We start from the raw sequence: 72,089 nt of genomic DNA, 5'->3' as shown, positions 1-72,089 counted from the left end.
TAGATAGCCATTTTTTAGTATTCTGGACTCATGGGAGCGGGTTTCAAAAGAATTTGAGCATTTTAAACACAAATTTTTACACTTTTGAGCATAATAGAGAGGCCCAAGCCATTGGAAGATAGACCAAGGAGACATAGCCCAGGAGGGGTGAACTCCTTTATCATGTTCTTGTTGTAATTTGTTTTTGATGATGTTCTGTACATGTTTATGATGTTGTTCATTTTCTTATTTATGTTAAATTTCTTATAAAATTAACATAAAAACTCTTCATTTTACTTGCCAAAATTGATGAATCCTTAAACACAATGAAAGCATTTTGTTTATAAGATGAGGAAGATCTTAGCACTACAAACTAATATTCTAAATCAGATCAGAGGTGGACAAAATCCCTAGATTCTCTCCTAGTTGTCTGCATTTAGCCCTGCATAGTATTATCCTAAAAATTGCTTCATTTTCCTGTAATTAAACCACATTAGGCCACATATTATGAAAAACACCCTTTACTCCTCTTACTAAGAAAAATATAAAAAAAATGTGAATTAATGCAAGAGAAGGATAGTTTTAAGGTTGGAGGATGGCATATTAATCTTCAAAATGTACGTATTAATGGGACTCACCATCACCCCCTTGCTAAAAGTGTTTCTCATCCTCTGAGAAACTTAGTCATCCATGTGAAGCTCTTTCATAGCCTTGGTGGCCTCCCTGACATCCTAAGGTTCCTCAAATGTTTTTCCCTCTTGGGGGTAAAAAAGTGCATTCTTCTCTATTTTTGTCTATTCCTTCTACTTTGTTGCTTCATCTCTTCCTTCTTGTAAGCCTAGCAGCAAGGGTGGACTGAGCTTGAGCCCTATCCACTTGAATTTCATCCTCCGCACGTTCCTGTTATATAATGGTTTTCTCTCCATGGAATTCCTTAGCCTTTCAGGAGAGTGATATTCCCTAATCTGTAGACTGTGGGGTAAGGCTTTCCATCTCCACTAGCAAGCTTGTGGACATTATGTTCCCAACAATATGAATATGACTTCAAATTTTAGAATGGCTTGTTCATGGGTATAAAGTTATTTAGGTGCTAAAGAAGCATCATTGGAGATGAGGCCATGATTTCTAATGACAGCCCTTGGGCTCACTAACTCTGGCCTAATATACAATGGTTCATTTTCTTCCTTTGTCATTACCCTTCTCACTTCCTTAGCTCTTATCTCCTCATGAGTCATCCAGTATGTTAAGGCCATTAGCTTCATATCTCCCAATCTTGCATTGGGATCCCAAAAATTCATATTTGTTGTAGGTTTTAACCCTGTATAGAAATTAACTGCATATGAATTCTAAAAACAGAAAATAAACAATATCGAGAGCATAAAACATAAAACATATATACACAGAGATTTTCCCCTGGATCCCAAAACTGGGACTACCAGATTGATTTTTCATTATATTCCTTTCAATGTTACAATACATATATATACATGTCGAAGCATCCATAAACCACAATCCATTAACCCTGGATTATAACATAACCATAGTTCCCTTGATCAGATCTACAAAATATTATGGACAAAAAACCATCATGCCCAAAACCATGTGCAAAAACCATGCACAAAACCATAGGTAGGTTCGCCCACTAATATATGGTCCAAAAAAATTCCACAAGGGAATTGCGCCTGGCGCAACGAACAGGGGTTTCTATCACCCCCTGTAACCCCCTGTGCATGGGCTAGTCGTGGAAAGAATATAAATCACACCCAACATTCTCCCACTTGTTGTTTTCTTTCCATGGGGGGCCACAGGAGAGCTTAGTCATTGGTCTAGCCCTACAACTCCCATTGCTTCTCTATACCAAAAAAACTTATCAGTGCTCATAGACTTCGTCAATGCATATGCAACATTCTTCAAAGTGTCCACCTTTACGAGAAACACATTTTTGTCCTCAACCATATCCCTCACAAAGTGATACTGAACATCAATGTGCTTTGTCTTTGAATGATAAGAAGGATTCTTTGCCAAGAAAATTTCACTTTGGCTATCACAGTCTATCCTAATAGCTCATTGTACCAACCCCATACTTGAACACAATCTCTAAAACCAAATTGTTTCCTTGCTTACATGAATGCCTCCCATGTATTCTGCCTCTATAGTTGAAAGTGCCACTATAGACTGTCTCTTGCTCATCCAACTGACTCACCTCCAAATAGGTTAAATACATACCCACTTGTATATCTTCTCCAATCCAGATCTCCAGCCCAGTCTGCATCAACAAATCCATGGATGTCCAAAACTATATCCAATCCTGGTCTTCCTTGGTAGCACAAACCATAATCACTAGTGCCACACAAATACCTGAAAACCTGTTTTACTACTGTCCAATGCTCCTTCCCTGGTTTTGACATAAACCTACTCAATACTCCCACTAAATATGCAATTTCTGGTCTATTACAGATCATTTCATACATCATGCTACCGACTGCACTTGTGTATGGAACACGGGACATGTCCTCTTCCTTTTCTTTTGCCTTGGGACATTGTTCAACAAATAACTTTACACGGACGGGAATAGGAACCTTCACGGGTTTACTATCCTGCATATTAAACTTCAGCAGTATTGTCTCAACATACTTCCTCTGGTTTAAACAGAGCTTCCTCTTTTCCCGATCTCATTTAATTTCCATGCCCAAAATATAGTTTGTAGCACCAAGATCTTTCATTTCGAATTTGGAGGAAAATTGGGTCTTCAATTCCTGGATAATTTCTTTGTTATTTCCAATCAACAACATATAATCCACATACAAGACCAAATAAATAACATGGTAACCAATTAATTTAAAATACACAGTGATCTACTTTACTTGTGGTGAATCCAAGTCCCCGTAGATATGTATCAAATTTCTGATACCACATCCTTGGTGATTGTTTTAACCCATACTGAGACTTTTTTAACCTGCATACTAGTTCTTTCATACCTTTCATCGCAAAGACTTTAGGTTTATTCATGTAGATCTCTTTTTCTAGATCCCCGTGAAGAAATTTTTTTTTCACATCCTTTTGTTCTACCTAAAAATCAAAAGTAGTAGCAATAGATAAAAGTAATCTAATAGAAGCTGCCTTGGCAACAGGAGAAAAGATATCACCAAAATCAATTCCCAACACCCGAGAATAACCTTTTGTTACCAATCGAGATTTGTATTTATCGACCTTTCCTTTTGCATTCATCTTCTTCTTAAACACCCATTTGCTTCCAATGGGTTTCCTTCCAGCCAGAAACTCCACCAGATCCCAAGCCTCATTTTTGTGCAAAGATGTCATTTCATCAACCATGGCCTCTTTCAAGAGTTTTACATCCTATGAATCTATTGCTTCCCTGACAATTATGGGATCATCATCAATAATAGATAAAGAAAAAATTGACGAAAAAGTAGCTAGACTATACCTTTCTAGTTGCCTTCTTTCTCGAACTGATCTTCTCACAGCGAGAGATTGTGGTTCTTCATCTTCTAATTCCTCTTCTGCTATAGAGTTTGATTCCTCCTCCTTTAGCTCGACTCTATCTTCTTAGGTTCCTTTTGGTAGGACTTCATGTTTAATAACATCTTTCACCTCTCTAATCATCACATCATGGCTATACACAACCTTCCTTATTTCTGGGTTCCAAAGCTTATAACCTTTAATAAACCATCATTATACCCAGTAAAGATGCACCTTTCAAATTTACTATTCAACTTGGTTCTTTTCTCTTTTGGAACATGTACATATGCATCACATCCAAATACCCTTAGATTTGAAAGAGAGGGTTTCTTACTAGTCCATACCTCTTATGGAGTCTTATCCTCCAACACTGATGAATGTGATCTGTTGACCAACTAACATGCAGTCTCCATTGCCTCTGCCCAAAATTCTTGTCCTAACATGGCACCACTGTGCGTGCTTATTGCATTTTCCATCAATGTCCTCTTCATTATTTCCGCAACTCCATTTTTCTAAGATGTGTATCGAGTAGTCCTTTGTCAACCTATACCACACTTCTTGTATAACTCTTCAAATTCCTTCTTGCAAAACTTTCCACCTTTATCTGTCCTCAGCACCTTTATCTTCTTCTCTGTCTGGTTTTCCACCAAAGCCATAAATTCTTTAAACATGTCAAAGACTTCAGATTTCTTCCTAAGGAAATAGATCCATGAATTCCCTGAGAAGTCATCTATAAATGATAAATAGTACACAAACTTACCCAGTGATGGAACCGACACAGGTCCAAACACATCTGATCTGAATTGGATCCATAAAAGACTGTCAAAGAACCATGACTGTATCAAGTCAGGGCAAATCCTTAAGTAATTCAGAACTGTGATAAAAAACACCCCTGAACTAGTGGCAATGGAAGCCAGGGCGGAATGACGAGGACCTCAGTCAAAGCGCACTGACCGAGGCCCATGGAGACTGTGCAAGAGGTCAAATTAGCCCCTGGGAGCCCCGAATCGGGAAAATAAGGAGGTTTTTAATGCTCGATTAACGCATCACTGTGCAAACAGGGCCAAAGTGTGGGAAGGCCGAGCACTCGGACGCATGGCGAACCGAAGAACCGTGGGTAGGAAAGGAAAAAAAGCGCTAAACGTACAAGGCGAGACTCGTGGTCTGGAAACCGACGGTATTTCTCGGGGCACCCTCAAATAGTAAACGGTTTTCGCTGGAAGCGGAGCGATCCCACTCAACGAGCGACGCGTGGCAAGCGGAGGTGAGAGAAAACCATTGTTGATCGCGCATTATCGGCTGAGCAGGTCAAACGCACGGGACATGCATATGGCATCGGATCTGGAGGCCCTAGATTGGACAGCTGAGATCAAGCTCGATGGAGGAAGCGGAATTGACGAAGGAATACACCACATTTTAGAAGGATTTGGAATCTGTTTGACCGCCATGGTCGAAGAAAGACTTCATCCACGACGTAACTGAAGAAATGAATTGACGAAGTAGGCTAGCGCTGTTCAGAGGAGGACATGCGACCACTTCTTGAGCATTCGTGCTAACGCCGAACAGGGAACTCCCAGTGCAGCTGCAGAAGGTGAATCGACAAAGGTGGAAGAGGAACCGAACAGGCATGACAACGAATGACTAAAAGTCATGAACAACGGAAGAATACACAGTCAAAAAAGTCAAGTCGAAGAACAGTTCGAGAGATGAGGAAAGACCAGAATCCCGAGAGGAGGACGGAATACACAGAGAAAGAAGACAGTAAAGCAAAAGCAGGAAGAGACAGAGGGCCGAGTTGACTAGCAACAGCATCGAGCACCAGAGAGCTTGAGAGATTCGAGCCATCCCATAGAGGAATCTGTCTGAGCTGAGCACCAGATTGGGCTTATGCCAGTGTAGACTAGAAGGTCACAAAGCTGGTAGGAAGAAGAAGATTTTGTGTACTCCAGTGGCTTGGGGAATCCAAGAACCACCCTGCCAAGCAAACCTGCTTCAGGAGAACTCACATTGAGTCCCTGTATTGTAATTCTCTACTTAAAGGCACAATAAAATAAGGCCACCACTAAAGCTAGACTGAAGACGTAGCCCTGGAGAATAGGGTGAACTCCTTATTAAAATTCTTGTATCTTTGTGTTTTCTTACTGTATTTCTCTGCTGTCTTTCCATTTTATTGTCTGTGTATTGGCAATCTGATCGATCCATTGCTTCAATAACACAGAACTCACACCATCACATGAGTCTGTAATACCTTTAAACAATAAATCTTTAGCTGATGTCACTCATAGGGTGAATATTGAATCAACATCACTGTGCACAAGCTCTAATATATGTTTCACCCTCTTAACACTAGAAGGGAAACTCACCCGATTCTTCTTCTCATATACACAATTTTCACAGAAATCAAAATCCATAGAGAAATTAGACATGCCTTCTACCATACCGTTACCATGAAGCATTTGAAGACTCATCTCTCCAATATGGCCAATCCTTTGATGCCATAGCATGGTATTTTCTCCCTAGACCTTTAGATTTTCTACTCCACTTTCAAGAACCACAAAACTATTGCACCCATCAATAATAGTGCTACCCTGAAACTTGTACAGAGCTTTAATCTGAACTCCCCACATTAATACCGGTTCTCCCCTAACCATCTTGCAAGTATCCTTCTCGAACATTTTTTTATACCTGCATCATCCAACTTACTTACATAAATAAGATTTCTGGTTAATGCAAGAATATGTAGAACACCCGGAAGTGTTCTAATCCTTCCACCTTACAACTTCAACTTGAATCTTCTACGACCGATGATTCTAGCCTTCCTGTCATCCCTAATAAGACATCACCACCATCATATTTATCATACTCGCAAAACCACTCCTTGTGGGGAGTGAAGTGAAAGGATGCATCTGAGTCAATCGACCATGCCTCATGATCTACATGTATACTTGAAGAAGAAGCCAAGTACACATCCCCACCTTCATCTGAGGTGGTTTTTGCCTCTGCAAAAAGAGCATCAGCAGATCCCTTTCCTTTCTCCTGAGCTTTATATCTATAATCATTTTTGAAGTTCCCTTCCTTTCCGCATTTCCAGCACATCTTTACAGGTTTTCCTGGAGATTTAGATCTCCTTCTAAATTTATATCTCCCACTCAAGGATTTATTTTTGTTTCTGTTCTAGGGTCTTCCTCGTACATACAATGCATCACCATTATGCCCCTCCGTATTTTTCAGTCTCATCTCCTCCGACAGCAAGGATGAACATTAGAGGAAATTTTAGCTTAAAAATGACCATGAAATTTTCACGTACATAATATGTAAACCAATGAAAATCCTTTAATAAGAGGTACATGTAAATATTTTGGAGGGAAAATAAAAAACTATTTTTTTAATTGTATTTTTTACTTATCTCCTTATAGGTTTACTCAAATTTCAAGTGTAGAAACTCGTTCAATGAAAAATTAAATTCTACATCCAATGAGTACCCATTATGCATACTTTTGAGAAGACTCGTATTGACAAAAGATAAAGATACATTAAAAACGTGTTGAACACGTTTTTAATGTATCTTTATCTTTTGTCAATGCGAGTCTTCTCAAAAGTATGCATAATGGATACTCGTTGGATGTGGAATTCAAATCTGCATCCAATGCAACACGTTTTTAATGTATCTTTATCTTTTGTCAATACGAGTCTTCTCAAAAGTATGCATAATGGGTACTCGTTGGATGTAGAATTTAATTTTTCATTGAACGAGTTTCTACACTTGAAATTTGAGTAAACCTATAAGGAGATAAGCCAAAAATACAATTAAAAAAATATTTTATTATTTTCCTATTATTTTATTATTTTTTCTTAGAAGGCCACTTTTAGGGATAAATTTCTTCTAATGACTATTTCATCAAACTGCAAGGCAATTGCATTGTTACCTATTGCAACAAGGAGACTATCCCACGAATCTGGTAGAGAACACAACAAACGGATGCACTTATCTTTATGTGAAATTTTTATATCAACAGATAACAACTAGCTTACCACAATATTAAAGGCGTTTTGATGCTTTGTGATGAGCCTCGGTATTGCAACAAGAATGTTGCAACTCCCAAGGCTACCGACTTTAATTATCAACCCGGGGTTTGTACAAACTTAAGAGGTATCAATACTATATCTGCAGCATACAATGTGTCATTCCTTTGTTGTCATGATGTAATGGAGTACATGTACTGAAATCAAACCATAAACTAATTGCATAAAATAAAATGTTCGAAATAGAACCTTAACCTATTGAGAAAAGAAAGTACAAGGAAAGAGACTGAAATCAAATGATAAAACACACCTTTTCATAACTAACTGCTAAGAGGATTTTCTTCAAAATAATTCTAAATTAACATGTATGCAATCCTACTATCCTAAGCATACATATTCAAACCATCAAACCTTCTACTGCTAAATGAATAAAATAAATCTGTTTTTCTTTTTTTCCTTTTTTTCATGTGAGAGTGTGAAAGCTAATCTCTTTTAGTGATGTGGCAAGTGGCTTCAAGATGATGGTGTATGTTTGGAAGGCTTGGAAGACCCTTAGGTGACCTTGTGTGGATTCCTGGAGTTTTTCCCTCAATTCGGCCTCAAAACAGGCCACTACAAGAAAACCTACATGATGTACTAAAAACCTACATGATCCCCTAAAAACCTACAGGATACAACCGAGAGCAAAAGTATGGATGTTGAAGGTGATGGAAAGCTTAGGGAAGGTGGTTGGTGGATGGAATGAGGCAAGGAAGTGCCTAGGACCACTTCATAACTCAAAACCAAAGTTGGGAGCTAGATGGATTTGCTCAAAAAACTTGGAGAATTTTCCTTTTGAAATGATGAAATTGGTGAGGGTTTAATAACCAAGAAAATTAAATCCAAATTGGATGGGAAAAATTTTGTTATTAACTAGGATGTCTTAGGTCCATATTCCAAGTGGAATCACTCAAAAATACCTCCGTTAACCCATGCAAAGAAAAATAGAAAACATTAAGTCGAAAATATAGAAATTCGAGAACTAGTAGGTTAGTAAATCTAAAAAATGTCTAACCAAATCAAGTGAAAATGCAATGGGGTAATTTTTGTTCTAAACTACACTGTTTTTTAATCTAATTCAAGTGGAACCAACTCAATTGAAGCTTGTTATCATGCTCTAGAAAATAGCATAAATTTATTGTTATTTGCTAAAAAAGAGGTCCAACAATCTAGATTTGGGAATAAGAAGACTAATCCAAGCAGATCAATGATTACTATGAACTTCCAAATATTTTCCAATGATGAAATAGTGCTTGTGATCATGCAAAGGAAATTACATCAACCATTTAACTCAACCCTACAATAAGAAATCATTAATACTAAATGCAGAAATAGAAAAAAATAAAAACTAGAAATGCATGTGAATAAGAAGTGAAAAGAAGGAAATAAAATGGTACAAAAGGGCTCTGAGGCTCCTGGAATGGCCAAGCCCAGGGAAAATCAAATACCTATGGAGGATAACAAGATTTAGAAGCTGAACATGACACCAATCTTCATTATTTTCATTAATAGAATTACATCCCTGCAAGAATATACAATGGAGCTGCAAAAATATGAGTTCTCTCCACAAGAACACTAATGAAAATCTATCCCTAGAGGAAAATTTGACTTGGTACTTATACAAAATGATTAGGAATCATTCCCCGTGAATGGAGGAAGCTTTCTCCACCAAAATTCCTTGATTAGTGGATCTGGTCTCTTGATCAGTGGAACACATTCATAGATTTTCTCAATCATTGGAGTTCCAAAATCTGTGCCATAATTCCATAATATCTTGTTGATTTATTATCAATTATTGATCCTCCTATAGTAGGGAACAAGTCCCTAAATTATATCTTCCTCCAAATCTTCATAATCTGCCCAATATTCTCATAATATTCCACAAAAATAAATAATATTAGGCACAAATATCCAATTATTCATAAACCTTCATAATGAATATATTAAAGTTAAAATTAAATTATCTAATGCAAAAATAGAGGTTTAATGTCATGAAGGATGGTCATAGGCCTTAATTTATGTTTTAATTTAGAGGCACGGACCTTAATTTATGTCTAATATAGAGGTCCATCACTTTGTCACCAAGTCTCTATCCTTCATTCTCAGGTTATACAGATTTTTTTGTACAAAGAGTTTATTCACAAGAAACTTAGATTGGTAGAAAGTCCCTAACTTGTCCCACAGAGCCTTCGCCGAAGCTTCCCCTCATACATTCAACAACACTAAATCTGAGATACACAACCGTATTATGATTTTTTCCTTCCGATCCAACTTTGTCTAGTCTTCAGTTGATATTGTCATTGGTTTAGTACTCGGATCTACTACGATCCACTGATCTTTATCCACCAGCAAATCCTCCATCTCCAATTTCCACAACTCAAAACTCTGGGCATTACATTTCTCGATCTCTATCTTTCCACTGCTCGCCATCTTCTTTCACTGCAAGAATTGATCTCGCAAACCTCCCACTGAATAGGGTCTACCACAGGCCCGAGAAAAACCACTCAGCAGCAAAGGTGTCCCTTTGAAGCCAAAACAACTCTAATACCAAATGTAGGGTTTCACCCCGTATAAAAATTACTTGCATATGAATTCTAAAAATATAAAATAAACAACGGCGAGAGCATAAGACATAAAACATATATACACAGATATTTTCCCCTGGATCACAAAACTGAGACTAGTAGATTGATTTTTAAATATATTCCTTTCAATGTTACAATACATATATATATATGTCGAAGCATCCATAAACCTCAATCCATTAACTCTGGATTAGAACATAACCGTAGTTCCCTTGACCAAATCTACAAAATACCATAGGTAGAAAACCATGTGCTAAAATATGCACAAAACCATAGGTAGGTATGCCCACCTAATATAGGGTTCAAAGAAAAGTTCCCTGAGGCGCTGCCTCAGACCCTGTAGAGGGGGACTACTACCTCCCTCAAACCCTTCGACAGGGGGGCCTTCCGCTCCCCCTACTATGCCAAACACAATGAAAAGGGGGGTCTATAGACCCCCCACACTTGCGGCTAGTCATGGAAGGAATAGAACACACACCCAACATTTGTTAGAGTGAGGTTATGCACGTAAAATTCAGTCGATTTTTCTTTTTCTTCCATGTTAGCTTGGATGTAAAATTCAATGAATTGTTTGTAATCCTGAAAGGGCATAGATCCATGGTATGCCAAGGTTTTTATTTGGAACTACAGCCATTGTTCTTTGATAAATAGGGCATTGAAAAGCCTCCATGGTGGAAAGTTGTGTTTCTTTCTCCTGAAGCCTCTCTCTCAACCTCATGTTTTATGCCTGTCTCTGCTCTTTCATTATAGACTCTCAAATTTCTTAGCTCACTTAATTATTTTCTCATTTCAATGACCTTTTCTTCCATGAGGCCTACATACTATACCTTCTTAGATTCATAAATTTTCATCCACCTATGGGTTCTATCTCTTTCTATCTCTAGCTCATAAAGTAGTGGGACTGCAAATTTTTCAGGGATAATCCTCCCTCCTTCAATGAATTTGTAATAGGAGCTCAAGTTGGTTGTGGGCTAGGTTCTTGGAGATCTTTTAGGTCTTTTCCAACATTTTTTGAGGTGGTGGCTACCTCTTGTGAATATTTCTTGGACTCCTATAGCTTCCCCTTTTCTACCTATAACAAATTTTGTACCTCTTGTAGCAAACCCTATCTCTCCTATAGCTTCTCTTTTTCCTCTTCCTCAAAGGTAGATTGTGTCCTTGGCTTCTTAAAGGTGAAAAACCTAGTGGTAGGCCTACTCAGAGGTGCTATGGGTGACTTGTTTGGTTCTAAGAGTAACCTCCTCAATTTTTCCCTCATCGGGTCCTATTTCTCCCTGTTTGCTTGGTGACTCATCAATAATTATAAGAACCCTTGTAGGAGTTTGTGGATTTCCTTCTCTAATTCTAGTGCTCTTCCTTGTTCAAATACATTTGAATTGGCCTTGATTTCTTCCTCTTGGGCTTGGCTGGAGTGCCTAATGTAGCTAAGGTTGTAGCTACTTCTTGTTCAGTGCCTTTTGTTCCTTTGGGTGGAGAATTCTTCTCAGGACTTATACTTTCTTCTCCTTTCTTCTCCTACTTTTCTCCTTTCATCTCTTCTTCTCCTTCCTCTGTCTCTATTGCCTCTTCCTCTTCTTCCTTTGTTTCTTCTTCTTCTAACCTTGTTACCTCTTCCTCTTCTATTTTTCCCCCTTATTCTTCCTCTATTTTTCCCTCTCTTCCTCCAAGACTAGAGGCTGGGGTTTCTCCTGGTGTGAGGGATTGTGTTTCTATGAAAGTCTCCCTATCCATGTTTACAAATTTGTTCCATAGGACAGGGATTATCAAATGGTTCAAATCATCTACCGCTGTCAATTTGATGAGACCATGGTTAGCTAAATGTTGATTTTTTCCTTCCCTTACCTTCTGACTAATCTCCATGATTGACTTCATCAGAAAATGAGAGACATTAATTCTTTGAGAAAGGATTAAGTCTTCCTTGAATCTCGACTCTTGGAACAACCTGAAGTGGTAGGCATAAACTACACTTAATCTCCCTTCACCAAATATGTATTTAAGGATATGGTAGCCTACCTCATCCCAAGGGTAAGGCACATTTTCTCTCCTCACTCCATTCTTTTCTTCTACAAGCTTATCTTTTGAAAGGAAGAAGCTTTTCCTAGTTGTGACACTTACTTGTCTTCTTTGCTCCATGTTATTCCTAGAGGCAAGGTAGTTACTCTGCTGATAGAATCCAAACTGAGAGAAATGGCCAACCCTCTGAAAACAATTTTGGCATTGTCTTCCCCTTAAGAGTGTAATGCTATGGAAAATTCATGGGCAATATTATCATCATACCCCTTTAGTATCTCAAAGAAACCCAACCATTGGTGGTTTCTGAAGATGTCAACTACATGAGGGTGTTGGTTAATTCTCCTAGTATCTGAGGGTACCCTTTTGTTAAATCCCCAACCCACCCCCATTTCTTCTCTCTTACTCCTTAATTCTATGTAGGTGTGGAATTTAGAAAATTCAAGTTGTCTTAGTGGTGAAATAGTGGCATAAACAATGGTGAAACAGTGACACAATGCTTGGCTATAGTGAGGAAGATCAGTGTTCAAAGTTATATTCACCAAGTTATTTATGTTATCTTAACCACATCAACTTCCAAAAGGATCCCCTACTGATTAATTGGATGCTATATGCTCTTAATTTCTGGTAGATTGTCCATGAAATTAGGTGTATAAACAATGGAGGGTATTACTTACATCATCTAAGAGAAATTTCGGGTGTGCATGAACTTTTTGAGATAGTATTGAGCCACTGTGACTCCTTTTTCTCCTCTCAATTCCTCTTGTAGTTCCTCTTGGCCCTCCCGTGGCATTTGCAGCCCTGCCTGTAGCTTTCTCTTGTATCACTATGTAGGTAGGGTTTGAAACTCCTTGGTGGCACTCTAGCTACTCAATTCAATAGCTCGTCCCTCCTCCACCATTTTTTGGATTGAGTGATGGTGTAAATGGAGTTGATCAACACATAATATCATTTTTTGGTTAAAATCTTGGAGTGTTGTGGTGACTTGACATTAACACGAGTTTCTTCTTTTGGACCATTGTCCCAACTAATTGTAACCATTTCTCCCTCCTTGCAATTATCACCCCACTCTTCGAGGACACCATTTTGTTTTGAGTTGAAATTTCCACGTTGCATGGGTGACTTAACTCACACTTGAATTGACTAGTCAAGGGTGGCCAAGTTCACTAGCCACCTCCAGCCTATTGAAGCACATTTTCTCTCTTAAAACAAATTTTGTCATTTTTATGCAAAGGGAGGAGGTTAGGGTTTCCATACCTGAGCCTACCTACAGATCGATCTATTGCAGATTCTTGCATGTTGGAACTGGTCCATACATATTTATGAACAAAGTAGTTGACCTCTTTGATTTATTTCTTGTGCATGTCTTCATTTTTGTGTTGTCTTGACTGTTGTTGTTGCTATGTGTTTACAGGTGCCTCTTCTAATGTCCAAGCTTCTGCTAGTGGTGGAAATCCTCCCTAAGAATGATTGTCTCTTCATGGTTGCAAACCAAACTTCAACATCCCTTTTGGTTGTGGAAAAAAACATAATATCACTTTTTTACTATGTGGTTGTACAAGCTACTACATGAGGAGTTTCTTCCTGTAGCAGTTTCATGTTGTGCTCTTTAAGTCTTTAGTTGGCATGAGGGAGATGAGGGAGATGATGAGAAGTGATGAGTATAGGGTTAGAATCATGGAAGAGTAGTGTAGGCATTGTAGATATAGAAAATGATAACTTCTCTGCTTTTGTTTTTTTTTGTTTTTTTTAAGGCAAGACAAAGTGGAGAAGTTTGAGAAAACTTTTGGTGAAATGAGTGGATGGATGATGGTGGGTGATGGAAATGGCATAAGAGGACCTTATTTACCATTTCGCAGAGTCAAATGGCATAATAGGACCTTATTTACCATTTCGCAGAGTCAAGATTGTCTTTTGGATCATTTTCCTCCTCATATCTCCCTCTTATAGCTCAACAGGCTCCTCCTGTAGCATTACAGGACCTTCCTGTAGCAACATAGGTCCTTCATGTAGCATCACAGAGAAGAGGTGAATTTCAAATTTATTGATGACGGGATGGTGGAGAGAGATAGGAATTCGAATGGAGAGGATTGGTATGGGGTGTATAGATAGAGGAATTAATGGAAGCTTGTAGTTCTTGGCCTATAACCATGAAATCTACCACTATGAACAACTTTGCAAAACGAAAGAAAGGTTAGCCAATAGGGTATAAGCTTCTTCCTTTTCTCTTTTCTTTTTTCTCTTTGTTTTTTTTTTTTATTATTGAGACACATAGTCTGTCTCAAAGGAGATTTTCAACTTGCATTCCTACCCTAGGTGCCTCAAGGGAGGTTTTCACCTAGGGATCTTTATTACTTTTTCTTTTTCTTTTTTTTGCTCCTGGGCTACCTCAGAGAGGTTTTCAACCTAGGAGTTAGCCTCAGATGCCTCATAGAGGTTTTCATCCAAGCCTCTTATTATTTTTATTTTTTTTAAGAGTGTTGTGGACTGAAAGCTATGAAACTCCCAATCCCATTCAATTATTTGCTAACTGAACTAATAAATTCCTCCTTGGATAGAGGTCTTCTATATAACTTCAACCTGTAACCATTTAGAAGAGAGAGGATGCCTTCCTCATCAATGGTTCTGATCTAGACAGATCCATTTTCTTGACACTTTGCCACTAGGTATGGGCCCTACCATCTTGTCTTTAGCTTCCATTTAAAATATTTGAACCTAGAATGACATAACAGGGCCCAATCCCCTTCTTTAAAGGTATTTTTTTATATGCTTGTCATGCCAGACCTTCCTTTTTATATGTATGGTTTCAGTGTGTAAGATATCTTGTGTTTTGAACTCATCTAAGCCATTCAGTTGGAGCAGCCTTTCTTGTTGTGCTATGGTGACATCTAAGTCCAACTGAGCTTCCATTCTCAAAGTGTTATATTCAAACTCAATATAAATCATAGCTTTCTTCCCATAAACCAAATCATATGGAATGAATCCAGTGGTGGTTTTCCAAGTGGTATTGTAGGCCCAAGTGGCCTCTACTAGTCTCTCTAGCCAATCTTTCCTACTGCTGGTAACAACCTTGGTGAGGATGCCCTCCAATGCTCTATTTGTGACCTCTACTTGTACATTTTCTTGAGGATGATAGATAGTGGATATCTTGTGCTTGATATGGTGCCACCTCATGAGATCTTTAATAAAATTGGATGTGAAATCTACTCCTTGATCAGTGACTACCTCCCTTGGATACCCAAACTTATAGAAGATGTTCTCTCTTCAAAATTCTACCACTTTTTGCTCAGTTGTTGCTTGAACTACTTTTGTCTCCTCCCACTTTTTCAAGTAATCAATGCACACAATGATGTACTTTTTCTGCCCTCATGGTGGACCAATTTCCCAATTAAATCCATGCCCCATTTGTCAAATGGATCTAGATCGACTTGAGGTTGTAGGGGCATTTCATCCTTGGGTGTGGGTTTTCTCATTCTTTGGTATTGATTACATCTAGTGGTATATCTCCTTACATCTTGATGTAAGGTGGGTCAATAGTAACCAACCTATAAAACTTTAAAGGTTGTCCTTTTTGTAGAAAAATGACCTCCAAAAAGACCATCATAACATGCTGAGAGGATGTCAAAGACCTCCTCCTCTCTTCCACATCTCCTCAATATTTGATCTAGTCCCAATCTTAAGAGATTTATCCCAATCCAAGTGAAAGGGGAGTTTTTCCTTACAATCTTGCTTTCCTCCCTAGATGATAGATTAGGAGGGAACCTCCCAGCAACCTAGTACTTTTTTATGTGACCAAACTAGGGAGACAACACCGATATGGAAAAGAGGTGTTCATCTGGCTATTGATCATCCACCATCTCTTCATTACCTACAGACAAGGTTAACCTGGAAAGAAAATTGCAACCACATTTTCTTTTCATGGTTTATCAATGATAGTCAAATCAAATTGTTATAGCAATAACAACTACCTAATTATCCTTGCATTAACATCAGGCTTGTTCATAAAATATTTAATAGATGCATGATCAATATGAACAAAATTTTGGTACCCAGTGATATAGTGCCTAAATTCATTTAAAGAATGTACTACAACTAAGAGCTCTTTTTCTGTGACAATGTAATTCAACTCTGCTTTAGAAAAATTCTTACTAATGAAGTAAATGGAATAAGGAAACTTATCCTCTACTTGTCTCAAGGCTCACCCCACAACTTTATTTGATGCATCAGTATGGATTTGGAAAGGCAATGCCCAATTGGGACCTCTTAGGATGGGTGCAGCAGTAAAATTTTCTTTCAACACTTCAAGGAAATCTTTACAACTGTTGGTCCAACAAAAATCTGCATCTTTGTAAAATAAACCAAAAAAAGGTGAACCACTTTACTAAAGTCTTTAATGAATATCCTATAATACCCTGCGAGTCCCAAGAAGCTCCTGACATCCCTTTTCTTCTGAGGGGCAAGGACCCCTTTTATGATGGAAATTTTGTTTGGGTCTACCTGTATCCCCTCTTTGGACATGTAATGGCCAAGGACAGTGTCCTCATTCATCAAGAGCCCACATTTCTCGAGGCTTAGAGAGAGATTCATTTCAATTCATTCTTTCAAAACCTTGCACAGAATGGAGAGAGCTTCATGGAAGTCACATCCATAACAAGTGAAATCATCCATGTAGATTTCCACAGAATCGTGAACTAATTCAGCAAAAATACTCAAAACTTCCCTCTCGAAAGTAGCAGGGGCATTGCACAAACCAAATGGAAGAGCTCTATAAGAAAAGGTACCCCAAGGACATGTGAATTTGGTTTTGTCTTGGTATTCAGGGCTAATCTGGATTTGATTGTATCCACTAATTCCATCCAGGAAGGAGAATAATTTCTTGCCTGTAATGCCATACAAGACTTGGTCAATGAAGGGCAAGTGAAAATGGTCATTTTTTGTGCCCTTGTTGAGCTTTTGGTAGTCCACACAAATCCTCCACTTCCAATTCTTCTTGGGAAATAACATAAGAGGTGACACCCACTCACTATCTGATATAGGGTATATGAACCTTGCATCCAATAGTTTTTGTAGTTCTTCCTTCACAATATCCTTAGGAGTTGGTTCATCCTCCTATGGTATTGGCACACAGGCCTGTATCACTCCTTGATGTAAATATGGTGAGTAAAAACTGAAGGATGCACACCTTTCATTTCCTTGTAGTCCCAAGCAAAAGCATCCAGGGGTTACCTCAGCACTTGGCACAATTGTTCTTCATGTTTGGCTGATAGAGAAGGGGTGATTTTTAAGATTCTAGATGGGCCAAAATATACGATCTTGACATGGTCTAGGCTTGAGTCAATAGGACATAAGTGAACTAAAGGATTATTCTAAGTTCCTTTCATCAACTCATTAATGGGTATGGGAGTGGGAGGTTGATTATGAAGGTTATGGTCAATGAGATCATCTTCTTCAGGTCCCCCCCCCCTCCTGTAATGATGTCTAGAGTGCATATTGGGTGGGGGGTGGTGTGATACAGTTCATCTTCTTCCTCCTCTTCTAGCCACAAGGGTAAGTCATGCTCAATAGAATTTTGAGCAGGAGGATACAATACCAATTGTTTAGACAAATGGCAATTCTTAATTGTCATGTTCCCAACCCTACAACTAATGTAAGAATCAGCGGTGGCTAACCATGGCCTTCCCGAGATGAGAATATAGGCATTGAACTTGGTTTTGGGTAGGAGAACCAGAAAATCAGTAAGATACTCCCAATATTCAATGGAGACGATAACATCTTCAACAACTCCTTCAGGAGCTACTATGAATCTATCTACACGCTGCAACATTGTGGTGGTATTTCTCAAAGATCCTTGGAGGTTTAGCTTTAGCATGGTTTGCTTAGTCATCACATTGATTACAAACCCAAGATAAATCAGGGTGTTAGGGATTATAAGGCCATCAATGTGCAGATCTACTATAGGGCTTCCAAGGTTCAGAGATTTCGGGAAGATCACCTTCCCAAGCATTAAATCAATAATTTTCCAACAACATTTTATGGCGGGGGTGTCTATTTTTCCTCTCTCGCGATGTTTGAAACATTTCTCCTTGATGAGCTTATTATAGATGGGAACATATTTAATAGCATGGAGAAGGGATATTTTAACACACAATTTCTTCAATTCTCCCAAAAGTTCAACCTCTTCTGGGGTGTGTTGGCTGGGGTGGATCAACCTCTCAGGAAAAGGAGGTGTATTGACTTTAGGAAAACGCTCTTCATTCTCTCCTTCAAACTCTTCAGGTGGAGAAGGTGGATGGTTATCTGGAAGCACTCTCTAAGACCGAAGGTTCATCTCCTAGAATTCCATAACATAAGTAGGGTAAGATGTCTCTCCACTGTAGAATTGTTGGGCTTGCTTGTTGTTTGGGTTCGGATTTGGTGGAGCAGGCATTTGAAGTTTCTTAGGTTGAATAGGATGAGTGAGTTGTGGCTGAAGTTTGGGTGGAGGTAGTAAAGAAGGAGGTTGGTTAACTTGAGGCCTCCACCATTGTGATGGGTTGCCCCATTGAGAACATTGGAGTGAATATGGATTAAAAGGATGGTTGATAAGTTGAGGAGGATATAGAGGAGCATAAGGCCAAGAACGGGGTGTGGACCAAGATGAGTGAGTGGAAGAGTACCAAGGTTGCAAGGGTGTATTCTGATTTGGATTATAATAAGAGTAGTGTGCACCTTGCATGCCTTGTTGATATGGCCTAGGTCCTTGAAGTCTTTTTTTTATTGATAAAGAAAATTTTCTTTGACCCCCCATATGCTCCTTGATGTACAAATTTTAGTCCTGGAAAAGAAGGGCACTTGTCTTTTGCATGAATTTATTCACAAACTAAGAAGACCTCTATGACATTTAAGGGGCACTCATTTCTAGAATGTCTTTTGGTGAATCTTGGGTAGAAAATAGCTAGTTCCCTTCCTGTTTCCTCCTACTTTCTTTTGATTTGCATGATATCCCTTTGCAGTGAAAAGGTATACCTTAGAGTCTGACTTAGAGTTGGAGCATGCATCTAATTTGCAAGTCTTCAACTCGGCCGCTAGTGATAGCTTGGCGCGACACTCACTTGTGTTGTCACTGGGGATCTTGTGGAACTCACACCACTTCTTTGTGTTCATGTTGATATTCTTTGTTGGAAGCTTTGATGGGTTATCCTGGGTCACCCTGCCTTGGATTTGTCCTTTGTTCTGCAGTTTGGGGGCACCTTTTCCTTGCTTTAGATTCAAATATCCAAAGTCTCACTTCTTATGTTTACATTTCTGCTCGATCTTGATAGTGTATCGGTATGTGGTGCTAAGCGAGGAGATGTCTAGGAACTCCATCTCGTCCTGGATGTATTTGTGCAGAAATCTGTGGTACTTGAGTACTAGATGCCACTCACAATCCTTAATACCCAACTTCATGTGAAGGGTATGGAATATATTTGTGAACTCCAGCGTGTCCTGGTCCATTCCCTATTGCAGTGTGGTCCATTTTATGTACTTATTTTCATAGCTCCCAACAGGGTAATATTGTTCCTTGATGGCACCCTAAAAATAATTCCTAGTGGGTGTCGCTAAAAACAATGAGGGCTCCCTCTTGTCCCTATACTCACAGCATCTTTCCCACCAGTCCTTGATGTGGGTAGAAACTTTGAGGAGTGCAAAAGTGATATTTTCTCTATTGGAAAAATCATGAACCGAAAAGTGTCCTTCCAACAAATTTAGCCATTTATCTACGACATTTGTATCTATCTGTCCTGCAAATATGGGAATGTCAAAGTTGACTTGTACCTTAAAAGGAGTGGTGCCTCCATGATTGTTGTTGGATGAAGATGTGTGGCCTATGGGCATTCGCTGAAGGATCTGGTCAAAGTTATCCATGATCTCGTTCCTTTGTCACTTGAGGGCTTCTTCGAGCAACATTTTGAAAGGATTTTATACTCCCTCATATTTCTTTTCTTCTTCCATGACAGGCCTTCAAGGTTGGTGAGGCCAGTCTTGCAAAGGGTCAACCAATTCAAGCCCTAACTCCTTATATCTTGACCTTGGTGGGGACATGCATAGAAAAATAGAGAAAGAGAAGACCGCTCTAATATCAGTGATTCATATTTCAGAAGGAGTGAAATGAAATACATATATAAACAGAAACATAGAGCTACAACGAAAACATAACTTCAATTCATTAATAACAAAGCACTGAAAATTGTTTGCATGCATAATGGAAATAGACTAGCTCAAGAACTGGTAGCTTATCTCTAAGACGATATGCATGACTACATGCCTTTTGAACTGTGTTACAATGAGGCTCAGAGGCATTTTTAACATTAAGGAACAATGGGAAACCCTAATCATCCATAAACCTAACCCTAGGAGATGAAACACCAAAATCTTGATGGCCCCATTGTGGTTAGTTGGAATGATAACTTCTCGAGGTCGTAACTTTTGCATATGATCTCTATTTGACTATCATAATACCTAATTTTGAAGATCTTCGAGAGGAGACTAAAAAGATTAATAAGTTGGTATTAACTTTTCCAATTAAAAAAAATTAAAATAAAAATAAAAAAATTTAGGTCCTCAAAATGGCTCTGGAAGTCTTAGACCCAAAAAACTGCTAAAAATAGTAAGTTGTGCTACAATTAAGGAAACTGAACGAAAGAATGGTGGGGGTCCAAGAGGAATAGATGGGTGGCCATCGATATCCACCTGGATCACTATACCATATACAAGCATTGCTTTGATCAGTTTGGCCAAATTCATGGCCCCTAAAGAATTTAGGGGATGGGCCCTGAAGAATATTGAAGCCCACATAAATGTTTAGACACATCGCCTTTTCTCTCAAGGAGGTCACCTCATTCCTATGAAGATTGTTTTATCAAGTATTCTAGTGTATTATCTTTCCATTGTACTAGTGCCAAAAGGCATAATCAATAGCATATGCATGACCAATTACAAGTTCTTATAGATTGGCCCTAGACCATATGTAAGCATTTCTTTGATTAGTTGGGCCAAATTCATGGCCCTTAAATAATTTAGGGGATGGGGCCTAAAAAATCTACTTCTATTTGCACAAGCCCTCCTAGGTAGGAACCTTTGTAGATTAAGCATTAGTGACTTGATTTGGATTAAAGTCACATGGTGTAAGTATTTAAATAACCTATCCTTTTCTAACTAGGTCATATTACCAATAAACCACCCAAGGGATTTATCGTTTGGAAAGAAATGGTGGATTCCTTCCCATTACTAGGGAAGTGGATTACTTGGAAAGTGGGGGATGACTCTCAAGTCCATATTTGAAGAGACTCATGGGCAGGAGAAGAGAATAATTATGTTCTCTCTCCCCCATTTTTACAGAGATTGGAGACTCCTAACATCTTGTTACCTAACACGGATTCAGGATCCCATAGCCTTAAGGCAAGGATGCTGGAAAATTTGCCGACAAAGAATTCGATAGGAATTGGATAATTATATAAATCTTCTTGTACTCAACTTCATCACACTCAAGCCATAGTCCCACAATACACTTTGTTGTACACAAAACCTCGCCACTAATGAGTTTACTACTAAAGCACACTACAAATCCCCAGTTGAGGATCACTTCAAAGGGTAGAAGCTATGGTGGTGGTGAGGCTTGTAGAAAACTAGCACCCCCCTCAAGGCGAAGATATCTTCTTGGCTTACTCTTTGCAACAAGATTCTGACATGGGAGGTTCTCTCTACCTATGGGTGGCATGGTCCCAATAGATGTATTCTTTGCCAGCAACATGAAGAATATACCAATTTGTACAATGACCTTTTGTCTCACAAGTTTTCACACATGCATTCATCTCTCTCGCCAAAGCCCTGTTGGCACTCAAACTTGCTAGAGGTATCCGTTAAGTGATGGCTTCTTGACATATTAGTCAGCTCATTCTCCAACCTCTCTTACACTCTCATTGAAAACATCTAGAAAGCCCACAACTCCAATGTTTTTCAAAATAATATGGTGATCCCCGACTTGTGCGCTTCCTCTATCATAGCTTTGGAAATATTGTTTCATATATGAGAAGAAGTCCTCCCTTCAACGAGTGTCGTGGTTGCCTAAAATTGTTTGTAATATCCCATAGGGATTTCTTGACGGATCAATTCAAGGACACTCATCCCATAGTGGGGTTGGCATGGTAATATATTTCAACCAATCACACCTTCTATTCATTAAAATCTCGATGGGTAGAGGAAAAAATAACAAAGTGAATTCACAAGTCTCTGTTTACTTTTGAAGATTGACAAAATGAAGGATATCTCTAGGATACAAGCCCTCTGGGACTCAAAATTGGTTATAGACTAGGAAAATGGTGGAGGTAGGATATAAAACATCACATTGGATTCTCTTTTTCAAAAAATTTGTTAGCTTGCTTCATCCTTCGAATGGATCTCCTACAACCACATTTTGTGAGAGCTCAATAAGGAACCAAAGGCATTATTGAAGGCAACCCTGCAACTCCCCCTGGTCACTCATGTATAAATGAGTTTCATGATGGGAGGGAAATAGACACTATCGAATTCTGTATCTAATTTATGTCACATTACTCCTTTTTGGGAATCTTTTTATTTTATTTTATACATAAGCAGAATAGGACAATATTTCTCTTCTAGTTTTTTTGTGAGGTCATATGCGGAGGAGATTGTAACACATTCACAAGCAATGCAACCTTTGAATTTGTCATTGGCCATGTCGTGCATTATTAAGGACATAGACATCATTGTATATATCACCCTCATGATATATGTGTTATTTTTCCTTAGGAATATATATAATTATATACTATAAATATAATTTATTTCAAGGTTAATAACAATAGTTTAATTTTGAAATTAAAATTCTTCATTCCCCAACGCGCGTACCCAAGAGTGGGTATTTCCCACTACCTTGATAAGGTCCTACGTCACACTAAAGGGGTTGTAACTCCCACTATACTTGGCACATTGCATGCACTCTCGTCACATCATTCATCATGGCACAAAGTTAGTATAAGGTTAAACATCATTGAATATTGTAGGCGACATAGGGAGGTACAAGAGAACTCAGTGGGAGAATTCTTAGAAGATTAGTAGAGCTAGAGAGAAAAATTGACATTATAACCAACAAGGATGTTTGAAGATTCTCCCCAATAATTGTTATGACTCAGATTTTTTGCTTGCAACACTAGTAGTATTTTTGTCTTCTCATGTTGACGGATGTCAAGGTTTGGCACAACCAGCGTGTTTTTATAAGTTTCTATTTACAAGATGCTTTATTTAGACAAGGTCTCTAACTCATGGCACAACCAACCTGTTTTTCTAACTTTCTATTTACAAGATATTTTATTTAGATGTGGTCTCTAACTCATGTTACTAGTTTGTATTAACAACTAGGAAAAAAAAATTAGTCTAAAGTCTATGTAACCCTAATTTGACATAATGCAAAGTGTCTCGCTTAAAAAAAATAAAAATAACAAATAAAATTCTTTATTTAATATATTTTTTTTGTTTGCTAAGTTGCGTGAGTATTGAGATGACTACATGTTTAACCATTGGCTTGAGAAATCACAACCTAGGTGTCTCACTTAAAAAAATAACAAATAACAAATATAATTCTTTATTTAATATATTTTTTTTTGTTTGCTAAGTTGTGTGAGTATTGAAATGACTACATGTTTAACCTTTGGCTTGAGAAATTGCAACCTAGGGGCATCTAATATGGTTGGATTTTTGCCCACAGATTTTCAAGCCAATGACCTTTACATTTGAGTTAAGATTGTATTGAAATGACTACGTGTTTAACCTTTGGCTTGAGAAATTGCAACCTAGGGGCATCTAATATGGTTGGATTTTTGCACACTAGCCCTTAATATGGTTGGATTTTTGCCCACAGATTTTCAAACCAATGACCTTTACATTTGGGTTAAGATTACACCCCATCAGTGTCTATTCTATATCTTATGGGAAATTATTTTTTTAATATTATATACAATCTTTGTAAATAATATAAATTAATATAAAATAAATTAAAATATTTGTAATTTCATTAAAAGAATAAATTTGTTAAAATCATTTAATATGATATTTAAAGATTATTTTGAATGGCCAAGAATTAGATTCACTTTATTTGTACTTTAAATATATATATATATATTTTTTTTAGGAAAAAATTGATAATTAGATTGGTTATATTATTGTGATAGAGTTTCATATCACAAAAACTACTCTATCACTAACCAATTCACATACCCTATCACTAACCAATTCACATATAGAAACTAAATTAAATATTTTATTATTAAATAAAAAGCAACTCAAATAACTAAACTCTTTAAATTTAAATTAAAAAATACTAAAATAGATATTAACAAAGTGACAAATCATGTTTCTTACCAACAAAATTCTGATGAGTGTAAACCAAAAGGAGAAGACAGTGTACCAAATTATTTAGTTATATATCAATTTCTAAACGTATCAATATTTTGGACGTCTTCTGCAAAATAAAAATTAGAACACTTCAGTTGCTTGAATAAAATACGTATGTCTTAAATATATAATAGCAAAGAAATGCAGAAATGTTTTGTAACTATACAGTTTGCATTGTTAATGCAATACAGAGAAATTCTCCCACTGAGATTTCAATTCACAATTTTTACATGACCCCAAAAGAGATTCATAGAAAATTTTATTACCGCTGGGAGAATCTAAAACAAAATATGTAGAGTAGCAAAGGAATTCCACCAAGATGCTATATATACAATCATTTGCTTTTGGATGCACTAGTGACTGCTTTGCTGGCCTTCTTCAACTTCAAAGCCTTCAAAGCAGACGCTGATATCGTTCCATTTGATACCGGATTGATGGTCTTCCGGACCTTTGTGATGTTCCACGCAGTTCCAATGGCATGCCCAGCCACAGCAAATGTGTCATGTGTCACCTCTCCTGCTTCCTCCCCAAACCTGCACTCAATTGACCAACATCAAGAAATTCATTCACATTTTCAATGAATGGTTCCCATTTCAGCAAAACAGACACATGAAGAATCCAAAATGCAATACCTGTTTGCAACAATTTCAACTGTAGCCTCGGAAGCTGCTGACAAAGCATCCTTTCCAACTATTTCTGCAGCGTCCAAAACTTTGTCTGCAATTTAAGAATAAAAACCCTATATTATCATATACCCACCATTTACAGTATTCATTTAAAACCATTTCAAGGGATTGGGAGAAATTCTGCCGTACTAAAAGCATCCAATGAAGCAAGAAGCACATCCCCAGGCAACATGCGGAAGAACTTCTGGCCAGCCTTTGAACCCAACACCGGAGCAGTTATCCCACCGCTTACTGTGACAACCCCAGCCAGCACGTTCTCGCTTAGTTTTTCTGTCATCCTTGACAGCCTTTTCGCCCTACACACAATATATATCCGTGTCAACCCAAAATTCAATAATTCCCATTTAGGTTTTCGATCCCACTAGTCGCTCAGAACCGATGCTTGCTTCGTTCTTTTTGTCACACCAAAAAATTTTCGTTCTTCATTAATCAAATGAGAAATGAGAAATTACATATGGCTTTATAGCCCATAAAGCCGGTAGAAACAAAGAGAAGTAGGCAAATTCTTCTACAAAGAGTAGGCAAATCATTGAATCAGACCATCACCAGACGAAAGAAGCAAAGAGGAAATCACTAAGAATTAACATTAGCAGTACTAGAAAAAGAGAAGGAGGTAAATTCTTCTACAAAGAGAAGGCAAATCAATAAATCAGACCATCACCAGACGAAAGAAGCAAAGAGGAAATCACTAAGAATTAATTAGCAGTACTAGAAGAAAAAGACAGGGATGGCCAATACAGAGGAGAAAAGATAGACAGACTAAGAAACAAAGGCATGCCCAAAAGAAACAAAACAGAGGATCAGAAAGTGAAGATACCATCAACCTGGAGCTCAAAAACCATAAAACCAGGACAGAGAGTGATCCCTCTCTTAGATAGAAAATCAGCTACCAAATTTTGTTCTCTGTACACATGCATGAAGGAGATATCAAACGAAGAGCCTTATGTTGACCATCCAATAGTAAAGCAAAGGAACACAGCTACCAAATTTTGTTCTCTGTACACATGCATGAAGGAGATATCGAACAAAGAGCCTTATGTTGACCATCCAATGGTAAAGCAAAGGAACCCACCTCAAGGGAGTTCCGCCCCCTCAGCCAACTATGACCATGTATGAGTCACTAGCCACCCATAAAGGAATCATTAGCAAGCCACACCTCTCAATCTATAACCACCTTAGAGTCTCTAGCCACCCTAAAGGAATCATTGGCAAGCCACACCTCTCAAAACCCATGCTACGACTGAAGCAAACATAAACCAAAGAGGAAAATATAAAAAAAATTATCTGAATGGAAGCTTTTGTGAGTAGAGTTCTGGGTTTAAGGAACTAACTAATCTTATTCATCTTTCATCTTCAAAATACAACTTAAATAATTTATGTGATGGATTTTCAAAATAGATCTCTGAATAAAAAAAATAGTTGGGCGGATTTGTGTTCAATAAAAAAAATTAAACCAGCTAAAATTCATTAGCAAAATTAGCCACCAATATAATTTATATGATAAATTCACAAAATCTGCAACTTAAATAATTTATGTGATGGATCCCCAAAACAATCTCTCTGAATTAAGAAGAAGATTACTTTCAATTCGATTTACGTTCGAATAAGATTAGTTTCCATTCCATTTACCTTCGAATATTTCTCTTTGTGCGAGGACTGATCTTCACTTGAGCACTCGTTTTCTTTTGATAATCGGCTGTTGCGGCCGTTTTGCTCTCGGCTTTCGTTGCTCGGCTTCTCACAGATTCTCCGCCGTTCTGCACCTGAGAAGAATAAGCGTTGGTGCAGAGGAATAAGCCCTTGATAATCTGCCCAGAACCCGCAGCAATGGCCTTGGCCACCACAGAGTTATAGTCTTCCACCCTCGGCGCCAATGCAGTCCAGTACGCCGCCTCCGGGTTTTCTTTCGAACCACCCTTCGCTGATCTTGAGGATTTTGATGCTGCACCGCCTGTGGATTCCGCGGGTAACGACAGACACGCGTGTTGCTGCAGGAAACTGTCCAGCAAATCCAAACCCTCTTCGTCTGCGAATGTTACGCCGTAATTCAGTATCTCAATGCCGTCTTTATCTGCGGCCTCTTCGTCCGGCGGAGGGCGTATGGAGAAGAGGTAGTGACGGGCGTCGAGTTTGAGGGTGGGCTCGTCCTTGGTGAGAGGCCAACGCACATCTTCCCCAACATTCACAAACAGGGCGATTCCTGTATTCCCCTGAACGAGTCGAACGATGGAAAATTCGCCGCTTCCCAACTGCGGGCTGTCGCTGACTTCTTCTCCCGCCTCCACCAAGTTCACCACCGCTCTTCCTGGAATCCTCACCAGCGTTTCTTCTATAGAATGCCCTGCACATTCCGTCTCATCATCTTGCATTTGCTGCTCTGCTTCTGTGGCCGAAAGATGAGAAAATTGTTGCTGCAACTTACTATTCTCATCATCTTCTTCAAACACAGCGGAAGGTTGAGCAGGCTCAGTCGACTTGTTTCTGCCCTTCTTCTTATTAAAACTGAAGGCGTTCTTAGCCACCCACTGCATCTTCTGAGATGAGGTTTGGGTACTTCTCCTATACTTTTGATGTTTTTTTATGGGCTTCTGATTCAGAAGAAAAGACAATAGAAATTCTCACCCCTTTCGTTCTATTGTAGCCTGCTTCAACCTCCATTACTTTTTCTAGGTAATTAGTCGGTGCAGATAATCATGTTCGATTTCGTCCACCGACTTACACTTTCATTAATTCATTGAACAAGAGGTTTCTTCATCATTTTTCATTAAAGGTAACAAGCCAGATATTAGTTGTTTTACTTCTATCGGGTTTCTCACCATGGAATCTTACAAAGCGTGGAACAGTGGATAGCGAGGCTGCTGGCGATTGCGTTACAGGCAGAGTGCAATGAGTGCAGTGAGGGAGATAAGGAAGCATCTATATGTCAAATCAAAATCCCCACTTTTTCTTCATACTATCGTACATTTGCCCCCGCCAACTTGATCCATGGCGCTTCTTCCTCTTTTATCTTTTTATGTCTTTTTGATCAACTTCTCTTTTTTTCCGCTAATTGTTATATTTTACTAATCACTCTATACACAAAAGTTTCTAGGTTAATTGAGAATAAGTATTTTATATTAAGCATCATGTATTAAGTAAATGATTGTTTTATAGTTTTTTTTTCTTTTTTATTTGATGTTAATTACGAATAAGTATTTATATTAAGCATCATGTATTAAATAAATTATTATTTTATAGTTTTTTTTCTTTTTCATTGGATAAAAATAAAGTGATATTCAATAAACCATATATTAAGTTATTTTTCATTTTATCCATTGGATGAGAAAAAAGTGATAATCAATTTATACACATTACTTTTCTATATTAAATCTATTGGATGCTAATTTGGAATAAGTATTTATATTAAGGACTATGTATTAAGTAAATGTTTGTGTTACAATTTTTTTTCTCTACTGATATTCAATACACCATGTATTAAGTTGTTATTGATCTTATCCATTGGATGAGAAAAAATGATAATCACTCTATACACATAAGTTTCTATATTAAGTCTATTGGATGCTAATTTGGAATAAGTATCTATATTAAGCACCATGTATTAAGTAAAGGATTGTTTTAGAGTTTTTTTTCCTCTTCTATTAGATGAGAATAAAGTGTTCAATATACCATGTATTAAGTTGTTTTTCATCTTATCTATTGGATGAGAAAAAAAGATGATCAATCTATACACATAAGTTTCTATATTAGGTCTATTGGATGCTAATTTGGAATAAGTATTTATATTAAGCACCATGTATTAAGTAAATGATTGTTTACAGTTTTTTTTTTCTCTTCTATTGAATGAGAATAAAGTGATACTCAATATACCATGTATTAAGTTGCTTTTCATCTTATCTATTGGATGAGAAAAAAGTGAGAAAAGTGATATCCAATGGATAAGATCAAAAAGCACCTAGCCAATAATTGGCTCAACCTTTTTTCATCTTGTCCTTTGGATGGAAAGAAAGTGATATTCAATAGACAAAATAAAAAAACATTAAACCAATCATTAACTTAGTACATTGTACTTAATATTTGCTAACAATACACATTTTCAGCAATAATATCTAAAATTATATATACATAAAATAACAGGATGTAAAGACATATATAAAAATATTTTAGTGATGTAAAGATTTTATGTGATGATTATTATCCTCCATTAAGAAGAGATTTATGGATCTTAATAGAAGCCATATGTGGGTGATAGAAGGAATGATGTAAACACATATAAAAATATTTTAGTGATGTAAAGATTTTATGTGATGATTATTATCCCCCATTAAGAAGAGATTTATGGGTCTTAATAGAGCGATCGGTGATAGAAGGAATGATGTAAACACATAATAAAATATTTTAGTGATGTAAAGATTTTATGTCATGATTATTACCCTCCATTAAAAAGAGATATATGGGTCTTAATAGAAGCAATCTATCGTTGGTAGAAGGAATGCATTACTAAAATATCATAATAGATCCGAGTTTAATAAATGGAAAGTAAACTTTATACCTACATGTATATATTTTAAGTTTGGTGAGTTGTGGGACTAATATGTGACCAGTTTTCAAAGAGATAGTCACACTAACTTTTAATATTGTTGGATTTTTGTCCACAATATTTTGAGTCTAAAAACTGAATACAAGGAGTCTTTTAAAATACTTACCAAGTACTTTGTTATATAATTTATAATATGTAAAAGTGAAATTACATTTTTTATTACTTAAAATATATTTTAAAAAATCTAAACATATTCAAAATATTAAAATACAACAAAATATTAAAATACAAAATATAAAAGTGAAATTTAAATTTAAATTTAAATTATTTAAATCACTTTAAAATAACTTTATTATGATATAATTCAATTAAAACATAAAAAATGTTAATTTTTTAATATTAAAATAATTAATTTTATTAAATTTAAAATTTAGCTAAAATAATTAGATGATTCAAAACGTATATCACATATTAATAATGTGATTAATCCCAAAAGCAATCTCATTAATAAAACATTTATTTTTAAAATAAAATATGTGAATTTTTTATTGTTAAGATGCATATTTAATTATTCATATATATTTTAAATAATATGCAATGAGATCCAATTTCACATCATAAATTTTAAAAAATAATTAATATTTTATATAATTATTTTAATATTAATTTAGTTTAAAATAAATAATTAATATTATATGTAATTTATTTTAATATTGATTTAAGTTAGTTTTTAATTATTTTTTTGAAACGTTAATAAAATTTATTATATTTTGATTGTTAATTAGTATTGAAAATATTGTCAACATCATGATAGGAGGACCAACTTATTTTCTAGCAAAATATTTAGCTCAAAAGCTAAAACCTCTTGTTGGCCTTACAAAGTCTTTTGTCACTCTTACAGAGTCTTTTGTGAAAGACTCTTTATTGTTTGACAATGAGTTAAAGGGCATAAAGTTTGATCCTAGAGAAATTCTTGTTAGTTTTAATGTGATCTCCCTTTATATTAACAGCCCTATTAACGAGGCCATTTAGGTCATCAATCGCATCACAAATCTGGATACTGCTAAATTAGTTGAAATTTGTTTTACTTCTACTTTCTTCAACTTTGAAGGTGAATTCTATGAATAGACATGTGTTGTCATGGGTTCCCCCCTATCCCCTATAGTAGTTAATCTATTTATGGAGGAATTTGAATCCAAGGCTTTGGCATTAACTCAATTCAAGCCAATGCTATGGAAAAGATTTTTGGGCACCTGCGTCATCTAACCTCACGTTCAGGAAAAGTTAGATCTCTTTTTCCAACATTTTAACAGTCAATCTAACTCCATAAAACTTACTATGGAATATGAAGTTGATGGTACCTCGCTTTTCTTTGATGTCCTTGTTTCGAAGAAGGATGATGGTTCTTTATCACTCCGGGTATTTCAAAAGAAAACTCATACTGAGCAGTATCTTCATGCCAAGTGATCTGTAAACTTGCGTGGATATTCCACTAGACAGCTCGTCACAACATCTCTGATAATAAAATATTAAAATGCGGAATTTCTACACTATTACAGTTTTATTAAACTTTAATAGATTTACAATTAACTGTAATTAGTGCATGCATGTGAACGGAAATCATGTAAAAAAGTAGAGAACGAAACAAATAAGCTCACACACAACACACATAAGACACAAAAATATGCTCTGGGAAACCGTTTCGGGAGAAAACCCAACTGGAAGGTGAGGCTGCTTCGCTCTCTTTCTATGTCTGGAAAATAAGGCTGTAGGTACAAAGAAGTAATGCATGTGGCCTATGCACTGCTACAGTGCACAAATCCTCTCAATGTTTTCAACCTCCTATCTCTCATGAATATCTTTGCTCAATTATTAAACAAAATGTTCTCGAAATAATGGAATGTCTCTTTCTCCTAGTGGCCCGGTTATAACGGAGTCTGATAGCGCGGTTAAGTTTGACTACATCAACTCTTAACTAGAATTACAATATAGACTCTTCTAGAGTCTTTTACATCAAAAACATGTGGCTAACCCCTTTTCCTTGAATAGTAGGGGCTGACGTGGCATCCTCCCAAACTATAGGTGTGAAAAAGGGAAGGTCAACTTCTGAGTGGCATAACTTTTGCATAAAGACTCCAATTGACATGCTTCTTACACTATTAGAAAGATCCCTTTGTGTAGAACAACATGAAAACATTTTGTGTTAAAGTGGCAAATTTTTACCCCCCAAAAAACGTCGTTTGATGCCTCAAAATTCTCTTGGGGGGTTCAGACCCCATTTCGCCAAACTGGGTCTCGTTGGTAAAAATGGCCCCATGAGTTGATTCCTCCACATTTTCCTCTCTGAATGCATCGAGATGGATGAAAAATAATATAATGATCCAATCTGAATCACATCTCCCCATTTTTGGATGCTTTTGGTCCCCAAACGATTTTACTGAATAAGGTGAGGAAATTTTTCCTCCACCTTCTCTTTCGTGTACCATTTAGCTTTTCCTGGAAGTTGTCCCTTCAACCCAATCTGCCAAAGTTGATGTTGCCCCTGTCTTGTAATTATGGACCTCTTATGAAAAAATGCATCTTTTGTCAACTTTTCCTAAGCATCGAGTGCCAAATCCTCCACTGAAGGTAGGACTTGTTCCTCTTCCTAATTTAGCATGGAAGGCTCATAGAGATTCAAATTATCTACATTCACAACTAAGTAAATGCGTATATATGGTGGTAAACTGAGTCGATAGGCATTATCACCCACCTTTTGTAGTATCTCAAATGGAACATATTTGAGAGCCTTGATTTTCTTACTAGGCCCTTGTAGCCTCTCCTTGTTCAACTGTAGCCATACTCTATCTCCCACCTTGAATGATTTTTCTATTATGTGGTGATCATGCCTGGCCTTATACTTCTCCTGTGACTTTTGCAGTGTTTCTTGTACCTGTATATGGATCTTCCTAATCTTCTCCATAAATTTTTCATCCTTTAAACCGTCTCTTGTAAGATCTTCCCTCACTCCTCCTTGTTTCCAATATGCAATATCCAAAGGTGAAGGTGGAAATATCCAAAAAAGTCTCAAATGGGGACTTTCCTGTAGAAGTGTGGACTACTTTGTTGTAAAAATGTTGTATATATATTGGATTTTCATCCTAGGTCTTTGAATGTTTTTGGTTGTATCCCCTCAAAAGTTGCACCAAATTCCTATTGACTACTTATGTCTGCCCATCTATTTGTGGATGGAATGTTGTAGATCTCTTCAACTTTGTCTCCATCTTCTCCCACAATGTAGTTAATAATGCACTAAGAAATCTTGTATCCATGTCTAAAATTATGCTCCTTGGTATCCCAAAGTGCACCCAGACTTGTCCAAAGAACAAGTTTGTTAATCCTTGTTCATTGATGGTCTACTTATAGGGCATCATAACACACATCTTGTTGAACCTTCAACTACCACGAACAGGTAGTCATGTCCCTTCCTGGTTGTCGGTAAACCTCCCACAAAGTCCATGGAAATGCTTTCCCAAGGATGAGTAGGTACAGGTAAGGGATGATATATATCCTCTTTCCTGTTGATATGCTTGTTGGTACAATAAGGCATGCATCCTCTTATGAGTCGAGCTACCTGCCCTTTCGTCTTGGGCTAATACATATACCTTTGCAAGTTAGCCACGGTATTCCCTACACCAAAGTGCCTTGCAACCTTGGAGGTGTGAGTCTCTCTTATCAACTGCAAATGCTCACCTTTAGGGACACATAGCTTATCCATCCTATAGAGTAACCCATCCTAGATATGGTAGCCAACATTGTTGTTGCAATCGTGCACATGCCTCTGACTCTGCAAATGTTGATACACCTCCTTGAATTCCTCATCTTCTAAATATCCCTTTTTGTATGCATCATGGGTGAATGGATCCATGTGTATAAGAGTCCCCAAAGTTGTGATCTTTAATATGGGTGGCCTTGACAGCATATCAGCCAACTTGTTCGTGTTGCCCTTCTTATACTTGATCACCAAATGAAACTGTTGTAAAACCCATCCACTTGTAATGTCTCATATGTTGTAGCTTACTATGGTCCTACTAGTACTATAACGATTGGTGATCTATGTGGATTACTATCTCCTTTCCCATCAGATAGTGCTTCCACTTCTTCACATCTTGCACCATGGCATAGAGCTCCTTGTCATAGGTAGGGTAGTTAAGAGCTGCCCTATGAAATACTTTAGAATGGTAGCATACAGACCTTCCTCCCTGCATCAAGACGACTCCCATAGCATACCCACTCGTATTTTTCTCCACTTCAAAGGGCCGCTACAAGTTTGGTAATGCCAGAACTGGTGCTTAACTGATCTTCTTCTTTAGATCCTCGAAAGCCTTTTGCTAACCCTTCCCCCACTAGAAACTCTTGCCATATGTTGTTATGGTGTGGAGCAGTGTTTCTACCACTGAAAATGTGGCCATGAATTTCCTTAGGTAATATGTTTCCCCAGTGAACTATTGACCTCAGAAACATTAGTAAGCACCAGCCGTTTCATGATGGCCTCCATATTGGTAGGATCTATCGTACGTTATTTTCTACCGATCACATAACTAAGATACACTAAGTACTGCTGCAAAATATCACACTTCTTAAGATTTTAGAGCAGCTGATGCTTCTTCAATGTTTTCAGCACCTGCCTCAAATGTGAAATATGCTCCTCCTAGGTAGCACTATATACCAATATATCATCCAAATAGACAATAACAAATGAATCTATAAAAGGGCACACGACATCATTCATTAATCTCATAAATGTAGTTTATGCATTACATATGCCAAATGGCATAACCAACCACTCATACAAAATTTTCTGGTTTTGAAGGTGGTCTTCCATTTATCTTCTTATTTGACTCGAACCTAGTGATATCCAGACTTCATGTCCAACTTGGTGAAGTATTTTTCTTACTGCAACTGATCTAGTAGACCATCTATCTTGGGTAGGGGGTATCTATTCCTTAGCATGATTTTATTCAACACCCTATAATCTATACGCATCCGCCAAGTCCCATCCTTCTTTGGCACAATGATGATGCATGACCCACATCGAGATGTACTCAATCGAATGATGACATGTTCCAGCATTTGTTGCAACTGTTTCTTCACTTCACTTGCTTCTATAATAGACCACCTATACAGTTACCCAATATTTGGCAATGATCATTGTGGAAACAGTTCGATCTCATGTTCCACTCCCCTCGTAGGTGGTAACCCTTTGGGGTGTCGAAACACATTCCTGTATGCCTATAACAACTCCAATTGGTTTTTATGTTTCTTAGTACAACCCTCCAAGGATTCCTTGCCTCTTATTGACTCCTCTTCGCACTCACTTTCTCTTAAAAACAATAAAACATACTTCTTGCTAGAACTGATTAAGTTCTTGGCTTGGTTGGCACTTACCAGTGAAATTTTTTACTGTCCTTTGCGCACGTTTACGATGAACAGTTTTCCATCCTTGACGAGTTGGTATTGATTGGCTCTCCTCATGAATATTTCATCGTTCATGTACATGTATGGAATCCCAAACATGACTTCACATACATCAAGGGGAAACACAACTAGATCTACTTCATCAATAAAATCAACATTGATATCAAATCTAATTTTACATTGTTTTGTTCCCTTAATGTATGCATCCTTCTTTACCCATCCCATTGGATATGGGTTTGGATGATCACGAACTTCGAGCCCCAACTTCTTGACCAACTTTACTGCAATGAGATTTGCTTACGATCCTAAGTAAAATAGAGCATTAATCTTTGTCTTCTTGACCTGTATCTTTATATGGAAGATTTTTCTCATTTCTTTCTCTTCCTGTTGCTGAAGGCTACTCAGATTCACCTCCTTCTACACAGATGTACAAACGATATTCTCATCCACGTTCGAGTTTCTTTTAAATTGGTTGATCGAATTCGGGGCCATGAAATTCTTCTTCTTGTTCTTCGGGTTTAGCTCTAGATGCAACTTCCAACACTTCTTTGTATGGCCTTCAATGTTGCAGTGGCTGCAGCGATTGTTAAGATCTTTTCACTGGTCTGTTGTGGTTGTTGTCTTTTTGTCTTTTCCCAATTTTTTCTTCTTCTTCTCCTCCTTTGAAACGTCTTGTTGCTTCTTTTGCTTTGATCCACTTGATTATGCTCTCTTCATGATTATGTTTGACAAGCAGTGGAATAGATTTGGAGATCAGATCTGAGCTGTATTGTGTGTAACAGGTGGAGCTGGTACTGGATTGCTTGTGATAAGAATTGTACTTTGTAATGTTACATGGTCTCAATCATTAATATACAGATAGTGTGGGGTTTTTAGCGAGATGTTTTCCCCGGGTTACATACTGTGTTAATGTGTGAATGCTCTTGATGTTTTATTGTTATTGATGCTGCTATATTGATGATCAACGTAGAGGAGCTTATGTATTGTGTATGTATTCCGCAATAGTACATGATCAGGATAATCTCTATTGAATATGTGTTAAATTATTCAAAATTTATACATGGTATCGGAGCTATTGATCATCAGATCTACTATTCAGGAAGTGTTTACATTCTATTTCTTCAGGCAGAGTCTGTAATCGGGCCCGGTAGCCTCTGGATTCATCCTTCCTTTGGAAGGTGAGATATCTGGTGAATGCCCATACAGTCAATCTCTGTACGAGAAATATTGTGTTCTCACGAATCTTAGATCCGAGGCGGTTGAGTTGGTTGCTGGTGGAATTCGAATTTGCAGCAGTGTTTTCTTGGTGACAACGCAGCAATGTCTTTCAACGGATTGCGATTGGAGTATGCTCTTGAGGGCAGCTCAAACTATATTGCATGGAAGGACAGGATGGAGGCAATATTGGATGATAACGGGCTGAAGGAGTTCATAGAGACGGATGTCCCAAAGCCTACTGATGCTACTCAAGCTGATGCTTGGCAAAAGAAGACCGCAAAATGTCGAAGGATTCTGTTGGAGGGCATGAAGGATCACATTGTGTCCAGCCTCCATGGAAAGGCTACTCCATATTTGATGTGGAAATCATTCACAGAATTATTCCAAAGCAAGAGCGATCAGAGGAAGCTGGCGCTCAAAGATAAACTCAGAAACATCAAATGCGAGAAGGGTGACAGCATTCCCAAGTATCTCATGAAGTTCATTCAATGTCGAGATGAGCTGGGAAGTGTGGGGGTTACTGTCGATGATGAGGACTTGGTGAGCTTGGCTCTCCTTGGTCTTCCGAAAAGTTTGCATTCCTATCAGGACTCTGTCAATGGTCGGGAGAAATTGCCAGGATGGGAAAGACTATGGTCAAATCTTGTGCAGGAGGAGATCACGCGGAGTACCAGGGACGGATCTTTGTCAAAGGGAGCTGATGAAGAGAATTGTGCTTTGGTTGCCAATCAAAGAAAGGGAAGAGAAATAAAGCTTCTCAGTCTGGTGCGAAAGGCAAGAAGCAAGATATGTCTAAGGTGAAGTGTTTTCACTGTCACCAGCACGGACACTATGCCACTAATTGTCCGCAGAAGAAGAAGAACAAGCAGGCTGCTGGATCTTCAGCAGGAGAGGCTCTAGCCTCACAGTTTGAGCTTGATTTTTCATTGATCGCATGCTTGGTTTCAAGTGTGATGGGATCAGTGTGGTTCTTGGACAGTGGTGCGTCTTTTCACAAGACGGGAGATAGAGATTTGTTCTCTGATCTGGAGGACAAAGATCTTGGAGTGCACATAGAGATGAGCGATGATGGTAGATACAGTGCGACCGGTATCGGTACCATTTCCTTTGAGAGGGAGTCTGGGAAACCCTTCGTATTGAAGGAAGTCATGCATGTTCCAGGATTGACAAAGAATCTTATCTCAGTGGCGATGTTAGAAGACAAGGGGTATGATGTCGTTTTTAGCGAGGGAAATGCTTTCCTGCACAGCAAGACAACTGGTGAGACCCGGAAGATAGGGGTTCGAGTGAGGAACCTTTATCAGTTGCATGTAGATGGATGCGCAACAATGGCAGGCAAGGCAGAAGGATTGGTGAGCCGGGATGATGACGAGTTGTGGCACAGGAGATTGGGTCACCTTCACCATGGAGCCTTGAAGATACTGCAACAGATCACTACAGGGCTTCCTAAAGGCACACTTGCGCAGTCAGATTAGTGCAAGGGGTGTACTTTGGGGAAGTTTGTGAAAGCCACTTTTCACGAGAAGGATAGTTGCGCCACAACGATCCTTGAGAGAATTCACACAGACGTGTGTGGACCTTTCTCAGTTGCTTCGATAGCAAAACACAGGTATTATGTGATTTTTGTTGATGATTTCTCTCGTAAGTGCTGGATCTTCTTCATGCAGAAGAAGAGCGAGACATATTCAAAGTTCTGTGAATTCAAAGCACTGGTCGAGAAGGATTCGGGGAAGAAGGTGAAGGCTCTTAGGAGCGATAATGGTGGTGAATACATCTCGGACGAGTTCAAGGATTTCTGCAAGGCAGAAGGGATTCGAAGAGAGCTCATAGCTCCCCATAACCCATAGTAGAACGGGGTAGCTGAGCGAAAGAACAGAACGATTGTGGGTGCTGCACGGGAAATGTTGCATGATCAGGGCCTACCCCTTCACTTGTGGGCGGAAGCATGCAATACAGCAGTTTATGTGCAGAACCGTTGTCCTCATAGGGTACTTGGCATGAGTACACCCGAGGAGGCTTATTCTGGTAAGAAGCCTGATCTTTCTCATCTGAGGATTTTTGGTGCTAACATTTACATGCATGTGACGAAGGATGCCAGGAAGAAGTTGGAGCCGACCGCAGAGGTTGGGATATTTGTGGGGTACACTGATACGCCCCACAACTATCGTATGTATTTGCCAGACAGTGGTAAAACTGTCGTGCGACGGGATATAAAATTTCAGGAGGAGAAAGCCATGAAGTGTTCGCTTGAGAGGGAGCTACACTTGCATGTAGATGAGGAGCTATTAGTTCCTAAGGATGAGCTTCAGGATGTGGATTAGCCACAGGATGAGGTTCATGGAGTGGAAAAGACCACTCATGCAGCGCCAACCATCAGAGGGCGAAAGCGCTTGACAGAAGCTGATCGACTGGCTCAAGATGTAGAGAAAGTTGTAGGACCACCTACAGCCCAACGCAGGCAGAGACAGCCACCTGATCGGTACACTAGATACGTGGCTCTGATGAGCAAGTGTGTTGTGACTAAGCCATCCTCTTTCGAGGAAGATGTGGAGGATCCCGCATGGGTAGACGCCATGGTGGAAGAGTATGATTCTATTGTCAGAAACAGTGCATGGGAGATTGTTCAGAGACCGGAAGGGTAATCAGTGGTGGGTTCGAGATGGATCTACAAAGTTAAGCAGACAGCTGACGGGAGTGTGGAGAAGTACAAGGCAAGTTTTGTTGCCCGAGGCTTTTCACAAATAGAGGGGGTCGATTATGAGGAGACCTTTGCACCTGTCGCAAGGTATTCTTCCATACGGACGCTTCTTGCTCTCTCAGCGCAGATGGGATGGCACATTCATCATATGGATGTGAAGACTGTGTTCCTAAATGGAGTCATTGAGGAGGAGGTGTAGATTGAGCAACCTGAAGGCTTTGAGGTCTTCAGCAGCGAGTCGCATGTGTGCAGGCTCAAGAGAGCGTTGTATGGTTTGAAGCAAGCACCACGTGCTTGGTACACACAGATAGACATCTATTTCACAGGACTTGGATTCTCCAAGAGCGAGGCGGATCTTAACCTATACCAGATTGTGGTGGAGGGTAAGTTGCTTATCATTGTACTGTATGTTGATGATTTGATTCTAACGAGTGATGAATTGTTGATACTATCATGCAAGAAGGATCTTGCTACAGAGTTTGAGATGAAGGATTTGGGCCTCCTTCACTATTTCTTAAGATTGGAAATATGGCAGCGCAGTGGTGGACTGGTTGTTTCTTAGGGAAAGTATGCTCAAGAGATACTGGAGAAGTTCAACATGCATGGCTGCAAGCTTGTTGATACTCCTCTTCCTAGAGGTTGGAAGAAGGAGGATGCCACTTCGGGAGAAGAAGTGGATGCCACTATTTATCGACAGTTGGTGGGGTCGCTGATGTATTTGGTCAATACACGACCTGATATATGCTATGTAGTTAACCAGCTTTCACAAGCTATGGTTAAGCCTACCAAGCTCTTCAGGAAGGCGGGCAAGCATGTATTGCGCTACTTGAGAGGCACATCGGGATATGGTTTATGGTACAGACAGGAGGATGAGGTGAAGCTATGTGGCTTCACGGATGCAGATTGGGCAGGGAGCCCAACGAACAGAAAGAGCACATCAAGAGGGGTATTCAGTATTGGATCGACAACAGTTTCTTAGTACAGCAGGAAGCAGAGATTTGTGGCACTCAGTTCAGCGGAGGCTGAGTATATGGCAGCAAGTTTGGCTGCATGCGAGGCTATATGGATGAGGAAGATCCTGGTTGGTTTGTTCGGTTCTCATTTGGATCCTACTGTGATTTACTATGATAACCAGAGTTGCATTAAACTCTCGGCTAATCCTGTATTTCATGATAGATCTAAGCATATTGACATTAGGTACCACCATATCAGAGATTGTGTGCAGCGGAGGATTATGTTGCTTTCATACATTCCAACGGAGGATCAGGATGCTGATATTCTGACGAAGGCTCTCACCAGGAGCAAATTCGAGTACCACCGAGGCAGGATAGGGGTTGCTGATAATCCATATCTTGTCGAGAGGGAGTGTTGAGATTGCAACAAGATGATGGAGCTTAGTGAAAAGAGTCACCTTCACTAAGTGGGCCCGCAGGCAAATTATGGCGCAAGTTCTATTTTTGATCCCAGCAGGGATGATCACAGTATGAGTGACCACAGTATGAGTGATCACAATGTGGGTGACCACAGTGTGAGTGATCACAGTGTGGGTGATCAAAGTCTATTTTTAGGCTGGCTGTCAAAAATAGAAAAGTCAAATATTATTGTCTCATAATAGGACTATAAACTTGATCTTATTCTCTTGGAGCACTTCAGTTTGAGCTACAGATGTGGCCCATGCAGCTGTCAGAAGGAAGTACACTTTTCTTATGAGTCAGTTGAGTTGTTGCATGCATGACTTCAGTTAGAACTCAATCAGTTGAGTTTGGTGGAGTTGATTGTGGAGTTGATGGAGTTGTGTTCAGTTTAGCTTTGTTAAACTGGTTGTATTTAGTGTAACTAGAAAATAGACTAATGATGAGTTGTTAAACTAATTATTAACTCATAATGCAACTATAGAATACATCAGTTAACTCAGTTGCATGTGAGTGCATGTTTAGTTCAGCAGGGACAGGTGTTAGAGGATCAGATTGCTATCAGTGGTGACTATAGTTGTGCATGATGATTTGAAAAATCAGAGGGATTGAGTATGCCAATGAATTGGCCAATATCAAGAATTGTAGCCTGTGCTCACGCCCAACAGAGTGTGAGTGATTCTTTGCAGGTGAAATACGAGTTTGGTAAACCATTCTCATCAGTTCTTGAGCAGGTATTGAGTTGGAGAGGCAGGCAAGCAGTGGAATAGATTTGGAGATCATATCTGAGCTGTATTGTGTGTAACAGGTGGAGTTGGTACTGGATTGCTTGTGATAAGCATTGTACTTTGTAATGTTACATGGTCTCAATAATTAATATACATATAGTGTGGGGTTTTTAGCGAGATGCTTTCCCCAGGTTACATACTGTGTTAATGTGTGAATGCTCTTGATGTTTTATTGTTATTGATGCTGGTATATTGATGATCAACGTAGAGGAGCTTATGTATTGTGTATGTATTCCGCAATAGTACATGATCAGGATAATCTCTGTTGAATATGTGTTAAATTATTCAAAATTTCTACACACAAAATATCCAAGGAAACTTTCTTTGATACCAAATGATCTATAAATTTCCATGGATATTCCATTAGACAGTTCATCACAACATATCTGATAATAAAATATTAAAATGCAGAATTTCTACGTTATTACAGTTATATTAAACTTTAAGATCTGTAGAATTAACTGTAACTAGTGCATGCATGTGAATGGAAATTATGCAGAAAAGTAGAGAATGACAAAAATAATCTCACACACACACATAAGACACAAAATACACCATGGGAAACCCTTTCAGGAGAAAACCCAACTGGAAGGTGAGGTCGCTTTGCTCTCTTTCTTTGTGTGAAAAATAAGGTTGCAGGTATAATCAAGTAATGCATGTGGCCCGTGGGCTGCTATATTGCACAAATCCTATTTGTGTGTTCTATATCCTATCTCTCTTGGCTATCTTTACTCAACTATGGAACAAAATGGTCTGAAAGGAATGGAATGCATCTTCCTCCTAGTAGCTCGATTATAACACAGTTCGATAACCTACTAGTGGTTAAGTTTGACTACATCAAATCTTAACTAGAGTTACAATATAGACTCTTCTAGAGTCTTTTACATCAAAAATGCATAGCTAGCCCCTTTTCCATGAATAATGGGGGTTGACATGAGATTCTCCCGAACTATAGGTGTGAAGATAGGAAGGTCAACTTCTGAGTGGCATAACCTTTTCATACGAACTCCAATTGATGTGCTTCTTTCATCGTTGGAAAGATCTATGTGTGTAGAAAAACATGAAAATGTGACACATTAAAGTGGAAAATTTTTACGTACAAAAAACGACGTTTGATGCCTCAAAATGATCCCAGAAGGTTTTAGACCATGTTTTCCAAACTAGGCCCCACTGGTAAAACCAGTCCCATGTAGCTTTTGAACTGTTTCCATAAATGCAGTAGAAACTGTACTGACTTTAAATGGATGTGATAATGCACAAAAGTGTGCATAATTGGTAAGTCTGTCAACTACCACCATGATGACACTCTTTCCCTTAGACTTGGGTAAACCTGTGATAAAATCCATTGAAACCTCCTCCCAACGTTGGCTTGGAATGGATAAAGGTTGTAATAGACCCGGTGTCTTAATTGTTTCAACTTTATTTTGTTGGCAAACCAAACATTCCGCCACAAACTTTTGAATATCTGATTTAAGGCCATCCCAAAAAAATTCCTTCTTAACCCTGTGGTAAGTTTTTAAAAATCTTGAGTGCCCTCCTAAGGGAGAAGTGTGCAATTCCATAAGAATCTTTTGTTTTAGCTGGGAATTCTTACAGAGGTATAAGCGATCTTTGTACCATAACGAATCATTTTGCCAGCTAAATGTATCAGAAGTACTGGAATCTTGTTGTAGCTTTCGAATAAGTGCCCACACTTCTTCATCATTCTTCCATTCCTCCTTTGCTTCGTTTATCCAATCTGGTTGGATAATTGAAATGGCACACAACAATGCTTCCATATCCTCATCCTTTCTTGAGAGTGCATCTGCCACCACATTTTGCTTCCCTTTTTTGTAGATGATTTCAAAGTCATAACCCAACATCTTTGTGACCCACTTTTGTTGCTCTTCAGAGGATAATCTTTGTTCTAAAAAGTATTTAAGGCTATCATGATCCGTTTTTACCTTGAAGTGTCTTCCCATTAGGTAGGGTCGCCATTTCTTAAGTGCATGGAGTATTGCCAACATTTCCTTCTCATAAATAGCTTTGCTTAAAAACTTTCCCTTGATTGAACGACTTTCAAAAGCAATGGGTCTTTCATCTTGCATTAGAACAGCACCAATTCCATTTCCTAAAGCATCACATTCCACAATAAAGGTTTTTGTGAAGTCCGGTGTAGCTAAGACCGGTGCTTGGCACATTGCCTCTTTAAGATGTTTAAAGGCCTTTGTTGCTTCCGGAGTCCATGAAAATGAATCTTTCTTCAATAATGTTGTTAGAGGTGCTGCTATTCTCCCATAATTCTTAACGAACTTGCGATAATACCCTGTCAACCCAAGAAATCCTCACAGATGCTTTATGGATGTGGGGATTTTCCATTCCTTAATGGCTTTAATTTTGCTAGGGTCTACCTTAACTCCTTCATGAGATACAATATGACCCAAATATTCCACCTCCTGGACTCCGAAGAAACATTTGGATCTTTTTGCATATAATTGTTTCTCCTCCAATAGTTGTAGCACCTTGTCAACATGTTCAACATGATCCTTCCAAGACTTGTTGTAGATTAGTATATCATCAAAAAATACTAACACAAATTTTCTAAGGAATGGTTTGAAAATTGAATTCATCAAACCTTGAAATGTTGAAGGTGTATTGGTAAGGCCAAAAGGCATGACCAAAAATTCATAATGACCCTCATGAGTTCTAAATGCCGTTTTCGGAATGTCTTCAATCTTCATTCTGATTTGATGATATCCCGAACGAAGATCCAACTTGGTGAAGTAAATTGATCCATGCAATTCATCCAGTAATTCATCAATGACAAGAATGGGGAACTTATCTTTAATAGTGAGCTTGTTGAGCTCCCTATAATCTGGACACATGCGCCATGATCCATCCTTCTTGTGCACCAATACTACTGGAGCTGAGAAAGAACTTTGACTCGGTTGAATTATACCAGCCTCTAGCATTTTTGCAACCATACGTTCAATTTCACTTTTTTGGACATATGGATATCTGTACGGCCTGATGTTTGGAGGAACACTTCCTGGAATCAGGTGAATAGCATGATCATGATCACGCATAGGTGGGAGACCTTTGGGAGTCTCAAATACCTTGGAATGATTGTCTAGGACTTTTTGGAGATCTGGAGAAATAGATGATTCCAATGTGGAAACATCTAGCGAACATAATTGTGCAATTACACCTCTTTTCTCTTTTTTTAGAAGCTTTGTCATGCCATTAGAGCTGATTATCTTTCCTGGTTTCCCTGCAATACCCCTTAATTCAACTTCCTTTCCTTCCACAAAAAATTTCATGAAAAGTTCTTGAAAATTAAAAGCTATTGTACCCAAGGATTGTAGCCATTGGACTCCTAGTACAACATCAGCACCTCCCATTGGAATGGAAAGCATTGGGCTATTCAATACATATTCTCCCATGGATAGCTTGATATTATGGCACTTTCCAAAACAATTTATTGTTCCTCCATTTGCAATCATCACTTGACACTCTGGTGCTGGATATAGGAAGCAATTCAATTCTTTTGCTACCATACAATGAATAAAATTGTGGGTGCTTCTTGAATCAATCAACACTATTACCTTTTTCTTCTTGATTTGTCCTTCTATCTTGATGGTTTGAGGAGTGGTAATTCCCGCCAATGCATTACAAGATATGGTCGGATTTATTTGTTCTTCATCTAGGCTTTGTTCCTGGAATATATCCTCTTCTTTTGACCTTTCTTGCTCCTTTTCTTCTTCCTCTTCACAATCTATGTAGAATAATTTCTTCTCAGCACACTTATGACCTTTTGTGTATTTGCTATCACAATTGTAACAAAGCCCTTTTGCTCTTTTTTCTTCCAATTGTTGTGGTGTCAACCTTGTAGGTTGTGGAAGACTATGGGCAACAACACTTCCGTCTTTATAGTTGTGAATGGTATGCTTCCTAGTTGCCATAATTTTGCTTTCCATTTTTCTTGCTAACCTGAATGCCTTCTCTAATGAATCAGGTTCCAAAAGGCGCACATCATGTTGGATATTATCCTTTAAAGACCCTATGAACACATCAATCCTATGCTCCTCTGGAATATCTTTTATCATTATGTTCAATTTTTGGAACTCCTCAATGTGCTCCATTATTGAACCCTTTTGTTTGAGACTTATCAATTGGCTAAAAAAAGTGTTGCTTTTTGTATCCTCATAATGTGCTATCAATTCTTCCATAAAAATTGCCCAAGTGATAAATGTTTACGAGAACAAAGCCATTGATACCATACAAACTGATTTGGTTCCAAATATAAAGTTTCCATACGTACCTTTTGTGTGTTTTGCACATTATTGAGATCGAAGAATTGCTCCATCTGTAATATCCATGTGGCGGGATCCTTGCCATCAAACTTCCTCATATCGATTTTTGGAACATGGTGAGTCTTCGATCCAACATTAGAGTCTATGGAATCATGATTAACATTTCTTTTGTTCTCATCATGAGTTTCCTTTAGTACTCTTTCACCCTTAGTGACCATTTCTTGTAGCAACTTATTCATATTTATCTTCAATTCTTCCATCTTATCATCCATGCCATCAATTTTAGCGTCCATGCCATTCACCTTAGCTTCCAGCCATCCATCTTAGCTTCTACGCCTTTCTTTAAACAGTCCATCTTAGCTTCTACACCTTTCTTTAAACCATCCATCTTAGATTCTGTTCCTTTTTGTGCAAGGGACAATTGTTGCACTTGGTCTTGTAATTTTGATATATCATGTTGCATTTCTTCCTCTTCTTCATGAGTCATGCTAGAGCTTTCAGGTTCCTTACTAGGTGTTTGCATTTTCTTTCCTCGGGGCATCAGTTACCGATAATAATGCTCTACTATGCCCTTTGAATTCCTTCAAAATAAATTTTCAAACCAAGCTTAAGCAAAATTTTAAAAAAATATACACACCTTTTTTCACTTTGTAGGAGCTTGATATTGCCTCTGATGTATCTCTGTACTTTCCAATCATCTAGTTCTGAAATTGTGACCTGTAGTAGCTCTCTGTGTCCTCTTTCCAATGCCACCAGTCTGATCCAAATTGGATTCTCCAAGAAAGCGTTATGCACAATCTCCCAAGATGACCTGATTATAGACCTTTCCAGAAGAGTGAACTTGTATGAAGTGCCACGTGTACAATTTTCGACCTTTGGTTCTGAACACGATATGCAAGAAACTACAGTCCGTCCTCTTTTTGTACCTTCTTACGAAATTTCAATCCGATCCCCAGAGAGAAAGTTATGACGATTTTCCCTAGGTCACCTGTTTTGAATGTAATTCAGGAGTCTGTAAAAAGACCAACTTCCTCAGAGCATATCTCCGCAAATGTCGCGCGAAAAGATCTGAAATTCGGACCCAAGGTTCAGCGCGATTTCTTCTCAAATGGGTTTTTTTTGCGACTTCTGAAACGTCACAGAAAAAACGTTATAGCGAAAATTCCACGATGACCTGTTTGGAGCAGCGAAACCCTAGAATCCAAAGCTCTGATACCAAATGTTATGAAACCAGCTCAAGAAAAGATAGAAAAGATAGATCAACGCCTTAGAATTCAGCCTCTTCGAGGGGGCAACCTCCTTTACATTACATAAATGAACAATTATTGGATGATACAAATGACAAAACCTCCTTTCTATATATAGGAGTCTAAGGAGTCACAATATAATCCAGCCGACCTAACAATATTAATATAAAGCCACAAAAATAACAATAGAGGGATTCTATGGGGCACAGAAATAACAATATAGGGGTAATAGGGGCACAACAATATAAATAAGGGGTATAACTACAATAGTAATGGGATAATCACTAGTATTATAGGGACCCAACATGATTCCTCCACTTTTTCCACTCTGAATGCATCAAGATGGATGACAAACAATATAATGATCTAATCTGGATCACCAATTTACATCATTTCCCTGCTCAAGAGTTGGGTTTTCTCAACACTTTAGCTATTTGTGCACTCATAATTTCTGACGAAAACCACCTTACTAATGAGAAAACACACCTCCTTAATGTTTTCAATAATAATGGATATAGTAGGAACCGAGGTCTTGAAGCTTTCCTTAAAGCTAGCAAAGGTCCTATGATTAAAAAAGACCCAAAAGATTGGATTTCAGGGGTGCATCATCCTTTTATCCAAGGGACCATAGACAAGATTGTGAGGGTCCTAAAGAAATATAAGGTCTCTTCAACCTTTAGGCCCCTAAACACCATTTGAAGATCCTTAAAATCTGTAAAATACCCAATGGACCCCAAGGATATGAAAGGTATTTATGTTATCTCATGTTCTTATAGAACACCCTACATTGGTGAAATTCGTCGTTTAATAAATCAAAGAATTCATGAGCACACAATTGACATTAAGCATGGGAGGACCTGCTCCTCAACTTTTGAGAGATATGCGGAAAAGACAAAGCATCACATCTGCATTGAAGAGTCTCCAGTCATTGCAAGGATTGATAATTTTCATCATTGAAAGTTTAGGGAGGTCATAGAGATTGAAAGGAGACCAAGTAATCTAAACAAGGATGATGGCTAGAAAATTAGCAGTGGTTGGGTCCATGCCCTTTCCTCTAAGCATTTTTATTTCATTTTCATTTATTCATTCATTTATTTATGTAGGTATCAATTTTTATTCTATTATTATTATTATTATTATTTTCATTTTTATTTAGATTTTCTTATGAACCTTAAGTTTTTAAATTTCCTTTTATTCCTTTTGGTCTCCTCTAGTTAAAGAAGTAGTTGTTATTTTTATTTGGAGTTGTCTTTAGTACTTTTTGGACATTCTGGGGCCAGAATCCGGCTCAAAAATTTGAGATGAAATCTTGATTTGTGTTATTTAAACTGGTTTTTTTACTATATATATGCATTCAACACCATGAAAAACCCATAAGGCACTTGGATTGTGTAGGATTTACTCATCAAACTTGTGATTTCAATAAATTCCTACCGGATTTTAGAGAAATTAAACCAGAAAAATCCAAAGGAAAAGCTTCCAAAAAGTCGCACTAAAGACAACTCGTTTTTAATTTATCTTGATTTCTCCCTTTTGGTTTGTTGTTAATTCTCATCCTCGTGTATTCCCTTGATTCTTTGTTAGTTAACTTTGGTTGATCATCTTTTTGTTTTTGGTTAATTTAATTTAATTTATTCTATATTTTTGTATTTTATATTTTAATTTTATGATTTAATTTATTAAAATATCCCTTATTAATAGATATTTTCAGTCAAAATTAACTATTACATTCTAGTTGTTGGAATTAATGGTCTCTTCTTCACCTTTCTCTATTTAATATTTATTTTCATTTTTAATTTTATGATTTAATTTATTAAAATATCACTTATTGATTAAAATTTTGTCTAGTCAAAATTAACCATTTGTTATGCAACTAGCTACATTCTAGTTTTTGGAATGAGTTGTCTCCTCATCAAATTCTCTCTATTTAATATGATGCCATGATCTAATTCTCCATCTTGTCTAATGATGAATGCACTAGATGATTCAAAACACATAGACAAATGAGTTCTTATGTGATTATCACCAAAAAAAATTTCTTAGAAATCAACATTTAACTTATTACTTTAAAAAAACATTATTTATATTAATCTACTTATAAATTATAAATTATAAATGTTATAAAAGATAAATGGTAGAATTTTATTTTTACCAAACTCTAGTTTGTTAATCCTTTTAAATTTTATTTTCAAATTAAAATTTAATTTCAATATAAATAAATTCAATGTTTTTTTTTATAATTGTTTTTAAAATTATTGTAAATAAACTTTTATATTTTTAATAACATTTAATCTTAAATATATTCATTAAAAATAAAAAATTATAATTAAAAATGTATATTTATTAGTGAAATAATAAATATTTAAATATAAAGATGTTATTTTAAGATAGAGAAGTTACCTTTATTGCACAATCAATTAGTTAAATAAATATCTCAACTACACACCAATTTAGGAAGTATATGTTTGAGTGAATTTCTTTCAAACCAACCCCTAAATAATAGAAATAGACATGTTTTCAACCAATTATCACGCCTAAGATAGATAGGACTTATTACACTACAACACTCTCCCTCAAAACTACTTCAACACTCTCCGTTAACACTACTCTTAATCTCAATCAACTAAAGTGTTCATATGATCCACTATGAACTAAAACAACTTGTGATGAGCAAAACCTATCTATGTTCCAACTTGCCATTTATAAACATTTTTAAAATATTGATCTTGACTTACATAAAAATAAAAAACCATCCACTAGAATGCATTATTCACTATTAGTTGCACTGCTAGTCTAATAGAATGTCTTTTATATACATGGTTCATTCAAGCACAATATTTTCATACATGTACCTACCTATATATGTACCTTTAACTCCCGCTACATCACCATCATTATCATGTTGGATTTTCTTAGCTTACCCGCAACCATGCTTTGGGTTTGTTGGGCTTGCCCTCAAACATGCTTTCAATGCTCCGCTGTGAGACTTGCAAGGAAAAAAACTTGTCCATATGTTCTTTGTCTCTTCCAAAATTATATTTCGTTGTCACATCCAAATTAAACCAAATTATAAATTTGGTAAAAAACATTTTCATTAATCAATAATGATACATAAATACAAGGATGTTATTTCAAAATAGAGAAACTATTTTGATCGCACAATCACAGTTAAGTAATAAGAATAGACTCCTTCAAGAACTAATTATCACACCTAACATAAGTAGGATTATTTAGACAATTAACAAAACCCAAAATATATTATTTAGTGAGAATTACATGTGGGCTTTTAATTATGTGTTAGTTTTTGGATAAAAATAATGCAAAACTTAAGGCTCATTAGTTTGATTACTCATTTTGAGTTACGTCTAATGATTTCTTTGCTTGCTTAAACATGTTAAATTACATATGATGGTGGATAGCACAAGATCTAAGGTTTTTGTTTTGGTTATTCATTTTGACTTACATTCAAGAGTGAGCAATACATCTGATCCGAATTGGATCCTTAAACATTCTCTAAGTTTTCATGACTGTTCCAAATTATGTCAAGCTTCAAAATCTTATGGACATTGATCTTATCAGAAATAAAATCTGAACAATGGCAATTTGTGGTCAGCACGGAACAACGAGGACCCTCAGTCAAAGCGCAGACCGTTGGCCCATCGTGACCGCGCACTGGCACAAATTGACAAACGGGGGGCCAAATCCAAAAAACATAGGCAATTTCTGTAGCGCTAATCACGTATCGCAGGGCGTCCCCCTCAGTGAAGGAAAGCCCCCAAGTGCTCGGTCATGAGGAAAAGCATAAAACCATACAAGAATCGTCGATTCCATTAGAAGGTTGGTCCCACACTAAAACCGGTAGGATATCGGAAGGGCTTCAAGCAGTAAGCGGGTTCAACCTAGTCCCGCCCGATGCCATGCACTGGGTGACACGCGTCCAGCGGATGAGAGAGAAAACCGCTCACATCGAGCGGGTAAAGATCAAGCTACTTACCCACGCAATATGGATGGAGACCGTAGCATCTGGAGGCTCCAGATCAACGACAGAGAAATGATCCGATGGACGACCGGATTCGACGAGGAAATAGGCTGAGTCATATAAGATTGGAGGTCCGGAATGACTTCTGAGCTGGCAAAGGAATCAGTTTCACGGGAAATCTTGGAGCAACAGAAATAACGATCGTTCAAAGAGAACTGACACTCAGTTTGTGAGGAAACAAGTGGCCACCTCTCTGTGAAGCGTTACATAGTGATGATAACGCAGAACAGGGGAATTCCAGCGGGCAGAGGCAGGAGATCCAGAGAGCCAGGGAGCGGAAACGAATAGTCAAGGAGCATATTGGCTTTAAGCCACGAACAGACAAAGAGTAAAGGCAGGCAGAGAAATATAAGCAGAAAGCCTAGAGGCAAGAAAGAAATGAATTGCAGAGAACAGAGAAGCCGAGCTGACCTGCAGAGCAAAGGTAGCATCGAACAGACAGAGACAAAGAGAGTCTAAGAATCTGTGAACTCTAGAGAAGGCTTGAGAGGTTCAAGCAACTCTTCTGTGTATACCTGTCAGGTATTGAGTACCAAACTGGACTCATACCACTAAGACCAGTTGAGGTCGAGATTCAATAAGGTGAGTCTGTGTACTCTAGAGACTTGGGGATCCAAGTACAATCCTACTGATCATCATCTATTAAGTGAGACTCAAATTGAGCTCCTTATTATAAAAACTCTACTTTAAGACACAATAGAAAGGCCACCACTGAAGGCTGGACCAGGAGACGTAGCCCAAGAGGATTGGGTGAACTCCTTATTAAATTTGTTGTGTTTATGTGTTTGTTGACTGTGTTCTCTTACTGTTTCAGTGTTTGTGTATTTCATAATCTTATCGATCTGTTGCATAAAAGAACATAGGAACACCCCAGCACCTAAGTCTATAATACCTTCATTATTTCTCTGAGGTCATCTATGGGTGATTTCAAATCAAGTGGTATCAGAGCAAGGTTGTTAAGGTTAGACAAGCTTGTGCTGGATTTTGTTGTTGAATTCTAACTAGATCAAATCTTAAATTAGGAGAAGGAGAGTTGGTTGAAACTAACCCAGAACTTGGGAGAGCCTATCCTCAGAAGAAAGTCCCTTGGGACCAGACCCCCAATTTATATATAGTTTCCTGGCCATGAGGTCCATGGTAGAGGAAATGTATAGGGACTTTACGAAACATAAATATGAAGATTCATCAAGCTCCAAACAAGATAAAGGAGAAGAAGAGTCTCTCCTCCATGACCACTCAAAAGGCAAAGGGAAAGAAGAAAACTTCATCACACCTCCTAATAGCCCTGAACATAAAAAGAATACATCTTTGATTAAATTAGATGTTAAATTTGATTTACCAATATATGATGGAGAGTTGAATGCAAAGAAGTTGGATAATTGGATTAGACAAATTGATGTTTATTGCAGTGTGCGGAGTATCGACTCAAACAAGAGTAAGATTCAGTTGGCCAGCCTACGCCTCGGAGGCACTGCCTTGGTATGGTGGGAAGGCAGGACACAAGTTGACATGAAGAAACATGGTAAGATTCTTTTTGTCTGGAATGAATTTGTTTCTACAATAAAAAAGCAGTTCTATCCACTAGCTTACATGCAGCAAGCCATGATGAGCTGGCAAACTCTTCGCAAATTGAAAGGGCAAAGTGTACAAGGTTACACCCAATAATTTAGGAAAAGAGTTTTGATTCTAGGAATTTCATTAGACTCACCTGAGACTCTGTTGAAGTACATAGGTGGTCTACACAGCTACATGAGGCACACTATCCTCATGTTTAATCCCACTAGTATAGATGAAGTATCTGTTCAAGCTACACATCTAGAAGCTAGAGGAAAGAATGAGAACCCAGAAGTTGGCAGATCATCCAAGCCCATTGCAAGCAAGAATAAGGAGAAAAGAAAACAGAAATGGAATGAAAGGAAGGACAACACTGCACAGAAAAGAAAGTCTTCATGCACTCACTGTAAGAAGGATGGGCATGATGATGAGCACTGTTGGATCCTGCATCCAGAGCTGAGACCTAAGAAGTTCGAGGGCAAGAAGAAGAAGACTATTGTAGCTATTCAGAAAGATTTGGGGTCGGACTCAGGAGATGAAACAACCATTGCAGCCACATGTATAAAAGGTAAAAATTCTGAAGCATCTACTAGTAATTCCACACAATCTACTAATAATGAAGAAAATGTGAGAAAAAGGCATGAGCTTTTCCATATTCGAGTTATTTCCAAGCATCAAAAGGTTGATACTTTGTTTGATAGTGGCTCACAAGTAAATTTAATTTCTGAAGCAATTGTAAAGAAGTTGGGATTACTGACTACACCTCACAAGAAACCATACCCATTAGGTTGGTTAAGTGATAAAGCACAACTACAAGTGACTAGACAATGTAAACTTAAGTTTTCTTTTGGGTCAGCATTTGTAGATGAGGTTGAGTTAGATATAGTTCCTTTGGATATATGTGGAATTGTTACAGAGCTGAGAACAAGTATCTCCGCGTTAAAGATGGAATCGAATATATTGTAAGAGCTCATAAGCTCAAGAATAATTATACTCTCATAAACTCAAGGCAGATGAAACGAATTGTAAATTCATGCAAACAATTTTTACTGATGGTTGTAAAGGAAAAGAAACCTGATAAAACCAATGTATTTGAGGGCTGTGATGCTAAACAACAAGCTGATTTAGAAAAAGTTGTTTCAGAATATGATATCTTGTTTCAAGAACCTAAAGGTCTTCCGCCCAAAAAGGAAATAGTGCATGATATTAATTTGCAGCAAGATGCTCCATTGCCTAACATCGAAATGTACAAGTTGTCCGCTTTAGAGAATGCAGAAATCAAGAAGCATGTGCACGAGTTGCTCGAGAAGGGGTTCATCAAACCTAGCACATCACCATGTGGGTCTCCAATCGTTTTGGTGAAAAAGAAAGATGGCTCGTGGAGAATGTGCATTGATTACCGAGCACTGAATAAGATAACAATAAAAAATCGTTATCCCCTTCCTCGCATAGATGACCTATTAGATCAGTTAAAGGATGTTGTTTATTTTTCCAAGTTAGACTTGCATAGTGGATATCATCAGGTCATAGTTGCAAAACAAGATGTATGGAAGACTGCTTTCAAAACAAAGCAGGGATTGTATGAGTGGCTGGTTATGCCTTTTGGCTTAACTAATGCTCCTGCTACTTTCATGAGAATAATAAATGATGTACTCAGACCTTTTCTAGATGATTTTGTTATTGTATATCTGGATGACATTCTTATATTTAGCAAAACATGGGAAGAACATTTATAGCATGTTAAGCAGACACTAGATGTTTTGAAAAGAGAAAAACTTTATGTTCAACTCTCAAAATGTGAATTTGGCAAAACGTCTTTGAATTATTTGGGACATATAGTAGGGGGTGGTGAATTGAAGATAGATCCCTCTAAGGTGGCAGTCATGGTAAAATGGACTAAACCCAAATCTACTACAGAAGTTAGAAGCTTCTTAGGAACAACACAATATTGGAGAAAGTTCATTTCTAACTTTTCCTTAGTTGCATCTCCCTTACATGCTTTAACAAGATTGAACAAGGTGTTTCAGTGGGGAAGCAAACAACAGAAAACCTTCGACACCTTGAAAGAAAAGATTAGTACAACATCAGTACTATCACTGCTCGATATTCAAAGACCATTTGAGATCCAAATGGATGCCAATGGCTATACCATGGGAGCAGTGTTGATACATCACGGTAAACCCATATGTTATCATTCTGAGACATTTAATTCTGCAGTAGTTAACTATCCCACATATGATAAAGAATTGTATGCATTAGTACAAAGTGTGAAAAAGTGGAAACATTACTTAATGGACAAAGAGACAGTTATACATACTGATCATCAACCACTCCAATATCTACACTCCCAACCTAAGTTGTAGCAATCAAGACACTATAGATGGATGGGTTTTCTACAACAGTTTCATTTAGCCATCAGATATAAAAAGGGCATACACAATAAAATTGCAGATATGTTATCTAGACCAATTATAAACGCATCTACTATACTTAAGCATAACTTAGTATTGCATGAGAGCTACATTGAACAATATGCTCAAGATATAGATTTTAAAGATGTATATGCAACTTTAAGTCAAGGCAAACAAGTAGAAGAATTGGATTATCACATTAAGGACCAACTCTTGTATCATTGTGGGAAGCTATGAATTCCACAAACCGAAAGAGTAAAGATAATTCAAGAAGCACACACTTCCCTAATATCAGGGCACTTTGGGGTAAGTAAAATGGTTGCATAGCCGCAAAGATTTTGTTATTGGCCAAAAATGAATGAAACAGTTTCTAGATATGTAAGAGGGTGTACCATGTGTGCTAGAAGCAAGCCCAACAATAGAAAACTAGGCTAGTACACTCCACTACCAGTTCCTTCTCATCTTTGGGAAAGTGTTTCCATGGACTTTGTTGGAGGACTGCCTAAATCTAAGAAAGGTCATGACTATTTATATGTTGTTGTGGATAAGTTCAGCAAAATGTGTATTTTGATACCTTGTAATAAACAGATTACAGTTGAACAAACTGCAAAGTTGTTCTTTCAGCATGTATGGGTTCATTTTGGATTACCCACTTCCATTGTATCTAATCGAGACACCTGATTTGTTGGGAAGTTTTGGTCGAGTCTGTGGGCATTGATGGACACCAAACTGAAGAAAGCACAACCTTTCATCCACAGACAGATGGCCAGACAAAAGTGGTCAACAAGACATTGATCCATTTGCTCAAGGGCCATTGCAACAAGCATTCCAAACTTTGGGATGAACATTTGTGTTATGTGCAGCATGCTTACAACCGAGCAAAACATTCTTCTACACAGAGATCTCCTTTTGAGACCTGGTTTCACACCAAGGTCTCCCTTTGATTTTGTCTTTGGTAAAGACATAGCAGTTGATGGACACAGTGATGTGGAAAAGGCAACCAAGTTCATTGAACAAATCCAAGAGATTCACCAGGCGATACAGGAACAAATGGAAAAGAGCCAAGCCAAATACAAGGCAAGGCATGACAAGCATTGGATGGAGCATAGTTTCCAAGTTGGTGATCAAGTCTGACTATATATCAGCAAAGACATAATTCAAAGTGAAGGTAAAAAGCTAAAGCCAATAAGGTATGGACCTTTCAAGATAGAAAATTGGTGAGAATGTTGTCTGCCTTGATTTACCAGCTTACATGCACATCTACTCAATTGTTAATGCAGACAGCTTGAGACTATTCGAACCTTCATTAATTGAAGATCCCGAAGAGCAGAGTCAATTGCCTTCTGTTGATGATCTGTGACCTAAATATCTCAATGAATTGCAGGAAGATACGGTTTTGGACAGAAAGGTAAGGACTACGCGCAGGGGAGATGTTGAGTACCTCAGGATTGGACTCCAGGGTTCAAATCCAAGCAGTGCAAAGTGGATAGAGATTGGACAAGTGAGACAGCTATATCCTCACTTAGTCGATGCTTGAATACCAACTTTTGGTGGTCCAAAAGCTTTTTCAGTGGGAAGGTTGTGATCCGAATTGGATCCTTAAACATTCTCTAAGTTTTCATCACTGTTCCAAATTATGTCAAGCTTCAAAATCTTATGGAAATCGAGCTTATCATAAATAACCTCTAAACAATGGAAATTTGTGGTTACCACGGAACAAAGAGGACCCTCGATCAAAGCACGCAGACCATTGGCCCATGGTGACCGCGCACTTGCACAAATTGACAAACGAGAGGCCAAATCCAAAAACAGAGGCTTTAGCGCTAATTGCATATCGCAGGGCGTCCCCCTTAGTGAAGGAAAGCCCCCAAGTGCTCAATCACAAGGAAAAGCATAAAACTATACGGGAATCGCCGATTCCGTTAGAAGGCAGGTCCCACGCTAAAACTGACAGGATATCAGAAGGGCTCCAAGCGGTAAGCGGGTTCGACCGAGTCCCGCCCAATGCCATACACTGGGTGACACACATACAACAGATGAGAGAGAAAACCATTCACATCACGTGGGTAAAGGTCAGGTTACTTACCCACGCGATATGGACGGAGACCATAGGATCTGGAGGCTCCAGATCAACGGCAGAGAAATGATCCAATGGATGACAGGATTTGACAGGGAAATAAGCTGAGTCATATAAGATTTGAGGTCCGGCATGACCGCTGAGTTGGCAGAGGAATCAGTTTCGCGTGCGATCTTGGAGCAACAGAAATAACGACCGTTCATAGAGAACTAACACTCAGTTCATGAGGAAACAAGTGGCCACCTCTCTGTGAAGCGTTACACAGTGATGATGACGTAGAGCAGGGGAATTCCAGCAGGCAGAGGCAGGAGATCCAGAGAGCCGGGAAGCGGAAATGAATTGTTAGGGAGAAGATTGGCTTTAAGCCATGAATAGACAAAGAGTAAAGGCAGGCAGAGAAAGAGAAGCAAAAAGCTGAGAGGCAATAAAGAAGTGAATAACAGAGAAGCCGAGCTGACCTGCAGAGCAAAGGCAGCATTGAGCAAACAAAGATAGAGAGAGTCCGAGAGTCTGTGAACTCCAGAGAAGGCTTGAGAGGTTCAAGCAACTCTTCTGTGTATACTTGTTAGGTATTGAGTACCAAATTGGACTCATACCACTGAGACCAGTTGAGGTCGAGATTCAGTAAGGGGAGTCTGTGTACTCTAGAGACTTGGGGGATCCAAGTACAATCCTACTGATCATCATCTGTTAAGTGAGACTCAAATTAAGCTCCTTATTGTAAAAACTCTGCTTTAAGACACAATAGAAAGGCCACCACTGAAGGCTGGACCAGGAGACATAGCCGAGGAGGATTGGGTGAACTCCTTATTAAATTTGTTGTGTTTATGTGTTTGTTGATTGTGTTCTCTTACTGTTTCAGTGTCTGTGTATTTCGCAATCTTATCGATCCGTTGCATAAGATAACATAGGCACACCCCAACACCTGAGTCTGTAATACCTTCATTATTTCTCTGAAGTCCTCTATGGGTGATTTCAGATCAACATCTCAAGCTCGTTATTTTAGTTATTGATTAAAGTTTTTTTGTTTTTTGTTTTTGTTTTTTTTGGTCATTTTCATTTACATGGAATAGCGGATATATTAGCGAGGAGTCTGTTTTTGTTAATTATTTAGGGATATGATTTATTATTTTAAATGTTTTTTTAATCATTATGTTGATAGTTGTGATTATTTTGGAATATGGGTTTTAGATGGATGGTAAAGATTTAACATCTATAGATTATGCATAGAATTATTTCTTAAAATTAGTTATTTCCTTTTGGTTTTTCAATTTAATTAAAAGAACGGTATAAAATTAAATTAAAATAAAATTTATATAAAATATTTTTATTGTCAAAGAAGTTGTATCTTTTTAGGCTATGGTATTGATAAGCCACGATATTGGCCCATGGTATTGTAACAAAGACACGGAAATAATTGGAAGACAAAATGTGAAGGAAGAAGTGTGTAGCTCTCACGTGAGGCTAGGTCAACTTGGAGACTGCATGAACTCACAACTTGATACATTCAACTAGAAAACATGTACATTTGTACGATTAGGAATCCGTTGAGGAGTTTGAATAACTTCCTCATAAATAGGATATACGAACTAAATAAAAACCATAATATCAAGAACACACAACAAACAACTGAAATAATATAATCTAGGATAATCTACATTTCTCCATTATTCTAAGTCTCCCCCATAATGGAGAAATGTGTTTTCTACCACACCTAACATAGTTCTAAATGACTCATACTTTGTCTTTTCAAGAGGCTTTGTGAAGATGCTAGCCACATTATCACAAGTATTACTATAAATTAAAGTAACCTCTTTAGACTACATCTTTTCCCTAACAAAATGATACTTAGTGTCAATATGGTTTGATCTTGCATGGTACACGGGACTATTAGCCAATTTGATGGAGCTTTCGTTGTCACAATTGGTGATTGTAGGCATTTTTTGTTCTTCTCCAACATCTTTGAGAATTCACTATACCCTACTACTTCACATGTAGCACTACATAATGCTTTATATTCAACTTTAGTTGATGACAAAGAAACAATTGGTTGTTTCTTGCTACTCCATGTCGCAATCCTAGATCCAATGTTGAATGCATATCCTGAAGTTGATATTATGTCATCAATTTAGGTTTTTGGATAAATTTGACATGCCTCTATTTAACCAATGTTGACATGCCTCTATTTAACCACATTAAGGGCTCAATTAAGGATTTCTTAAACCCTTGATTGAGCTATTTGAAATTTGAATTTCAAATACTCGATTGAGTTTTTCAAGCTCTCAATTGAGTTGTTGATGGAAAAAAAAATAGAGTTTTAGCTCCTCTTCTACAGATTTTTCTGGATCACCATTTTGTACCCTAGAAGACTCCAAGCAAAATTTGTCCTTAAGTGGCAGAGTATCATGTTGGATTTGGGAAGGAACCCTCTATCCAATGACATATGAGTTTGACATTTTCGAATTCATATGATATTTTTTATCTAATTTCTTTTAAACATAATGCTTGAAGCTTTTTTGAACAGTTTCAAAGTGGCTAAATAAAAAATCAATAACAACATAATGCTTGAAACTATTTTGAACAGTTTCAAAGGGTCTAAATAAAAAATCAATAACATAAAATATACGCAATGACAAAATTTCAAAAAAGTACCACTATCTTTGTTTACAAGTAATCTTCGAAAGGGTATTATTGTTTTTTCAATTTATTTAACGAGTTGAAGAAAAGCTTACATGAACACATTTGTCTCCAAAACACAATTGTAATATTACTTCACCAACTTCAAAAAATACTAAAAAATATAATTTTGCATAATTATTATTATTATTATTATTATTATTATTTTTTAAATTTAAAAACTTAGTTCTCTCCGTGTAGATCATGCTTATATATATATATATATATATATATATATATATATATATATTAAAAATTACACATTTTAGACTAAGTTATGTTATGTGAACATACACATACCTCTTAAGTTTTGCAAAAAATTGCAAGGACATATATTGCATTTAATGGAAAATCGAGAGATTATGAAACACAAATTTGTTTTGCAAAGAATATCATTAGGACAATAACATAATTCTCCATATATTGTCTTTTTACTCTGAATCAAATTAACAATTCTTATATGAATTTTGAGGGTTGCAATTCGATAATAGAGAAAAAACTTGAAATTTCATTGCCACATTTGGCCCAAAAGTGTAACCCATCTTCAAGTTTTCACTCGTACACTGGAGAGAAATCCTTCAATCATAAGGGAAAGGGTTCTTAGGGTTTATACTATTTTCTTCCCTAACTAAACAAGTTTCGAAGTTCTAAATTTTTTTATACGTTATCTTGTTATGACCAAGCCATCTGGCTACTAATCCAAGAGCTTTCACTCAACACTTGAGGCATTACACATAAGTTGATTGTCCCATAATATTTGATATTTTTTCTATGTAAAGTCTTTGGTTTATAATGTTTGTCATTTGAGTGTAGTTAGAAAATATTGTTGACCCTCCTCAGCTACGTACACAATTGTTTGTCCATATAGAACATAATTATTTTGATTTGTATATTATTTGACTACACCGAGTCCCTATGGGTAAGGTTTTCATATAAAGGTAAATGTGAAACATTCTTTCTATTTTTCGATTTCTCCTAGTATTAGCTCTTTACAAAAGATTTGTTTACATGTTTTGTTACTTCTTTATAATTGAAATCTAGAAGCATTTATACTATAATCGTTTTTACAGTGTCTATTTCTCTTAAAAAGAGTGTAACTCCCAATTTTGTTCTCTATACACTACAATAATTGATATGTGCAGTATGTAGCATTACATGGGTTCCTTCCTCTAGAAAATTTATAAGTTTGTGTTAAAAATTTCTTTTTGCAACGATTACAAAATTACAAATTCACTAAGATACAAATAAATTATATGTTTTATTATTCTAGTAGATTCTCTAGTATACAACTACTATACAATTATTTTCCCCTGTTATGAAAGATAATGCACTACAACGCACAATTTAGACATCTACAACATTTGTATATTTTATTTAAGACATGTAGATGTATCTATGCATTTTATTATTTATCTAGTCAAGGACATCAATGATTTCTGTAACCATGAATCTTTGCTAGTCCTTATGTGCTAATATACACAGCTCGAGACTAACCCTGAACGAAAACCATGATGGACCATTTCTTTAGGGATTTCTAAGGGTTTAATATGGGTTCAACTCAAAAACTCATTATACAATTCTTTATTTAATTTATTATATCTAGTACATAGTATCAATATGTTGGGGTGTATTTATTTTCTAGAACAATTTTAAACATTAATCCAGAATTCTTTTTTTTTCACTCAGGACATTCTAATTGTTGACACAGATTTCTACCATTCAATTATTGGTAGCTAATTTTCATTCTTAATAGGAACATTTTAATTCTTTTATTTAGTTCATACCAACAGCTATGACAATGTTTCATGCAAAAACAATATAATCTTTCTTACCTGTACCTGTCTCCTACCAACTTGCAAGAAATACCTGTATCATAACAATCATTCCAATTTAAATACCTTCATACCTGTGAATCATAAAATTTCACTTACCTCTAGGAAGAACTACTTATTTAATTTATTTTTTTCTGAATTATGCTAGAGGCCTCCACATTCCTCCCAACCATGAACTTCTCTTTGTTGCAGTTCCTATCGAGTTCTTCCTTTAACTGTCAAGTAAACTAGGAGGAATTTGGAGGGGTTTACTCCTTTCCCTATGCATTGCTTTGAAAACCTTTTGTGGGGTTTACCTGTTTTTCTGTTCCACTAATAAGGAACAAATAGATATTGTCTTTCTCTTCCACAATATCTATTCCAGAGTCCACCATATGGTATTTCTCTCCCAATCTGTCTCAATTTAGGTGGTCTTTTTTTTCTGTAAATATTCAAGGCTTCTCTTCCCCAATGGGTATAAACAACAACAACTTACTAGTCCTCCTCCCCTTTCAACCACAAGAAAAAACATTAGACCAAAAAGAGAGTTTTTTTTCTTCCTTTCCTTCTTTGGAATAAACACTTTTGTTAATTGTTTATGCTGATTTTTAAAGGTTAATCTCTCATGTTAGCCTCTAACATAATTCTAAGAGAATTTAATTAATTCTAACATAATTCCATAAATTATTTTCTTGTGACAGGAAATAAGAAAATATCCAACACATGTCCTTTTTCTATTTTCAAAATAAATAATAATCGTAACACATGTAAGTCATAAAGTAAGTTTTTCAGGGGTATTACACCCATCGACAGTCGCTCCCTTTAGAAACCTAGGCTACCTGTAAGCCTCAACTAATCCAAAATTTACTCTCTTGAAATCTCTTTGGAACCTGTGAAAACATAAGCTTTGAATAGATATAGAAACCCTAGCTCGTTCACATGAACCTAAGCACTGAGTGTAATCAAACCCACCAAAGCATCCTCTTGTATCAAAGTTATGGAATATGGTGGGGCCGAATTCATGTACCCCAATTGCTCTTTGACCATTAACATGTCCAACATGTAAAATTATTAGAGCACAGATAAGGTCCTAGATCGAAAGTAATTGCATAAACTTGCAAGAATTGAAAAAGAAAAATTGGAAGAGAGAACGAATTCAATATCACAATATTGATGAGGGAATCAATACATAAAGCAACTAGGTTAAGATTAACTACATGCAAACGCGAAGGCTAACTAAAGCTAAGTGTTTTTTATTCTATGTTAATGTACATTTACAACACATGCAAGTACTAATGCTAATTAAAGCTAACTAATGTGCATGACACCATGTGCAAGCTCTAAAGCTATCTAAAGCTAAGGTTGCATTATGTAATAAATGTGCATTTACACCAACACCCCCGCCTTAAGCATAACTTAGGTGAGTATGATGCAAAATGGATGAGTCCCGATAACAAGGCCATTTTAGGTACCCATGTATAATGCATGAAGGTGGAAAGAGGGAATACCTAGTGGGAACAAAATTCTCCCACAAAATAGAATGAAAAACTAAAAGAAAAGACAATTGCTAGGTAGTTGTGTCCTTCAACCGAAGAAGATCCCATAGAAAGTGAAACTTCTGCTCTATGAAAGTGTTGGTGAAGACGTCAACCGTCTTCACAAAACTGGGACAATATTACAGATCGATGATCCCATCATAAATCAATTCTCTAATGTATTGAATGTGGATTTCAATATGTTTAGTTTGTTGACACTACATTGGATCTATGAAAAACTTCAGTATACTATGATTGTCACAACATATGATAGTCAGACAATGAATAATGATATGAAGCTTCGAAAGGAAATGTTGCAGTCAAATGGCCTGAATGGCGGTATTAACCACTCCTCTGTACTTGACCTCTACTGATGATAAAGAAATGGTAGCATGCTTCTTACTTGACCAATAAATGGGGCCATATTCGAAACTAAGTACATACTCGAAGGTGGAATCCTTCTCTACACTAATGGATTTGGAGGAATTTGTTTTCTTGTAGAGGTATCAACTCCCATATTTGGATCAAGTACTGATTCTCCTTATCCATTGTTGCATGTCAATATGGATTCTTTGCAACGTCATGATGATTTTGACGATCATATGCATGTGTAACCATATATGCATGCATGTGGATGCTTGTCTCTAGGGATGCATTCATGGCTTTATGAATGCTTTTATCAATGCATGCATGGGGATGCTTATCTCTAGGGATGCATTCATGGCTTTAATGATGATTTCATGGATGCATGCATGTCTCTGTGACTGAGAGTGCATGTGGGGCATCATTAAACCGAGACTTCATCATATTTACATCAACAACATCATCAATAATGGAGGAATCAAAGCCCTCTTCAATGTTTTTGAAAGAAAACTCTCGATTTATAGTAGAGTTTTAATCACCAACAGAATAAGACATTTCCTTGTGTGCGACATCTTCGTTATTGGAAAGGATAAAATTCTCATCTGCAACAACTTCGTCAAAGACAGAAGAAACAGAGCCATCATGTACAACATTGTCTCGAGAATATTTTTCCACATTGTTGAATGTCTTCGCTAGTTTCATGATTTCTATGATAGATTGAGCTCTCTTTTCCTAAATGATGTTCTTCTAGATCATCTTCATCACCATATAATCCTTTTAATGTAGTAAAGATTGCATGCAGTGATTCAATATCTATGATCTGATAAAGAATACCATGAGAGACACAGATAGACATAATCTTCCATAAGTCATGTCAAATTTGTTAAGCCAATCAAAATTCTCATCCTCTGACATTGCTTTTGTCTCAATTCCCATGACTATTTGGTATAAGCCTTCGCTCCTAAGATGACCTAGGTGGATATTAATGTCCACCCGCCTATTCCACTTGGACCCCCACCATTTTTTCTTTTTAGATTCCTTAATTGTAGTGCAACTTACTATTTTTGGTAGTTTTTTCGGGTCTTAAACTTCTTGAGCCATTTTGAGGGACTAAAATACTTTAAGGAAAACAGAGGGACTGGAAAAGTCTCAAATGGTTTACCCATTTATTTTCGGCCTCCTCTTTGAGATCTTCGAAATGAGGTGTTATGTGTTATGAAACCAGCTTAGAAAAAGATGAAAAAGATAGATCAACGCCTTAGAAATAGCCTCTTCAAGGGGGAAACTCCTTTACATTACACAAATGAACAATTCTTAAATGATTCAAATGACAAAACCTTCTTTCTATATATAAGAGTCTAAGGAGTCACAATATAACCAAAGACGACCTAACAATAATAATATAAAGGCACAAAAATAACAATAATGGGATTCTATGGGGCACAATAATAACAATATAGGGACAATAGGGGCACAACAATAAAAATAAGGGATACAACGACAATAGTAATGGGGGAATCACTAGTATTATAGGGACCTAACAGGCCCCTCTCCTTCAAAAAATTGTTATCCTCAATGCTTGAGTAGTTCTGGATGCTTCTGTATAAAATTCTCATCCTCCCATGTGGAATCTTCAACAAGTTCTTCCACTGGATGAGATACTCTGAAATTGATCGATTTCATAGCTGTCGAGTTCTTGTTTCTTTGGCTGCTTTAGGTTCCAATATGATTTTTCCTTCCTCGTCAAGTTTTGGCAATATTGTTTGAACTAGAAGCTTGTCACCTATAACCTTCTTTAAGCATGAAACATAGAACACTGGGTGCACTCAGGAAGCTGCAGGAAGCTCCAATTTGTATGTCATAGTACCTATCTTTTGCAACACCTTGTACGGACCATAATACTTTGGCAATAATTTATTATCCCTATTAGCTTGCTTGAGGGACATTTGTTTATATGGTTGTAGCCGTAGGAATATCCAATCACCTACATCAAAACTTCTTTCGTTGTGATGTTGATCTTCCTGCTGTTTCATTCTATTTTGTACCAAGTTGAGGTTATCCTTTAAGAGTTGGAGAACTTGTTGCTGATGCTCGATGTGATATTCCACTGCTTGAACCTTAGAATTTTCTCTTAAATATGATGTGATGGACGGTGGATGATATCCATGAAGTGCCATAAATGGGGTCATTTTTTTTGCAGTATGGAAGGAAGTGTTATACCACCATTTAGCTAGAGGCAACCATTTGACCCATTGTCTCTGCTTATCAGATACAAAGTAACGAAGATATCATTCCAAATATTTGTTTACTATTTCAGTTTGCCCATCAGATTGAGGATGATAAGATGAGCTATGAGCTAACTGAGTATCAAGACAAGAAAACAATTATGTCCAAAAATTTCCAGTGAAAATGGGATCTTTGTCACTTACAATAGCCTTTGGGTTTCCATGTAGCTTTTGAATTGTTTCCATAAATGCAGTAGAAACTGTACTCGCTTTAGATGGATGAGATAATGCACAAAAGTGTGCATACTTGGTAAGTTCGTCAACTACCACCATGATAACACTCTTTCCTTTGGACTTGGGTAAACCTGTGATAAAATCCATTGAAACCTCCTCTTAATGTTGGCTTGGAATGGATAAAGGTTGTAATAGTCCTAGGGTCTTAATTGTTTCAATTTTATTTTGTTGGAAAACCAGACATTCTGCCGCAAACTTTTGAATATTTGATTTAAGGCCATCCCAAAAAAAATCCTTCTTAACCCTGTGGTAGGTTTTTAGAAATCCTGAGTGCCCTCCTAAGGGAGAGGTGTGCAATTCCCTAAGAATCTTTTGTTTGAGTTGGGAATTCTTACATAGTTATAACCGATCCTTGTACCATAACGAATCATTTTTCTAGCTAAATGTATCAGATGTATTGGGATCTTGTTGTATCTTTTAAATGAGTGCCCACACTTCCTCGTCATTCTTCCATTCATCCCTTGCTTCATTTCCCATTTCCTTGATAAGGTCCTAGGTCACACTAAAGTGGTTGTGACTCCCACTATACTTGGCACATTACATTCACTCATGTCACATCATTGATCATGGCATAAAGTCGATATAAGGTTAAACATCATTAAATATTGTAGGCGGCATAGGGAGGTACAAGAGAACTCAGTAGGAGAATTCTTAGAAGATTAGTAGAGCTAGAGGGAAAAATTGACATTATAGCCAACAGGGATGGTTGAAGATTCTCCCCAATAATTGTTATGACTCACGTTTTTTGCTTGCAACACTAGTAGTATTTTTGTCTTCTCATGTTGATGGATGTCAAGGTTTGGAACAACCAACCTGTTTTTGTAAGTTTCTATTTACAAGATGTTTTATTTAGACGAGGTCTCTAACTCATGGCACAACCAACCTGTTTTTATAAGTTTCTATTTACAAGATGCTTTATTTAGAAAAGGTCTCTAACTCATGGCACAACTAACCTATTTTTATAAGTTTCTATTTACAAGATGTTTTATTTAGACGAGGTCTCTAACTCATGTTACTGGTTTGTTTTTAACAAGTAGTAAAAAAAATTAGTCTATGTAACCCTAATTTGACTTAATGCAAAGTGTCTCACTTAAAAAAAAAAAAATAATAATAAATAAAATTCTTTATTTAATATATTTTTTTGTTTGCTAAGTTGTGTGAGTATTGACATGACTACATGTTTAACCTTTGGCTTGAGAAATTGCAACCTAGGGGCATCTAAGTCATCAAGGCAAAGTGTCTCGCTTAAAAAAACAAATAACAAATAAAATTCTTTATTTAATATATTTTTTTTGTTTGCTAAGTTGTGCGAGTATTGAGATGACTACAAGTTTAACCTTTGGCTTGAGAAATCTCAACGTAGGGGCATCTAAGTCATCAAAATTACCCAATATCACAGGGCTTTGCACACTAGCCCTTAATATGGTTGGATTTTTGCCCACAAATTTTCAAACCAATAACCTTTACATGTGGGTTAAAATTACACCCCATTAATATCTATTTTATACTTTATAGGAAATTTTTTATTTAATATTATATACAATCTTTATAAATAATATAAATTAATATAAAATAAATTAAAATATTTGTAATTTCATTAAAAGATTAAATTTGTTAAAATCATTTAACATGATATTTAAAGATTATTCAATTTATGTGTAATTTAAATATATTTTTTGAGGATTAAATTGGTTATATTATTATGATAGAGTTTCATATCACAAAAACTACCCAATCACTAACCAATTCACATCTAGAAACTAAATTAAAAATTTTTATTATTAAATAAAAAGTAACACAAATAACTAAACTCTTTAAATTTAGTAATAAAATACCTATATCTTTAGGTCCAAGGCCTTCCTTTGAGTGAGCTTTTTGTGTACACTTTGTTTCTTTGCGTGCACTTTCAATGACTATATGGTTGACATTTGTCGTGCAACTTTATTTCTGTTTCTCCTCTTCAGTGCTCTGTTCTTCCTGTTTTTTCCACAACCATTTCTATTCTTCCTGTTTCCGCTTTCTGCTCTCCCTGTTCTGTGCTTTCTGTTCTCTTCCACTCTGGTGTAATAATGTTTCAGTGCTCTCCACTAACTGCCGCAATGATGTGTCCGGTTTCTGCTATCCAATCTGTTGTGTACGACCTAGCCATCCGTTATTTCAGTATACCCCGGCTACAGTCTCGTTGTGGAGGGCGCTTTAGGTCCATTGATTCGGCTCCTGGAATCAGAGAGCTAGTTGTGTAAAGAAAAGGCTGCGCGGGCCATTGGAGGGCTGACAGCAATGCAGAAAATGCTTGGGAATTGAGGCTTATGGTGAAGTTTCAGTTCTGATTCATATTTGCACATCGGGAACCCCGGCTGCACAGGACATGGCTACAGGGGCGCTGAAGAATGTGGCCGCTGTGGAAGAGATAAGGAAACGATGGCCGAAGAAGAGGCGATTACTGTTCTGCTCAATCTGGTTTTTTCTGGTATGCCGTCTGCGCAAGAAAATGCAATAGAGTTCCTGCCTGCAATGGCTTCCCAAGATGAGAAAATGCGTCAGTTGATTGCCAAAGAAGGTGGAATTCAAACCTTGTTACGTCTTTTAGAAGAACCCACTACGCCCAAATCATCAGAGCGATAAATAGCCCTTCTGCTTCTGTCAGCACTGCTAAGGCCTTGGTTTCTTCTTCAGGGTTTCTGAAGCAGTCGGTTTCTATTCTGAAAAATGGGCATTCGACTGTCCAGCAACTGGCTGCTTCTTTTATCTGCAATCTTTCATTCAACAATGAAAGCAATCTTTCATTCAACAATGAAACCAAGAAAGCATTGGGTGAAGCAGGGTGTATTCCCCTCTGGTGAAGATGTTGGAAGCCAAGCTAAGCACATCTCAGGAGGCGGCTGCTCAGGCACTTTCTGCATTGCTCGTTGTGCAGACCAACAAGAAGCAATTCATCAAGGATGACAAGAGCCTAGCCCATCTGGTGCAATTGCTAGATCCCAGAAACCAGACTGGCTAAAAAGTTCCCCCTTTCTGCATTGTTGGCTCTCTCAACCAGCAAAACCTGTAGGAAGAAGATTGCCACAGCTGGAGCATGTCAACATCTGCGGAAGAAGATTGCCACAGCTGGAGCATGTCAACATCTGCAAAAGCTCGCAGAGATGGAGGTTGCAGGTGCCAAGAAGATTCTTCAAAGACTCGCAGGAAGCCGGCTCCACAACATCTTCAGCAGGGGATGGACAGAATAACTGATCCAACAGATACAGAAAACCCAACATCTACACCTAAACCACAAACCCACCCTATTGTTGTCAATTATAAACTTTAATGCTCTCTTATTTCAATATCTGCTCTGGCTCTCCCTTCTCCTAAATCCAGTCCCTCTCCTTATCACCATAATTGGTGCTAACATCATCAGCTGCCATTGCATAAAAATTTCAAGTATCCAGCATGCGGGTTTTGCTCCTTGCCCTCTACAGTTACCATGTTTTATATCTCTAAATTCTAATTTTCATGATCACCACTGGGTCATGAAATTACCCTAAAATCAGATGCAGAAGAGTGTTAATTATTAATTTGGTTTGTTTAGGTCCGTGCCATTTATTTCAGAAGGCAAGGATTGTCCCAGTGTTTTCGGGCTTATATAATTTATTTACTGAGAATTTGTTTTGTGATCAAGAACTCTTGATCCACGTGTCAGCCATTCTGTTGTTTGTGCATATTCTGGTATGGGTTGACACAGTTGCAAGAGGAAAGCAATCCTCTGAACTCATATCATATATATTGCCAAAATATTATACCTGATATGATTGGATGGGTAGCTAATTCAGTAGTTAACACATTTTTTCCCAACGTGATAAGCATCATGCTTCAGTGTGTTTGGTAGTTCTAGCATATCTGTGCAATCACTTCAAAGATCAAATAATCTGTACAAGGTTTTCGGGCCAATTTTGTTCATAGGATCAGCTGCGGCTACAAGGGGTGTACTGTGTCTCGGGTTCCTCTTTTACCGATGTTGAAATAAACAATACGATGTAATAATTTAATCTGATTTGTCAAGCGCAAATGCCGTGCCTGTGTTTCTTTGTATTGTTCCTGTCCATGTTTTTTTGGACCAATTTTGTTCATAGTATCAGTGGTACTCAAGCTTTATTGTCTCAGATGCTTCTTTAGCTATTCTGAAATAAACTATACAATGTATTATTTTAATCTGATTCCTCAAAGCACCAATGCAGTGACTATGCTGTTTCTTTCATGGTTCTATTTCCAAACACTATGGAGACTATAAAAAGGACTGTTAATCAATAAGTGTGAAGTATGTGAACTGAAAAAATTATGTGGTCGATAAAACTGTAATTCGTGAGGTGGAGAAAGTGTTAAAATCTGTGTGAAATGATAAAACTGTAAAGTGGGTTTGTTCATAGGCACTAAGCCCAAGGCTTGACTTAGTGCTAAGGGTATCTATCTTGTCAAATTCACCTAGGACTTACCTGGCATTGTCCATCAAGGTACACAGCATCTATGGACTGTCAAGATTGCCAGGACTAAAAGCAGTCACAGATACGGTAGTTAACAATGTCGATGGCATGAATGTGGTACCATATCGTTGAGGGGTTTTGAACCTGGTTTCCTTTTTGTGCTTTCAATGAAATGCATATCCCACGAAATCCACGGGACAATTCCCTTCATTCCGAGGATGGTATTTAGGGTAAACGGGTCAATTGCAGTTTGGGCAATCTAATAATTCCCTTCATTCAGAGGATGGTATTTAGGGTAAACTGGTCAATTGCAGTTTGGGCAATCTAACTGGTCAGGAACATTGAGTGCCAATAATTCCCTTCATTCAGAGGATGGTATTTAGGGTAAACTGGTCAATTGCAGTTTGGGCAATCTAACTGATCAGGAACATTGAGTGAGCCCCACAATATTAATATTAATAACAAAGACAGTCAGCCCAGGGACTTGATACTGAGACCACTAACTTGTAAATTCAAAGCACTCAACCATTCAATCTAACCCATGAGCTTATTTTGAACCTAATTCTTATCACTAAAAAGAGATTTAAGGTAATAGCTTGAATACAGTGTGCTTGGCATCAGATGGCAAGTTCTCTTATTTTTACAATTAGGTTACTTGCTAGAAACATTTCTCTTTCTTTCTATTTTTCTCTCAACCTTTTTCTTTATACACTGCATGATTGTCCACTGCTGGATGGTGTTCCTTCAGTAGGGATACACTAGCTGATTAGTTATTCTAATATAAGCTGTAAGAAGGATGCCCTCTTGAGTTGCAGACATGACAGCCTTATGACAGAATTACTGCAAGTCTGCAATGCTCCGTTAATATAATGGATGCTTTTTGACTGCCTTATGACAAAATTACTGCAAGTCTGCGATGATCCGTTAATAAATGGATGCTTTATCGGATACCGTTTGAGTACCTATCGGTTGTATCTATTCCATTGGGTTGTTTCTTTGTGATTGTGTGCCCATCTGTGATAAAAATCACATATATGAGAATTGCTTTATTGCATTATAGTGATACACATTTTTGTAATTGTTCGTTGTTAATGACTCACATCTATGTGATTTGTTATATTTGTTTTGGTTTTCTGATACTATTATACTAGATGTTATGCTGAACACCTTCTATGTAACTATTTGTATATTTGATGGACTCTTATGACTTTAAGCACTTATGACTTTAAGCAATTATGTTATAGAATAGATACGTTGTCAAATAACATAATGATTTCTAGACTATGTGATTAGTTTTATTTTTCTTGTTCTGGCACTGTTTTGGTAGCCTGAGGTATTTATCTATATATTTTTCCAAGCAAAACCTAATGAGAACTTGAGGAATGCTTTGTCACATTTTAATTGGCATTCTTGATAAACCCATCAACATAGACTAGTATACCTGATCAAAAAGGCTTTAATCTGACACCTGCTATCACAAAATTAGCTAAATGCCTAAAAACATTGGCCATAGCCAACTGAACTAACCTCTTGAACTAAGCTATATATATATGTGTATGTATGGGGCATTTAATTCATGTCTCTAACCTCAAAAAAGGGAAAACGTCAGATGAGACAAGCTTTTTTGAATACGTTGAAGTATTTCCAAGGTTCAGGACTGTTCTTTACGCTCAATTTTTCTAATAGCCACTTATTCGGTGCCCTTAAAAGGGCCAGAACTTTTGTTCTAAGTCTTCTCGGAGGATTCCATCCACAAAAGCA

General features: G+C 37.4%; 1 protein-coding gene across 1 annotated transcript; it reads right to left on the bottom strand.

Moving 5' to 3' along the window:
- Positions 1-24,643: 24,643 nt before the first annotated feature.
- Positions 24,644-28,093, bottom strand: LOC149197276 (senescence/dehydration-associated protein At3g51250-like). The gene is made up of 4 exons (XM_089405804.1): positions 26,864-28,093; positions 25,364-25,530; positions 25,181-25,265; positions 24,644-25,081 (listed from the first exon to the last, which is right to left on the bottom strand). The coding sequence occupies exons 1-4, from the start codon at positions 27,763-27,765 to the stop codon at positions 24,883-24,885; spliced, it is 1,353 nt and encodes a 450-aa protein (XP_089261930.1). The 5' UTR covers positions 27,766-28,093; the 3' UTR covers positions 24,644-24,882.
- Between the last annotated feature and the right edge of the window lie 43,996 nt (positions 28,094-72,089).

Source organism: Pinus tabuliformis, chromosome 2_2 (genome assembly GCF_031772625.1).
Source record: "Pinus tabuliformis cultivar Carrire ecotype Pingquan chromosome 2_2, CPIR1, whole genome shotgun sequence".
NCBI lineage: Eukaryota > Viridiplantae > Streptophyta > Pinopsida > Pinales > Pinaceae > Pinus > Pinus tabuliformis.
This window is presented reverse-complemented; position numbering and strand designations above follow the sequence as displayed.

What these genes read in the sequence shown, in the direction of transcription:
- LOC149197276 (XM_089405804.1), bottom strand. Translation starts at nt 27,765, where the DNA reads ATGCAGTGGGTGGCTAAGAACGCCTTCAGTTTTAATAAGAAGAAGGGC. An exon ending in ACAAAGAGAAATATTCGAAG is followed by an intron (nt 25,531 to 26,863) that starts GTAAATGGAATG and finishes TATTGTGTGTAG; the next exon opens with GGCGAAAAGGCTGTCAAGGA. An exon ending in TGCTTCATTGGATGCTTTTA is followed by an intron (nt 25,266 to 25,363) that starts GTACGGCAGAAT and finishes CTTAAATTGCAG; the next exon opens with ACAAAGTTTTGGACGCTGCA.